This window comes from Achroia grisella, unplaced genomic scaffold, assembly GCF_030625045.1.
Source record: "Achroia grisella isolate CSIRO2021 unplaced genomic scaffold, CSIRO_AGI_Agris_v1 utg780, whole genome shotgun sequence".
Classification (NCBI taxonomy): Eukaryota; Metazoa; Arthropoda; class Insecta; order Lepidoptera; family Pyralidae; genus Achroia; species Achroia grisella.
The window spans coordinates 257,932-318,879 of NW_026713020.1; the positions used below are offsets into that span (position 1 = coordinate 257,932).

The 60,948-nt window shown below is 29.9% G+C and overlaps 7 protein-coding genes and 1 non-coding gene across 8 annotated transcripts; 6 read left to right on the forward strand and 2 right to left on the reverse strand.

Moving 5' to 3' along the window:
* The first annotated feature begins 14,922 nt into the window (after positions 1-14,922).
* Positions 14,923-22,618, forward strand: LOC131851022 (juvenile hormone-binding protein-like). Its single transcript, XM_059201445.1, has 5 exons — positions 14,923-15,102; positions 18,988-19,228; positions 20,263-20,387; positions 21,125-21,277; positions 22,429-22,618. The coding sequence occupies exons 1-5, from the start codon at positions 15,048-15,050 to the stop codon at positions 22,590-22,592; spliced, it is 738 nt and encodes a 245-aa protein (XP_059057428.1). The 5' UTR covers positions 14,923-15,047; the 3' UTR covers positions 22,593-22,618.
* A 4,284-nt stretch (positions 22,619-26,902) lies between these two features.
* Positions 26,903-38,764, forward strand: LOC131850944 (uncharacterized). Its single transcript, XM_059201361.1, has 5 exons — positions 26,903-27,052; positions 33,808-34,036; positions 36,732-36,856; positions 37,626-37,757; positions 38,569-38,764. Exons 1-5 carry the CDS (start codon positions 26,950-26,952, stop codon positions 38,727-38,729), a joined length of 750 nt encoding a protein of 249 aa, XP_059057344.1. The 5' UTR covers positions 26,903-26,949; the 3' UTR covers positions 38,730-38,764.
* On the forward strand, positions 34,660-34,731 carry Trnaa-cgc (transfer RNA alanine (anticodon CGC)). The gene has a single exon. It is a non-coding gene; the product is annotated as a tRNA-Ala (tRNA).
* Positions 38,765-39,271: 507 nt separating the features above from the next.
* On the reverse strand, positions 39,272-41,460 carry LOC131850945 (replication factor C subunit 3). Its single transcript, XM_059201363.1, has one exon. It carries the CDS (start codon positions 41,005-41,007, stop codon positions 39,940-39,942), a length of 1,068 nt encoding a protein of 355 aa, XP_059057346.1. The 5' UTR covers positions 41,008-41,460; the 3' UTR covers positions 39,272-39,939.
* A 21-nt stretch (positions 41,461-41,481) lies between these two features.
* LOC131850946 (ubiquinone biosynthesis O-methyltransferase, mitochondrial) lies at positions 41,482-47,230 on the forward strand. The gene is made up of 7 exons (XM_059201364.1): positions 41,482-41,562; positions 42,382-42,451; positions 43,231-43,404; positions 44,495-44,609; positions 45,637-45,768; positions 46,189-46,459; positions 47,069-47,230. The coding sequence occupies exons 2-7, from the start codon at positions 42,387-42,389 to the stop codon at positions 47,182-47,184; spliced, it is 873 nt and encodes a 290-aa protein (XP_059057347.1). The 5' UTR covers positions 41,482-41,562; positions 42,382-42,386; the 3' UTR covers positions 47,185-47,230.
* Positions 47,231-47,731: 501 nt separating this feature from the next.
* LOC131850885 (uncharacterized) lies at positions 47,732-49,666 on the forward strand. The gene is made up of 4 exons (XM_059201267.1): positions 47,732-47,956; positions 48,351-48,575; positions 48,675-48,800; positions 49,348-49,666. Exons 1-4 carry the CDS (start codon positions 47,863-47,865, stop codon positions 49,596-49,598), a joined length of 696 nt encoding a protein of 231 aa, XP_059057250.1. The 5' UTR covers positions 47,732-47,862; the 3' UTR covers positions 49,599-49,666.
* Positions 49,667-49,761: 95 nt separating this feature from the next.
* Positions 49,762-56,755, reverse strand: LOC131850886 (aarF domain-containing kinase 1). Its single transcript, XM_059201268.1, has 6 exons — positions 56,105-56,755; positions 54,295-54,705; positions 53,571-53,744; positions 52,357-52,557; positions 50,897-51,103; positions 49,762-50,234 (listed from the first exon to the last, which is right to left on the reverse strand). The coding sequence occupies exons 1-6, from the start codon at positions 56,540-56,542 to the stop codon at positions 50,124-50,126; spliced, it is 1,542 nt and encodes a 513-aa protein (XP_059057251.1). The 5' UTR covers positions 56,543-56,755; the 3' UTR covers positions 49,762-50,123.
* Positions 56,756-57,455: 700 nt separating this feature from the next.
* On the forward strand, positions 57,456-60,506 carry LOC131851072 (large ribosomal subunit protein eL20). The gene is made up of 4 exons (XM_059201499.1): positions 57,456-57,564; positions 58,470-58,646; positions 58,979-59,158; positions 60,273-60,506. The coding sequence occupies exons 1-4, from the start codon at positions 57,547-57,549 to the stop codon at positions 60,429-60,431; spliced, it is 534 nt and encodes a 177-aa protein (XP_059057482.1). The 5' UTR covers positions 57,456-57,546; the 3' UTR covers positions 60,432-60,506.
* The last annotated feature ends 442 nt before the right edge of the window (positions 60,507-60,948 follow it).

Below are 60,948 nucleotides of genomic sequence, written 5' to 3' on the forward strand. Positions count from 1 at the left end.
TTAATGGTTCCGTTATGGTGAGATTAACTGTTGCTAGGAAATTGGGTCTTCACTCCTAATGGACGAATCTTGAAAATGCCGAGTCGGCATCTCTTGGACGGGAATTAAGCTGAGTATGTCGGCGAGTAATTGGTTGTAACCAGGCTGCGCTGTACTTGCTATTTAACTAAGAGCCTGTCACCTCAGTTATAAATGCTAGTCCTCTACTTGGTATAAAATCATATAATTTTTCTGAATCGAGTATTTCAATGAGACTGGAGGGCACTGGAGGCCCCTTTACTAACAATCAACCTTCACGCACGAATATCATGGTTCATTCCTACTGAATTTACCACGGTGAGGTAGCTGATATATTAATTTTTGTTTCTTGTGATCAAGGTTTTTTCGCGAATAAACCATTTACGATAATAATTTTATTTGTGGTGCACTGTCTTAATTATTTTTGTTTAATAAATGATTACTATGATAATTTAATCATATTTAATATTTTAAATCTGGAGTTTCGTAAACATATTACGGATGTATGGATATACTATATGTATTCCTAAATGTTTACTTAATCATGTTAAACGGGTGGATGGATTTTAATTAAATTACGCACATGGATAGCACAGAGATGGGCCATATCTCAGATTCACACATACGGGTTTTACTAAGGTTATCACCAAAATATTTAGTTCTCAAAATACCTATTATTGAGCTCCACTTAATTGCTACCATTTGCCTGGTCTTCGATCTAGAATTGGTTATCCATTTTCTAATAATATAATATTATTATAATTTTGTAAAAATAATAATAAAATAAATTTGTAAAAATCTTAGTATAAACTTTATTTGAACTTTTTTGTATTATATAAAAACGATTCGATGTTTATACAGTGAATTAAAAGCATTTAGAAAAATGAAAAAAAATTAATAGGTATTTCACTTCAATAAAATAATTACTCTATATTACAAACAATTATATCTCATTTTAGGTCAATAATAAAAAAATATTTAAAGTACCTAAGATTAAATAAATAAAAGGATGCCCATCCGACAAAAATTGACCATTTTTGTCGGATGAACATACTTTTATTTGATGGTACCACTAGAACTAAAACTAAACTAAAATTACAACGACCTGAGCCAAGGTTCGATAACATTGGCTCAGGTCGTTGTAATTTTAATCCCCTTGGAAATGGAACAGGGGATGGATTGTAGGAGACAAAATTATAAGAAATAAGACAACCAATAAATATCCTTGAACAAGAATAGAAACACCCAAACCAGAATTAATTTAGAAAAGTTTATCTCCTAGTGGATTTCTTAAAATGCTGCGTCGTGGAGATTGTAACATGTGAAATATTTTCGCAGTCTCATATACAAATCCATCTAAATATTAACGCTATTAATCGTCTAATTGAAGATAACCCATTCATTCAATCATAATTTAAGAGCTATGCTCTTGTCGGTGGAGCTCTTGCCACTTTCCGCGATCTTCCATCATGCTCTTTAATTCTTGATACGAATTTAACCCAAGATAGATTATTTCCTGCAAAGACCAATGTCATTGTTTGTTTTGTAGGTACTGATAAAGGAATGATTATTATTTCACATAAAAAAACACAACAGTCAGACAAAATAAATCACGGAAGTTATTGGTCAGAAACTGCCAATAACTTCAATCAATATTTGTTTTATATAATATTAACGTTTTGCCTACATATAACACTATACTGTCTTCGATAATTAAAACCAATACAACAACATGTAATTGAGAGAAGAAGATTGTGAACAATGGACAGCAGCTCTGTTACAAACAATATAGCTGCTATGGTCGACTTTCAAGCAACCTCTTCTCAATTACCACGGTTTGGCCAGCGACATCTAACATTTATCATCACTTCATCTTCCGTGGTGCTCTACCATTAAATCGATACTAAAGATGATGTCAAAGATCACCATTAAATTATTATACATTAAAAAAACATCGTAAATAAATATTTTTTGCGCAATCCCACCTTATTCATATGTAATTATCAAACAACTGCTAATATTACGTATCCAATTACTTTATTATTAACTTCACATATACCTACCTAACAAGTAATAAGGTAACAGGAACATCCAAAGGTTATCCCACTAATTTTCCAACCCTCCAACAAAATTACACGCGGATTACACCCCACAAGTGTTTCCTTCAGTAAATACTGGCTGTAGTAGCTGTTAAAAGGAAAGTATTATGGCATTTTTTTCTGATTTATAATATAATAATAATATTTACCTATTTATTATTAGACATTATATCACACAACTTTTTTAATATCTACTTCAATTCTACAAATTTATAAACGTGCGAAATAATAATTACTACCAAATTGAGGTAAATTCTGGCAAAATGGATTAGAAAATAAAATTGTAAAACGATAGGCAAAATCCTAAATAAATACATATAATATTTTTCTGTCGACTATTCCGAGGTTTTCTCTCTCTACGAATTTTTGGTTTGGTTAAAAACAATATTTTATTCAATTCAACCAAACGAGGTATGTTTACTTAAAACAATTAGGTTTTAAGTAAACGACTTGAGTTACAAAATAAAACAATGTAAAAATCTAATATTTAATTTCAGACTAGGTTTCCTGGTTATTAATTCGTGCAGTTAGATGTTCAGTAAAATAGAAAGAAATTAATAATAATATATGTTTTGTCTGTGTAGAAGCCTTATTAATTCCACTAAAAAAAATATAGTAAATATCAATAATACATTACCAAAACAAAAGTTTACGCAGTGATGCTATCTCGATTTCTATTGATTAACAACAATTTGTGTGAGTGACATGCTTAATGAATTTACAATATTCGGAGATATAACATAATAGTCCCCGAGAATGAAGCTTGAAGAGTATTCAGGATTCTGTTCATATGTATAAAATTTAACATTTTTCAGCTTGCTTTGGTTAGAACTCTGGAATTTAATAATTTGATGTTACGATATCTTTCTGCCATACTCTTGCATTGAAATGCTGAGTGAGTGACCGCTCAAATGAAATAATGAAGTATCTAATATCTGCACCATAAATCTTTGGATATCTCCTATCAAAAAGCTTCAGAGGGTACTAAAATCGTTTTGTTATTCAAATTTCGTCCCACACACGACATGAATAAAAGAAAATGTCAATGTTATCACAGTCATGTACGGAAATTTAAGACAAATGACGTCATTCTATTACATTACCCCATTTCTCGCATTGTAAATAATGTTAGAAAATAACTACTTAAAACAAATTGTAAATGTTGAACAAACAGAACAGATAAGAAAATAGATACAAACAATACAGTAACATATTTATATAGCGTATTATAATTAATAATTTATACATTAATGCGAGAGAATTTAATACCAAATTTACTTGTAGCCGAAATTTGGGACTGTTCTAGACTTAGGTATATTAACCAACAAGTGCCCAATTTTAAATAGATACTTGAATCATATAGAACTATACCTGAAGCATCATTAAAGGAGTTATACATAGTTATGAATGTGATGAAGGTTTAAATAAATAAATAGTATGTACACGAAAAGAATTACCCGATTACGAATAAAATTTTACTTTTGGAATGTTATAAAAAATGTAATAATAATTGTATATGTTTCTACTAGTGCTAGTTTCTACTACTTTTACTACTACAAGTTTCTACTATCACAGGTACCTCTTACTAAGGGCTCTCTTCATGTGCTTGCAATGTGCTTTTGTAACTTTGAACAAGATTTTCGATGCCTAGCAAGCGATTTGCATAATTATGTACGAATAGTTCATTTAGTTCATTTAGTTTAGAGTTAAGCTCTGACAGATGGACGAGCGAGTAACATTAACACAGAGTTCTGTTGAAACTCTTCGGCTGGAAAACCTAGATAATCATAATTAATAATAACAATAATATCCCTGCATAATTTGCACAACGCTATTTAGTTCCAATATAAGCAGAGCTTGTGTTATGCATACTAGACAACTAATGCAAATACTTAGATGTACATAATAGACACAGAAAACTTCCAGTCCTATACAAACAATCATATTCATGAATACAATTATTTGTATCGTGCAAGGAATCAACCCGCAACCATCTTAAATAAAGCAGTGTACGGAACCGTCAGACCATTGAGCATGATTAAATTAATGCACTTTATTCAGGTTGTTAGAACTATTATCGGATGATCATAAAACTGTAACTACGACATTTCTATTGTACTATTATAGATGTATAGTAGTCACCCTATTTATACTTTACCTACTACTTCGTGATAGGGACACCAATATAAATATATTGTTAGTAGCACTATTTTTATCATAACGTTTTACAAGAAGTAGACTATATTCGACTTGTGGGTACTTAATTCTCACCAATTTCAGCTGCCAAGCAGCTTACTTAACAAGCTTTCGATGTTATGGTCAGACTGTTGAAATTACAGAATAAGAGGCATGATATTGCGGCTGTTACATAATAAAATTATTTTTATATACAGGCTATGGTTGTCGCTTACAATAGCAGTTTTCCATTACATAAACACAAAAAAGAAAACAGATAGTGCATATATTTTTCATGGAGATATTTTGTGTGCATTTTAAGTTCTAGCACAGTATTTTTAGAGGCATGTAACAAAATCTACAAAAAGATTTAGATTGAGGATAGTATTACTTTTGCTACACACTGCTTTTAGTGAAGAGTCTCCTGAAGTAATTTAATTCTTTTACTTATTTTAATACGAACGCCAGGTACCCTACATACACTAAGAAAATAATATACTATGTTTAATTCATGTCTCTAACTCAGATTAATAATTATTGTTCTTAGACATCATAGTTTAGAATTACTTATACTAATGCCTACTAATTTAGAAAAACTTCAAATTCTATAGTAATAGTAGTAGAAAAAGCAAGTACATTTTATGAATAGTTAAAAGACGAGATGTCAAAAGAGCTGTTAACGGTGACTGCAAAAAAATATGAAAAAGGTGACGCAGCAATATCCCTTACATTGCAAATTTGAGCTCTTTTATAACGCTCTTGCTCAGGGGCGTCAGATGTTTTCTATCTAGGAAATATAGTTTAATAAAGAATATAACCATACTAAACAAGAACAACTATTTTGAGAACATCATGTACAAATGGCTTCTTTAGTAATTGTATCAAGAAACAATAATCAGTACCTATACATAAAGGAATCAATAAATACACAAAATTTAATGTAAAATACCTACTATTAATTAATTATCTAAGCGACTTTGATAAAAACTAAATGTTTCCTAGCATTTATTTTAGTAAAGCATGCTTCTCTAAAAGTACTAGAACATTTGAAAATATCTACATATATCAATCTAGATGTATACTTCTGTCGGTTCGAATAGGATCCCATCAAATGAACATTTAATAGGATAGATACCTTGTAAAATTTAACTAGGAAACCTTATTTAACGTGATGAAAATGAGTCGATGGATATCAAATTTCTTTTTTCTTTTAATTACATATAGATACACTTTTTTATTCTGTTATAAATGGGCTTGGTCTTATCTTATCTAGTGGATAACGACGGCGCGCTTATAAAGAAGTAATCTATTCACCATTGACTTATTAGAATCAACAAAAAGTATAGTTTTGGACTACAGTATTAAATTAAATAAAACTAAGTAAATAAAATCGTAAAATATTCTGCATTTTTTTAACATGACACAGATATTCCATTAGTGATAGACGTCATGATCACTGTTGAATCTAACCATTTTTTTCATTGTTGAAATGGAAATATCCTCCATGGATGCAAGCATAACGAATGGGGATTGGAAAACATTGTCCACTATACGTTTTTTTTTATGAATAACTGGACACACTTTACTCTTAGCAATTTTTGTTTCATAATGGATTCTAGTTGTAACTGGCGTTTTAAAACGGTATGTTACGCGTTTTACTTATGATCGCATTACATCTACTATCAGTAAATAACAGATGAATGTACCTATTTTCATAGTGAAAACCGTATAGGAAATCTCAGATTTCATGGAATAGCTATTTTACATAGAAGATATGCTATATAACCTCAGTGCTTATACGTGCAATTAGAAAATCAATATACTTAACAATTAACCTTATCCCCAATTTCATCCCTTCCTTTTTACTTATTCTTTTGTCTGAATAATATTAATTAACTTCTTTTTTACTATATCCCTCAAAGCCGCATAATTACTAGGGTCTAAAAGTCCTTAAGGAAAAATAAAGATATAATATTGACATCCTTATCCTCATCACGATTAAGGATAACACAAGAAAAAATAAAAAACAGACCTATCCCTCAAACTGTTTCAACAGAAAGAACAAACTGTTTTCTTTTGAAATGCTAAGATTCTCAATGGAATTGTATTTTTTGTGTATTTAAGTTACCTACTGCTATTATATGAATATGGGTTAGCAACAATTTTTCAATTGTAACAGATTCAAGTCTATGTGTTTAATATATAATGTGTTATAATTTTGGGTGATTTTATATTTATTTAAATATTAAAAAAATGTTCTGAGAAGAGTTTACTATTTACTGAAGTACTATTCACTTCAATAGTGAAGAAACAAAATTATATAGTACTACAAGTTACTAGAGACAACTCTTTAAAAAATCCGTATATGATAATGATAATATCTTAGGCCAATTTACACAGTGTCATCTGGTTGCAAGCTAGCAGAGCTTGTGTTATGGATACTGCAAAACTGATATAAATACATTTTTTTCAAATACATATATATTATAAATGGAAAACGCCCAGACCTATAGAAACAATCATATTTAAGTATATAAATATTTGTATATATAATCGCAAATACGTTACATAATTAAGCCCCCAATATCTTCGTGAATACGGAACCGATTTTTATTTTATATGATTCTAGTAATCAATATAGCCTATTGTTCTTTTGTTGTATGTTCCTATTTTCAATTATGCTGCTGTTGTACTAGCGTTTACATTATTGAAATAGCATCCAGTCATTTATATTATGTCTTACTTATTCTTTTGGTCTTTTGGTTAAAGTTCAAGCAAGATTTGATATTATATAAACTCGTCACGTTGACTATTGTTTATGTTCAATATCTATTGAAAATATTGACGTAAAAAATTGTAATCATGTGATAAAATTCTAAAGTTCATTTATTTCTGTATTCACAGATATTCAGGTAGAAAATAATAAACTAAATATAACTTTTGTTTATTTAAATTTTATTTATATGTATCTAATATCTATACGTTTTTCTATATATATATTGTATGTTCTGTAGCACTATATATACAAAAAATGTACCTACCTATCTGTAATACAATTTGTCAATGTTGGTAACTATGAAACAAAGAAAAAATGTGTGGGTTTTAAATAGGAAAGTGGCATTTTCATGAATGAAAATTGCACTTCCTTATTTGTTTTATCATTGTATTATATTTATTCATCCCTACCGTGTTGGTGTTAGGTAGATATGGTATACATGTATCAAATCTAAAAACAAGTAGGTAGTTGTTGAAGATATCAAATACTCAGTAACAAAGTGTCAAAAGTGTATGAGTATAAGTGATCTAATGATTGATATAGGCATTGTCATTGTATTTAATTGTGCTAAATCGCACTTTTTTTATCGGAAATGGCCTAGAGGTCGTTAGGATAACGAAAATCATTTTGATATACATATGTCATAAGGTGTATAGAGATGGACCTCCATAGAAGGTCAAATCCTCCATGTTATCAAATATGTACATTTGAAGGTAATATAAAAAAATTATTAAAAAAATATAAACTATGAAATGTATTAACTGACAAAAATGAATTAGCAAATTAATATCGAATATAATTAATAACATAATACTGCTACTTTGATGGAGCAGTAATGGATGATAAGATGAATATGAGGCTAGGTCCATTATTCATTCGTGGTGAATTCATCACGAAATTATCCATGATGGTTTCGGGATAGACCGCGTGGAGGTTGGCCGCTTAGAGAACATTGTTCTCCCCTTGCTCATTCCTTACATTACTCTTTTACATCTACGGTTACTAAGTATAACTATATAAGTTATTATTTTGTAATTTTATTTTATATTAATATAATATTATTTTGTAATTTTGCAATTTGCAAAACCACAGGATTTACAAATGTCAGATATATGCAGAGAACCTGCAGGAACTGAATAAACTCTTTATATTTTTTACAAGTTAACTATAATAACTAACGTAATTGATTCACTGCACATGGTTCCTACCAGTTCTTAAAAGTTCTGCTGTTATGAGTACGTAATACTCGTAATAACTTTTATAGAATCTTAAAACAGATACGAGATTTTTGATCTTCAGTACTAGAACCTCGTTAGTTTGCACTTTTGATTTTGACCTGTGAAAATGTATGAGTTTCAAAGAGCCGAATGGAGCCAAAATATTTTTTATTTATGTTGTACAAAGCTAACAGATTTAGGGTGTGTACTTTTATTGCTTGATGTTAGGATTGCTAGTAACTACCTAACATCAAGCAGTAAAAGTACATGTCTATCACTTTCGCAGTTACAAAAAATGGGAAAAAAGTACGTTTCCTTTATTTAATATACTTAAATAATGTTGAGTATTTTTTTCACTCAGTTTGTTGTTCTTTCAGCATTATATATTATATTTGTACTGGGTAATTGGTTTTCCAGGAAGCCATGGACTGTATTATCTTGGGAATAATATTGCAGGCCGCGTAATAAATAAATTAATGCCCTTACAAAAAATAAAAATCAAAAGTGAAGCCAAGTATTTATTCATAAAAAAATTATATAACATATATTACCCATTTATATAACACTTCGTCAGTTGTAATTTAGATCATTATTAGTAATAGGTAGATCTTAATAACAATGAGGAAGCTGCAATGAATGCTATAAAGTATAGTATTGAAGTAACTTTTCAGTTATAACACCCATTTCATGTAAGTACTTATTTATATTTCGCTAAGAACATTATATAATTAAATCTTAATATATTTAATGTCCGAGTACCTTTAAATTAGTCTCACTGGGCAAATTATTCTATTATAATATTTTTCCAACCTCATTCTAAATACATTAGTTATTTTAAACAAAGCTACATGTACAATGGCCAAAAAAACGAACGTATGTAGGTAATGTCTAAAAGTACAGGAGCAGAGTCTAAATAATTCACATTTTTGGCTAAAATAATAATAGTGCTTGTAAATATACAGTTTTTTAAACATTTATTGTTGTACTTAGGTACACATACAGGCGCCATACAGCTGATATTATGTCTATCTCATTATATTTATAAACTAAAGGTCAAAGATTACCAAATATTTTAGTTTCACTATGCACTTTGTTTTATCCAATAACATTTTTCTCTGTTTTTCTTATATTTGTACCAGCAGTATTCGTCAATGCTAAGGAAGGAACTCAAGAAGTTACAATTTCAGTTACAATATTTATTAACATATCTACTACGTCATGACTACATAATAAAATATATCAACAATTATAATTATAAAATTATTTTTATTTTTCCTTCAACAAAAAAATTCGAGTCTCTATAATCTTGACGACACGAATCGAATATAATTTATGAAACCTCGTAATTTGACCTAAAACTATGGATGATTTAGTATAACTTACGACAAATTATCCAAGTTTGGAGTATGGTGTAACTTGTGTTGAGTTATAATGACCAGTGAAACTGTTATGGGTTTCCTAACAATTACAGGTAACAGGTGTTTAATACTGTCAAGTGGCGTTATTGTTATTTATGGAAATAATAATTTATGCCCAAATAATTTTTCTTAAGATAGGGAGATGTTGATTGATAGAGACAAAACGTAGCCTATATCTTGTTTTTTCCCAAATAGGTACCGAAATACATGACGATCGCTTTTATAACTTATATGAATTATAAATATTTACAAAACATGTTATATAATCAAGGATTTTAGAAAGTTGGAAGTCGTACTTCCGACTTTCGAAGATACTTGATACACAATTTAAAACATAAACCACATTTCTATACTGAGCTACATTATATAAATTCCGAGGAAAACAAAAGTAAAGCGAGAAAAATACAGTAAAAGAACATATGCAAACAATAACAAATTTCATTATTCAGAGTATATCTCTGTTAAATAGCAGTACATATTTTATTCTTAACTAGTAACTCGTCCAGGCTTCGCCGGGTTCGACTCTTAACTATTTTAGTTTCACAAATTTAAAAAAAACATAATATATTATATATTTATGTCGTTCTGGAAACCTTTTAAATAATATAATAATAGTAAAACAATTAACCTATACAGTGGTTTCAGAGTTTTTCATGGCAAAATGTCTGTTCTGTCTTTATAATAGAATAGAATAGATTTTTTACCCTGGACAATTAACACAGCGCCATCTAGTCTCACAGTAAGCAGAACTTGTGTTATGTATACTAGTCAACTGATATCAATATTTCAATATTTTTTTTTTTTTGTAAATACAAATGTTTGCATCGTGCGAGGAATTGTACCACCGGAAGTAAAGTGGTGTGCTAAACTACTATACCACAGAGGTTGTCAAAAATATATATTTAAATTACATAATTCAACGTTGAAAACCGCGGATTTTCGAATTCTTTATAGATAATCCAGTGGGATATATAAAAACCTGAACCCAAATCAACACAAGTAGCTGCTACATTATATTTATGTTATTGCTAACAAAAGGCCGCTTAAACTTTCAGGTAGATGGGTACATAACAAAAGTTTAAATTTTACAATAGGTACCTCTCCGCTTTTAGTCTGAAATTACGTAACAAACAACCATTTCATTTCATAAGATAATCGCTAGGAACATTTTCACTGTTCCTTTAATTTCCTTGGTTACACGGCTTAAATGTATTACCGTAATGGAAACTTAATTGTCAAATAAAATCGTACAATTAAGTAAATTTATTTTATTTAAATTATTTTAGGCAGTTTTACTCACTGTATATTTAATTAATTTTTGTACATCTGACGTCTTTATTTATTGTAAAAATGTATAATCATTATGATAATTTTAGATATACAAATGGAGTTTGGGTGTATTTAAATAACAAAATAAAGCCACATTATAGCACAGATTTGAACGAATTTGTTTTTAATGTAATCGACCTATTTCACATAGACATGGAAAATACTGAATTCAGATTTAATTTCTAATTGGTAGGATTTCGCTTATTTTCAAATTATTACTATATTTTACAATTCTTATCGGCAAAATAGAATTAAATGTGGCAATTCTATGTATAATGTCATTCCGTACAAAAGTATAGTATTAAATATACTTGTTTACTACCTAACCTTAAAAATTCCGTAAACAACAACCCAATAATAAATGGAATTGTCATTTAATTATGTTAGTAAACAATTTATTTTTTTATCAGACATTAATTGAGATCAACATTCAGGAATGGAATAATTAATTAGCCCTGATATTCAGTTTTGTCACAATAATATGTTATTTACACGTACTATATAACACATATTATGTTATCTGTGCTCGTAGTAAAATTATATGTTCACCGCTAATGTACTAAAAATAACGATTTAAATTAAATATCCTTACTTTTTAACCTAATCTAAAGTAGATATCATTCGTGCCTGTACCATGATATCTAGATAGATAAAGTCATATTTGCGAAGTGCTTCTTTTTAAATGTATGCAGGTCACGTCCCTTGCAAAGCAGGTTAGGGTCTGATAACTAAATCAAATTTATTCGTAAGAACAGCCCTTTTTCTGTGCAGTATCCACAAGTTTTTCTATGTTATTTATATCAGATTTATTTTTAATAAATTGATATTGTTTTGTAGTAATAGTGTAATAATAAGGTATAACATAACAATGATTGTTATGTCTGAACTTTATATGTATTTCTGTGTATATTATAATTTATTTTCAACACTAAATTTGATAACTTATGTGCTCTCGTGTTATATATTTTTTATATACCACAATTCACTTTTCCTAGTAGTTATTCTGTCTCCAGTAAAGTAGGTAATAGAATGTTATCTTCAGATATGTCGTCTCAAATTTGGAATATAAAATAAATTAAAACTTCACACCAAATTTCATTATTTCAGGTAAATCGTGACTCGTTAGATCAACAGAGCCCGGCAGACGATTCACCCTAGTTAATTACTCCTTATTTGGGCGTACATTAAATATCTCATTAAGATCTTCATGAATCCAACAATGTTATTACATCCATTGACGTATACGATTACATCATTATTTTATTCTTGGTTTATTCAATCAAAATTATACTATATAAGGATACTAATTGACCATTTGATATTATTATTTGATACGATGTGTGTAAGGGACACATATCTATATCATAATAAATACTTCCACATGAAAAATATATCTAAATTTCCACCTTCTAAATGCATTGTCGATAACTAGGGTTTTCTATTTATTCGCATTATGAAGCTACTAGCAACACACCCTTGCCTCGCATGGGTGTATGGCGTAATAGAGATTGGAGAACTATATGCATGTATTATATATTATAAAGGTACTGGAATATCTTCAAAATTATAGTGGATAGCGTATCAAGATCCCTTGCGTGGTTTATAGAAATTAAACCCGAGAAACAGAGGGATGAAAATATTAACATTGTCCATTAGAGAAGAGATATGTATATTTACAAAAAGAAAAGCTGTTAGATGTTTTTTTTAATATATCTGATAGTAATAGTACAAACTTGGTGTAGTATATTTTGTATTAATATTGCTCTTTATTTTATAAAAAAAAACTGACTACTTAACAAACGTCAACACTACAAATTGCCCTAATTCTGCCAAAGAAACCACGACCACAATCTACGAGTAGGAGTCGCAAAGTTTTTGGTGCATCCAATCGAAATCAGATCATCCGATTACACACAAATTACAGCCTACATACAAAACAACAAAGATAAGAACCCAATAAGCAGTAACAATATTGCTGTCGCCTACAACTTTCCTTCTAAAGGGAACGATTATTAGTTTCATTTTGTTGTTTTTATTGCATCGTTTCAGATAGCTATCTGTACTTGTATTTAGTTAATAATATTTTTTATTATCTTAGTCAAATAATTTGTAAGTATCGAGCACTATCGTATTAATATAAATATATACTGAAATAAAGCTATAATGGAACAGTTATTAAAAATATGAATATTATTAGAACAAGACTTCCAAGTTTTAATATTTTTATTCATATGGGAGCACAAAATGTACAAGATAGATTTTATATCTTTAGAACAGTGTTTGGCAACCAACTCTCTATACATGAACAGCACCACAAATATCAGGATCTCTAATGTCATGACAGGACTAATATCATGACATGACAGGACTAATATGTCATACCTCTATCCCCTGTAACTTCACTGCCTCCCTGAGGAGTGAGCCCTGTAACCGACCACAACTTACAAAACAGCTTGGCGGGTGAAATAGCTGAGTCAAAACACACACAGGCGCTTTCTCTAAAGTCAACCTCAGAAAAAGCTCTTATTGCTGAATTATATTATTGATCTTGTCTATCCACTCACTATGTCCACAATAGGTATTTTCAATGTAATTTTCATCAAGTATTTTTCATATCGAAGTATCAAACCTTTAGATAAAAAATGTCTTACTTCACTATATGTTTAGGTCAAGTAGATATCTTGAAGATAAGCAAAGGTGGTCAAATGCTAATGGCCTCAACCTTAAAGTATCTACGTGTGACACTCTAGCGGGGGAAAGGGGATTGTTAGCAATGTGGATTGATAATCATATTGCAAGCAATGTACCATATCAGGTGTGATAAATTATTGGTGAATTTGTTACAATATGCTAACTGATCTAACCTCACGCTCGTCTTATCATCCTCCACTGGTGTCCCGCCAGCATAAACCGTCAGCGCAACCGGATGCACCATCCCATTATCATCCATAAAAAACAATACTCCAGATATCAACTCTACAAATTAACGTGGCAAATGCATGATTCGATAGTAATACTATATCAACATAAGTTCGAGCCATCATAAACTTGAGTGGAAGGTGGGCACAAAGTTAAACTTCGACTATCGCCTGTTGTCATGAATTACCTTCATGAAACATCTGTAATGATATGGTGACGTACCGCCATACTCAAGATAGTACAACTTTGTCATCACTCTAATATTTACAGTTTTTATACTATTATTGTACACATATGTACATCTTAAGTCTTAATTCAGAGTAAAATCACACTTACATAATACTGTAAATAATACTATAAAGCCGTTAATTTCATTACTTTATTTAACAAATTACAAATTGATAGGAATACTGACCCATTCCCAAGTCAATGACTTCAATTTTTTGTACAAAAAACTTTGCTTATATATTTTTGTTGGTCAGAGATCATTATGTAATCCTTAATACTAGGTACTTATTGTTGATAGCATAGTAACAGTCGTAACTGAATCCACGGCTCGCTCTTTCAAATCCGGTTCCATTGAATAGTTCAATGGAAATTTAGTGAAAAAACTTCTTTAAATTATAATCAGTGTAATATTTAGTATAACCATTTACTAATTACAATTTCAGTTATATCTATGTAAATATAACACATACGCGATATATCTCCATACTCTATATATAAATATTGATAAGTAATTATTCCTTTGCAGAAAGTTTTCAAAGTGCTAACTTCTCTCTGGAACCCCCACGTAAATTTAATTGTAAACAGCAATTTCGTCTATTAAATATTACGTTGAGTTGCCAACAACTTAAATAATAATAGTAATAAATATATAATAGCATTGATTTTCTTATTAATTCGTTCTACTTGTACGATATAGTTGGCGCTGATAAATTCTGACCTGTGACATTCGTTTCTTTCCTTTTATTACTTATCATAATGTTTGTATACAAGATTAACAATGTTCGTGTATAAATTTGAGACCCATTTATAATAAACATCAGAAGTATTCGTAGTAGAATTGGTGTCGATCTCACAGTTCGAATCCACAATGACGGCTCTATATATCTTCCTTGTTTTGATGGTATCCCAATGTGTATTCTCTGGTAAGTACTTAGTAAATTATTTGTTATTACTAGTATAATATATACTTTAACCTCGCATAATCATTATATACCATATAGTAAACATTATTAAATAGAAGTAATATTTACTGCATAAATCTACTTAATAATTTTACAGTATAATATTATAAATATTGAAAATGTATTTTTTCTATTTATGTAAACAATATATCAAAATTTAGTCTTATTTTTTTTTTATATACTATTTAAAGTTAATAATCGACTTAATTGCCTATTTAAGTTAAATATTATTAATATTTAAATTCCATTGAGAATTGTAACAAGTCACATTTTTTAAATATTTTTATCCACGATATAGTAAAAGAATTACATCAATTAGGTACTGTGTTCTTGTATCTTTAGTCATTTTATATTTTTTTTATTCTACTTCGACAGTGACTACTCTGAAATCGCTTCTGAAAAAAGAATCTTAATAAACTACTGAGCATTTACGTGTATTATATTTCCTAAATACAAGGGTAGAATATTTTTTTCTCAATAAGCTATTGTATGTTTTGATATCATTAAAATTTAGGGAAGCCTTGTTTACTATATTATATAATAGTATATTTTAACACCCTAAGATTTTAAAAGATATTGTAAACATTTTTCCTAAAATTTAAAGTATATCAAGTACTTGGTTATTTAATTGTCTAAATAATGCATAGTAATCAAAGGTATGTACTAAAACAGAATCATTATTTTAATACACATTTCCACACACACACACCTGTAATAAATAAAGTAGCAGATCCACAGATGGACAGACCGTCATATATTTTCGCAATAAGTACTTAATTCAGTCTACGGAAATATTTAACAGATTCGTGTAACTCCATCCTAGTCACAGTAACAGAAACGATGCCTTGCATAAATGTGGACCTGAGTTAATTTCTAGAACTTTGTGACCATATCGCTGATTACAAATAATTAATAAATTAATTTATCAAGTATTATCTTTAAGTAACTGAAATGGGGTCAGGTTTCTTCAAGCCGTACTTCAATAAATTACGAAATTATGTCTTTCATGGTACATATAGTCTTCAGTTTTATTTATGTACCTCGAATAGCATACAAGTTCACAACCACCTGCCTGATGGCAAATGGCAACTATTGTCTATATATACACAGAATACGTAAAACCATCATCAGTAGGTACTACTTGTTTGTTATTACAATCTTCGTAATTATAAGTAAGTAGGTACGGAACTGATATAACCAACAGTTGTCTTAATTGCTGAGGTTAATTAGTTAAATAATAATTTTATACGAAACTAAGCTATGCCCACGGTTTTGTCTAACATACGACAACCCAATAACGACCCAGTCTTATACCGTATATCGTGATATATAATTTTATAAAGATCATTCAGAAGTTTTGTTATATAAATATTACAAATAGACAGACAGACAGACCCTTTCACATTTATAATATTAGCATAGATAGACAAAAACAAGTAAACCTTTGTGTTACATATCAGTGCTTAACGGCTACCTATCGTTAAATGGAATCTTTCACAGGAAATCTTATTATATATATAATATATCCCTTTATCCAATATGAGGTAGTCAGAGAGGATATCAATTGTTGACGTCGTGGTGAACGCCACGCTTCACTAAACTTTACAAAGACAATGTATGACATAACATTAATATCATGTAGATACTTCATTATAAAAGTTCATTGTGTAACTAGGCATGCATTAGATAAATATTGAGGTTAATAAACATAACTATTATCTCTGTTAAAACAAATATAATTATATAAAATAACTAAATAATGACATTGATAAATGTATCAACAAGTATTGTATAATATTTATGAACTGCTGGTGAACAAGCCTTGATAAATATAAGAATTAGGTAATATATAATATATCTATAACCGGAAGTGAATATTTGGAAATTGGATTCAAATTAAAAATGGATCAAAATATAATCGTAAATTAACACTAATTATACGTTACATGTTACACAGGATTTTCTAAGTAATAGTTCTATGGAATGTACGTATTTAATTATTGGAAAATTATTAAATTTCGATTCAATCCTAAATCCCTGGTACGTAAAGTTAGGGTATTTGTCTAATAATTAAACTTTTATTACTCTATAAAAACAAATTAATTTCATTATTATTTTTATTTAGGTTTCGATCCTAAACTCGTAGTCAATTTTAACTAAAACGGAAAAAAATAAATGCCTTCGGTTCTGGTCTCTGGTCATTTGGCAAAAACTTAAAGTTTTTGCCAAATGAACCTTTTATTAATGTAAGCAACTTGAGAATACTAAAAGTTGTGGTTGAACAGTTTAACACACGACCTTACTCCCGATGGTCGCGGGTTCGATTCCTCGCACGGCACAAACATTTTTATTCTTGAGTATGATTATTTGTATCGGTCTGGGTGTTTTCTGTGTATAATATGTATGTATTCACTAAATAAATACATATCTGTATATTTATATCAAACATCTAGTAACCATCACATAACCTTTACTAAACTTGGATCTAGAAGTCGCTGTGTGAATTGTCCTGAGGTTATTGTTATTGTTAATTTATGATTTTTATACATCAAAATTTGAGATAATTTTTTTAAACAAATATAGTAATTTAACATAATCTATTGTTATGTAGAACTTAATTATACAAATACTGAATTGTAATTACACTGATACCTTTTAACACGTAAATTCTTTGGTATTATTACTTTAGATTTTATTCTTTCAGAATTACCCTAATACCTTACCACATTGAAACTTGGGTGTTTCAAATAATAACTTTCAAAAGTGTCATTCGATATAAATAGTAATTAGATGAAATTAATAAAAGCAAAATGCGAACAAAAATTTAATTAGGTACTAAAATTTACAGTCGACAACGCACTGTACTGTTTAATTGTATCAGTTACGAAATACACATTTAACAGCACTTCCTGAACTTAACTGTAATAAAAAATCTAAGATAATCAATTAAACATGTTTAAACAAGTCATACAATGAATCAGGTATAATAATAGACTCAATATCTCTGTATATAAAAATATAGTTTTTTGTTTACTGTGACTGAGTAATTACGTTATATTAATACCTTTTAAATATATTTATTTCGGTATTAATATAACGTAATTATATATTTACTACTATACTATTCTGTTATAATATATACATATAATTATATTATACTATTATACCTATGCACCCAAGAACTAAACAACATAACCCCAATAAAGATGGAAAAATGGCAACTATACAAGGCACAATGATAATAATAATCTATAACTATCCGTATAACTAGTAACTAATATTGTGAATCCACATAATTTGTTACCACTCTACTAAAGTTTGTGGCAGTAGCAGGAAATAAGTTCAGTTGCAAACTTAAAACTATCTCATTAAGCAGACAGGGTGCTCTTGCAAATGGTGTACGACTGTACGACAGCGTGTAAAGTTCTGCACGGTGCAGTGCATTAAAAATGGCTTTCTATCAATGATCGATCTCATAATATTTATTACAAATTAACGTAAAGAACAATAATATCTAAATTATTTGAATGATCGGTACCAGACATTCATATAATTGATGTCAATTATTCTAAAAAACAATCGAATTATTATACTAATTGTTTACTAATACACCAAAAAAAAACACCTGTAAGAAATAAATGTATTTATTTTTTGTGACTTTGTTTTTATCTTAGTCTGTAAAGTCAGTCATACTTCTCTCTTAGTTTAATTATTTTTAATACTTCTATATGCCGTACGGTATCGGTCAATACAATTATAAGTACCTAGCGAAGGTTACAAATTCTTTAAATGATCAGTATAAATTTAACATTCCTTTTGTTTACAAGATCTTTTTTTTATTTACAGAAACTGGGAAACTTCATTTACCTTCCGAGCCATGTGAAGTATCCGATATTGACTGCGTAAGCAAGGCAACTCAGGCTTTTTTTTATAACACCAGCGATGGAATTCCAGAATATGATATAAAAAAACTTGATCCTATTGTTATTCCTTCCTTAGAAAAAACTATTGAAAAACTAAACTTAAACGTTCATTACAAGAATGTGAAAGTAACCGGATTTAAAAATCAGCAAATTACACATTTCGAGTAAGTTTCAAATATAATATAATTATTAAAAGTATCAAAGCAAAACTATATATGTATATAATGAATCAGTATATAATATCTACTTATAAATATAAATTTTGGAAAAGAACCATCATTCCTGGCGCATATCGTACAGAGTGCCACTATGGAAATTTCCAGTATTTTTTATCAAGACTTTATTTAGAGCTTACCTTTATAACGGACTATATAATTGGGTTATATACATATATTAAATAGTGAACGACGTAAAGTCGTTTACTATAATATAAATATAACTGTAGATATATGTATTTGTATATATAAAACAATGAATCAATAGTATTTTTTTTAAGACGGCATGTCCCTTAGATAAAATTGTTATGATGCAGATAATCCGCTAATCTACTTTTAAATTAAAATGTCCAAATTATTTTATAAATAATCGTTACAGAACTCAATTTTACTCATGCAATAATCTATTTAAATCTTTATAAAATTAATATAGGATTCACCATATCACCATGTACATAATAAACAAACAAAAAAACATCAAACGACACGCAAAACCAATTGAAAATTCTTCCAAGAGTAGATTATAGGATAAAATTATCTTCGCCATATTTTTTATAAGAGAGTTTATTAGCTTGCGTGTATCTCATTCAGAAAATCATTATGGTAGGATACAACGCGTGTTGTAAATTTTGATAATTTATTTCGCCAGTATTCTTTCACGATATAAATTCCATTAGGGTTTGGTAAGCATGATACTTACTATATTATTTATCATATTTTATATTAACTTATTTTATTAATCTAAAATGTAAATGTTAATTATTTAGATGCAGATACTTATATGTACCTAGAAATATTCAGGAAAAGAAAATCAAGGACAATAAATACAATTAAGTATTTAATTGTCAGTTTAGTAGTTAGTTGGTAGTATAGAATCTACATCTCCCTACATGACAAATACAAGATGGATTCTACGATATTTTCTAGCGAGTTTTACTACAGTTAAATTTATTTTACAATAACTATTCATATTTTAATTCCAGATTAGAAAGAGAAACAAAAGCAGTGCAATTCAAAACTAAGGTTAACTTCACAGCTGAAGGAGAATTGACTATTGAATTGCCTAAGATATCGAAATCCTTCGCAGGAACTATCACAATCGACGCTAGTAAGTAAACCTTTATTTATGTTTCCTAAATAATAAAAAATATTATTATTACTATTAGAATTTTAAAGCAAATCAATATATAATTTTATATATAATAATTATCTATGAAATAATAATATTTCGCAATATTAATATTTCATAGTATCACACACCACAGGACACATATTCTTTTATATAAAATACCTATTAAAAATGCAAGTAGAAGATATAATTAAGTATTCATTGCCAGTTTAATAATTATTTCCTAATGGATCTGTATTAAAATGTACTGTTTTTATATTATTTATCGTTGTTTCCTTATTTTTTTGTATTTTATTTATGTACAACACATTCGGAGGATTTATTTTTTGTTTTATTGGAATTACAAATTCAAATTCAAATGTAAGCGATAAACCTCAACCAGCACAACCTATATACATGTACAGTACTACGGACATCACATTGTCATATGACACTCGTGATACCACGCGTTGCCATTCCAGAAAACTAGGATATCATGTCTCTTATCATATAATTTCACCTAATCTGCAACTTACAACCGAGACACAGCTTACAAAACAAGCTGCTTGGCGGCTGGAATAGGTGAGACTGAGATACCGACGCTGTTAACTTTTTACTCTTTACTCTATTGCCTTAATTACCATAATTAACGTTTTTCAAAATTACAATAATACGGACGATTCTGGTCATAAAAACTCTTGAGTAAAAAGATTAAATTCCCATACTTGTTTTTACAGGTGCCGAAGGTGGAGCAGCTTACTCTTACACTGTGAAGACAGATGATAAAGGAGTGGAGCATTATGAAGCAGGTCCTGAAACTCTCTCTTGCACAGTACTTGGTGAACCTACAATCGAACTGAGTTCTGACCTTAAGGCAGCCTTGGAAAAAGGTTTGAATTCATTTATATTTTGTTGGTGTCAGGAATGTCTAAACCACCTTCGCTGTACACATAGGGATATCTCATAATTTGAAATCAAATCCTTATATATAATACGCATTTCTCCGTTCGAGCCTTTTTGAAACTTCTATACCTAATATTGAACAAAGTCACCAGGCGCGTATGTTTAAATGTTTGCAACAATCAAAAGCTGATTTTTTGGCCGTTTTCTTCCATCATCAGAGTGATTGCTCAAGATAGTTTAAGTGTATAATTCGTTAAGCTTTTGTGTAAATTTAAACAACCGTGCGAGACCAGAGCGGGTCGTAATTATTATAAAAATGTTATATATATTTTTTCATTTTATTGAAGTATACTTAAAACTGATCTACAATACTTTTATTTGTTAATAACAGTATATTGTCAGTTTTTAGGAATTACCAATTTGACATCGTATCATGACAGCTTATTTACCTATTTGGAACGAATTATTCAATTCGTATTTTGATAAATATATCTGCTTACGCCACGTGATGCTTAACGTGAAGACCATTACAACGTAACGTGAGCAGTCATAAATCATAAAGTAAACAAAGCTGTTTATGGTAGTAGCACAGATAATATGGTAGTAGCATTATCAATAACATTTTTCTGAAATAGGCTCAATGTGTAGTTACAACATAGTTCTACATAATCCAGTATGCAATTAGAAGTTCAAGTTCCTTTTTAGATATTATACATTTTTTATGAGCTATAGATAAGATAAAATGTGTTACACGAACTTAATAATTTTTTGACTCTCTTATCCGTTACAGCGATCACGATTTGTGATGACTTTTTCCTCTTGTCTCCTCACATATTTATTAGACAATTAAACATCTAGAAATTATTCAATTAACAAGTAAGCAGTACCTAAATCCATTTTATTTTATATAGTTAAAATGTTAATTAATTATAGATTTTGAATGTGCCGTTACATTAAAACTCATCTTGGTAGACGAAGAAGGAAAAAGTGACGAAGTGAGACACTGTGTGTTGATGACAAGATAGTTCTTGTCACACGGTGTATCACTTCATCGACCCACTTCGCATCCCTTTAACGTGTGGCATAATTGATGTATGACCATTTATTAGAATAATGTAACCTTGTACTACGTTCACAGATGCAGACGTTCAGAAGTTATTGGCAGACTACACTAAGCATGCTCCAGAGAGTAACAAAGTAACAGTTTGCAATATCGTTAAGACAGTGTATGCTGTATCTATACACAACATCAGAGCCGCTGCAAAGGTACTACCTAAGAGTGCCTACTTCAAGAATGTTTAAACGTATATAATATGAAAAAAATAAGAATAAACATTTCAATACAAAATTGCCTTTTCATTATATTTACACTTTACTTTCTGTTACACTCTTTTCCCATAGTATCCTACATTCTTATAGGGCTAGGTTTAAAAATTTATATCTTTTTACTTGCAAATGCAAAATAAGCTAACGCCTAAAAACTGTGGACATAAAAAGATCGATAGTCATCACAATACATAAGGTGACGCTTGTGGTATCACAAGTAGAGGTTGACATTCTTAGGACAATGGTACTATCTTGTTATAATACGTTTCTTTGCCATATTTCACTCATACACACATTACATCCGATGATCGCGGTTTCAATTCCTCTCACGCACAAACATTTGTATTAATGAGTATAATTACTTTGAACTAGTCCTAATCTGTGCGTAAATTAATTTAATTTGACATTTAAAATAAAAAAAATTCAATCACTTTTTTGTATATTTTGGAGCTTTACAAAATAATACTAAACTAAACAAGAGCAAACTGCTTAATACATAGTTTCGTTTAATGTTCGTAAATCCTCATGAAGTAATTAGGAAATAATAATAAAATACTGAGCGACTTCCTACATAATTACATTAGTTGAATAATTATAACAATCTGTAATGCAGTTTTCATTGTATAATATGTTGAATAACACTAGTGTCTGTCATGACGGTTTTTTATGTATATGAACATTCACATACACATTACATGAACTTAAAATTAACATTAACTCGGTAAATAAGGGACGAGCCTACAGTTTCACTATACAATGTTAAAATTAAATAGCATATGTATCATAATGTTATTTATAGTTTATTTCACAATTTGTAGACATGGTCTTTGAACAACAAAGGTTGTTTAATAAAAACACTACATACATTCTTAGAAAAATCAAGTCAGGAAACACCCGACATCAAATTAAAGCAAACGGACTCTTACACAAATAGGAACTACAATTCACTGCGAATATACGTATGTCAAGTATAATTATAATAAGATAATTGTGACTCTAGAATTAAATTGTAAAACTGCTTCTAAAATCTATAAGACTATAATAAATAGAATAGAAAGTAACATAATTAAACTATGTGGAAAGTTTTCATGATTCTGAATAATATCTACAAAATTCATTGATTAAAATTGTAACTAAGTCCACGCATTGTAGTAATTCAAGTAGTCGTTTATTTTATAATAAGCTTTAGTGCAAAGTGTATATTTTATATGTATCTTAAATTTCCCTTCATTTAATTACTAGCGGGTAGTGTGCGCACAATAATAGAAAGAAGCAGTATAGCTGTTTCTATTTGGTAATGTATTTCTTATTTACCTCATGCTCACTGTCTATTTCGTACTACTGCGCTGTGGCCGTGCACCTCCAAGCTTTAAGCTGCGTTAAATGCTATATACGTCAGTATCAGTTCAGCACTACATATCATAATGAAATGTTCATTATGATATATGCTTGAATTTTAGTACCATCAGAGTATCCATCCGAAATAGAGAGTATTTCTTCTCTATCTATCTTCTAGTACTCAATTTAAATGACAATCATATATATCTTTTCCATCAAACTGAACACAGTTAATGTATAGCTTCTTGAGTATGAATAAGTAAGATAGAGAGACAAAATAATTACAGAAGCTCTCTTTTTCTCTCTATACACAACGTATTTTATACACAAGAAGAATCCACTGATCACCGATACCATCATGTAGAACTTGACCATACTTTAAAAAGTCTAGGACTAAAGAATTAGAATAGTATTATTTGTAATAGTTATAAATTAAGCAACAAATATGACGGGATCCTTTTCGTCATTTATGAATAAAAAATTATGTAGGTGCTTAATAACTTGAATAACGTTCAATTAAGTTTGTACAAAATAATGAATGTCGGTAAGTACCTAATTAGCAGTTCCCGATCGCAGGTCGAACGTTACAAAAAGAGAATTTGTATAAATAAATAAACTAATTGGCTATTGTTCTCGGTCTTCGTTTGTGAGTTTAATAAAAATTCATTGATTACCATTTTTTATATATTGACTTTTATCAAAATTGAGTAAGTACCTACTGTCCTTAAAAAGTTTTAATAATTATTAATATATCAATTTTTCTTTCTTAGAGTGGTCGCGTTTCAGAATCGATGCATTATTGCGTATTGGTGAAACGAGTTACGAAAGTGAACGAATCAAGAATGATATATAACAGCCCTCGTAACAATGACAACATAGATAGATATTAGTACCACTGCTACATATGTATCTCCTTATGAGAGAATTTACAATGAATTTTGGAATCGTATTTTCTGGCTGTTAAACTGCCCGTCATAATATAACGCTCACGTGCCAGTGAAATGGAGGAAACATTTGGTCGGAACATGGATCATGAGACGGATATATTAAACCGGATTGCATTTCTAATCTAATTGCGTAATGATTTAATTATAGTACAAAGCACTTTTTTAAGTTGACTAATAAGTCATATAAGAAACGAAAAATGAAGGTATCCTATAAATTTTAATATCAAACCAATTTCGTTTTCTAGATTAGTATTGTAATTATTTTAGAAGAATATATTTTTTTATTTTACTATAAAAGAATTTGGAGAAAAGAAGATGTGAGATTATTATATTATAGATATATTTTTTATCTTAAAAAGAAAACTACACAAATTCGTTTTACCTTTTTGTTTCGAATAACTAAAAATAATAAAAAGCGAAGACAAAAAGTTTTATTTTACATTTTAAAACGTTACTTTTGTGACATGAGGGTCTTGGCCATGACCATGAATCATCGAGTAATTTCACTGCACTGATATTTACCAAAGTAGAGAATTTTTTTCATTGAGGGGTTTGGGTTATTGTCAGGTACTTCAGGTCCTGTAGCGCTCCGACCTACATAGATCTATTGTGCTCTAAATAATTGAGATGACTATGTCAATAAAATTATATAGTCACTTTCTCATTCTGGCTTAAGCCTATTTAAAATGTTGTACAAAACCTTTTATTTGCAAAGTGTATCTAAGCAGTTACTTAAAATAATGTTGGGTTTATGTGCTGTAACCTAAGTCAACAGAATAGAGTTCAGACCTGTGTAAATTATAAGATAATGCTTTTGCGCCCAAACTTTATTGGCGCGGACGAAGAGAAATTTTTTTATTGCTAAATAGGTAATAACCTCATGGTTATTTATCTGATCTATGATTTATGATATGATGATAAAGTGTGTAAGGAATAGGCTCACCTCCTTTGGGAAGTATACACTGATGAATTAATTAATTAATTCAAAAGTTTATGATTTGTCAACATTAATATTAGTAGTATCAACATTCTCATGACCTTACAACCAACCAGTGTATATATCAATCAAACCATTATATTTCAAAAAAATAGACAATGAAACATAGTCATTCATGGGATGTTATCAAGGCGGTCGATAGTCCTCTTAGGTCGACATGAGTATGTAGTGATATAGCAACAGAATATTCTGAAAAAGGCATATCTCTTTTCATTCCGGCCCTGGATTGCAATTATATTACAATAAATCCGCGGTCTTTTATATTATCTCGCGACAAAGTTGAAGGATCATTTGTATGAATAATTTAATCTTACGTATACTTTTTGTTATGCATAGTGGAGTATTTAATAAATATGTTAGTAAAATAAATATTAAATTTTATTTATTGACAAGCACAAAACACATTATCCCTCATTACTACATTTTACTTTAAATTATAACTGTTTTTAAATATTCTAGTTCCTGTTATATAGGTATATCTCATTATTAAGTAATGGCCTCTTTATTTATTTTTTTATTGTAAATATTCTTAAATTGTAGGTGTTCCGCTTACTTTATAAAGGCAGTTAAAAGAATACTCTAATTATAATCTATTTAATTAAATTTTAACAAAAGTTTACAATATTCGACACAAGTAGGTGATTTTATAATTTGAATTCAAATAATGACAAATCTTATTGTAAAGTTTTCTAAGAACCTGACTGAAACTTAGTTGTTATTTACAGTAGTAAATAAATACTAAATATACTAAATTATATACTATAATATGAAATATTATCTAATAATGTCTTACATGATGGATATCGATCTAAGTATGCCAAATCAAACTCCATATTGAGTATTATCATCCTTGCAAATGATCCATTACACCAACATCCGAGGTCACGTTTTAAATTAAAAACTAGGCAATTTAAATGTCGAACAGTCTCTCTCAAAACGTGCTTATGGCTGCAGGCCATATTTTTTACCGGTTTTCCTTTTTTATTTAATAAACAATATATAAAGAGATCCTTCTGACCGGTCTTTTTCTTACGGGCACAGGTCTAACAAGATGTTACTGCAGTGCATTCGTTTCATTCTTTGTACTCTTCTCATGGTGATTGATACTTCTTGTGATGTACTTTATCGTCAAAATGTACAGTCTAGGTATCCAGGTCAGTATATATCTACTGTTATATTAACAATCACTCTAATTGCTGTTAAATAAGTCATAGTCCAAAGTGTTCATATATAGCAATTAATTAATATCCAATGCAGATTATAGTAACATTTCATTATAAATGTTAAATGTTATGGTTATGTTATGACACAATTATGCATCAAAGTCTCAAAAGATAATTAACTTTTTTAAACATAGTTATAATTTTTTCCCTTTTTTATCTCTTAATTAGTCGTCCTTACAATTATTTGGATATAAAATGTTGTAATGTTGAATTAAAAACAAAGCCACCAGTGTACCTCATCAATTACAGTGACTCAACGAAATTTGTCGGATTTATTCAAAGAGATATTATATGTGCATATATTACAAAAACCATTTTCTTTATTAATATATAAAGATGTGATAAAATTAATTATATTTTATTACACGTTTTATTGTTATAAGTTCAAAATTCTTGTGTACTCGTAGGCAGGCAACCTTAATAATTAAATTTTATATTTCTGCTTATTACAACCACTAAAATTTTGAATAATTAAACATCGAAATAATGATTTATTTATTTATTAATCTGTAAAAAATCTGGAAATATATTCCAAAATAATTAATCGTTAGAAAATTATGGGAAAACTACGAGTACATGAATTGTTATGAGCTGTAAAACGTATTTTTTTTATTCAAATTTAAAGTAATCATTGTAGTTATTTAAGAAGTACATTTATTACACCACAAGTGTAGTCAAGGGCAGTCATAATAATTTAAAAATTATGATAGGTACATCAAAACAGTTGATATCGTTCAATTGTTCATTTGTATTCAAACTTATATTATGAGTAAACAAATTTTGGAACTCGAAGAGTTTAATATTTTTGTTTTGCAGAGGAACTGAAATTTGGTCCGTAGTAACTTAAGTTCGTTATCATAAGTCAGTGAAAGGTAGTTGTATTAGGTATCACTAGGCTGCCCATTATCTCGGAATATTAGTGTTCTTCATATGTACCGCAAAAATGGACTATTTTTTGCAACATGCTAAGGGTTTGTTGTTTTTTAGACCGCATGCCTATACATGGTCTTATATTTTTTATTTTATAAACTAAATAGCGAGGTATCTGCGAACTAGTTTCCGTTGTTTGTCTTTCGGAGTGCTTTTCTCAACTGTGATAGTTCGCAAACTGTCCATATTAGTCGATCGTATCAGTTCGAAACAAACTGTAATACTATGCGGATTGCGCGATTTTGTAACACATAGTAAACGTTAAATGCTCTATAAACCTCCAAACGACGCGTCTCAATTACAATCACTTCAAGATTACCTTGATACTTCTCAGTCATTCAAAATATTGGTGTGACAATTTATGACGGTACTTGATAGCATTGAAGGAAAATCCTGTCCCAAAAAAAACAAGAATATATTATAGCTGTGCACTGGCGGGTCAATGGTCTGGCATTAGGCTAGGTTACGCTCTGTGCATTACTAGCCTTTCTATCTACTTTAGCACATAGGAATCATTTTTTATTGTAATATGGTGTAATAAAATATTTGTATATATAAATAAAAGTTACCTACACTTTTATTTTGTATTATTGTTCTACAAAAAATATTTTATAACAACGTCTGTATATCAATCGGATCAACATTTACATACAACGTTTGTTTAAAATAAATACCATTAATTTGTATTCGACTCACCTGATTTGCTAATTTTTCTAAAAGATAAGATATAAAAATAGGTTATTAAATTGAAAATTACTTTCTGTTTTTCTTATAAAGTAGTTTATTGGTTGATGTACGTACCTGCTTAGTTAAATATAAATATAATCTTTCAATCGTTACAGATTTGCTGCCCATACAGCACCATTTTTATAATTTAATACTACGAGTATATCACAATTTTACTTGCTATATTTTGTTGGATTGACGGAGTATGCCCGTACTTTCTTACACTCCTTCTCTTCTTTTGGATCCTATTACTGAACGATTTATATAGCGAAGTGTATTAATATATCATTACATAGTATAAAACAAAGTCTGTCGCTGTTTGTCCGTCCTATGTATGCAAAATCCATTGCGTAGTTTTAAAGATTCAATCTTTAAAATTTGAATTTCGAAGCGGTTCTTTTAATAAATGAGAAAGGTTAATATAGATGTACATCCGGGCAAAGCCGGTGCGAGTAGATTGTATTAATATATAGCCTAAAAGAATTCCGCAATCATTATTCCATTGAACGCAATTTTTTTTTAAATCCAACTGCCAGTTCCAAGGAGAATGCAAAATGAATGCGTTAAAAGAAACTGTAATTTTATAATATTAACATACCTATGTGTTTTTCATTGATTTGTTCATTAAGTAAATAAAAAAATATATGTTTTAGTTTAGCCACTTTTATATGTATATTTATATATAATATAATATATGCTTATTACTATATAGTCTTGTATGTGGGTTCAGGCTATTTATTATTAATATTATTTCCTTCGTCTTATTTCTTTACTAGTATAAAATTTCTTTAAAGTATTGATGAATATTACAAAAAATATTTAGAGATTTTAATTACCTATAGTTAAAATTAATATCGCATATTAAATAAAATACGGTTTATATAAATATTAAAATTTATACAACAACTAATATACATAAACAACTGACCACCCCGCGCAATTTCGCCTACGTCACACTAGAGAAAAATAATTAAATTTTCTCCTTTTTGCAACACTTTTTGTCATATATACCTTCGTCTATAAATGGATTAAATAACACCAAAAGGATGTTTCAATTGAATCACTATTTACTGAGGTTTTGCAAGTTCAACCAAACAAGAAAACCAACTCAAGCTTTATATATACTTTATAAAATACAAAACATAATATTCATAAAAATACCGAAATGTCAATGTCAATTAACGCTTAATACTACCGTGAAGAGACGCAGAATAATTTGGTGAACGGTAAATGATAATTAGCCTGACATTTGCAATACTATGTATTTAGTTAGTAGCACCTACCAACGTACTTATTAGCGTAATTAGTCTTAATATAGGTACTCTAAATAAATATATAAAAGTGGCTTCTACCCGATACTTTGTTTGTTCTAGTTTGTACCCGCTTCTTAATGAATGAAAAAATATTTAAAAAAACAATTAGTGCTGTATGTATATATTAGAATACGATTGAGCTATAATACTGGTCTGAAATAGTTTACTTTTAAACATTTCAAAGGCTTTTTGTAAAATCTAGGTCGGTAAAAAGTCTTAGTCTTTTTGCCATAGGTAAGTCACAAAAAACTATGTGCAATACATAAATAATACTAGATAACTCGGCCTCGTGTCATAAAGAGGCATTCTTTAATACTTTCAGTTCATCTATATACAATTCCCAAAAATATAATGCTCTACCAAATGCAGATTGTTTTGAATCATTTTCTTATGAAGAATTAAAAGAAAGAGAATAGATAGTCCAATGAAAGTTTTCGCTAGTACATGGAGATAATCTTCCACAAGATGTATTCAGTTGTGGTTATAAGTATAACACCTCAAAAATGCCAATACATGGTACCTAGCACGCTTAACAAATTCACTGGAACAAAATAATAAAAATCAATATTTTCTCAAGTGTACATATACCTACCTACCTAGAACTTTATAGAATAATAAAATTTAAAATACAAAATATCTATTTCCATTTTTATTGAAAAACTTTTTGGGATAAGTTTATATTATGTGTATTTTATTTGTATTACTTTATAAAATCTTTATTTGTTACTAAATTCTAAATAGTTCTTAAAGTTTGGTAAATAGTTGCGATAACTTAAGATTAGACAATTCTAAGAAAAGTACTTCAATCATTCATAATTTTCCACCAGAGTGGAGGAGCAGGGTGGAGGGATCAGCCTAAAATACAGCTCATTTTTAATATCTCTTAAGGTATATCTTCTTCGATTCTGTACAATTATTGAATGAACATATTGGTAAAAATATACCTACAATTTTTAACAAATTGCCAAAGTGTTCATTCAATAATTTTCGCTAACATTAGACCTATATCCATCATTGATTTTGCAACAAATAAAATATCTACTATTCTATAGGGTTCTATTGTCACGAGTGACATAATAATCACTCTTCTTCTTACCGATTTATAATTTTAGTATAGATATACATAAAGTCATTGCATGCATGTCTAGGATACCGTGAGCCAAATGTAGACATGCCCAAAACGTATAAATAACAATATTTCTATTTGTAAAATATAGCCTACGTATTTTTAATATATATACCGTCTAACATATATTGATTGAATCGTTTTGAAAAAAGAAACTGTTATACACTTGTAAGTAGATACTCTACTTATAGATCAGTTATTGTGATCATTGATTAGTACTTATCTACCTAACAGCGTCAAAAAAATTAACCTTGGATTTTATGGGTTCCTTGACCTTCCAAAATGAATAATCTATACCAAAATATTGAACGCGGAACACCAATGATCGGCTATCTACGGTCAGTCAATAAATATTTTTCACAAATACCTAATATCGAATAAGAATCCTGAATGAGATTGGGTTGTTGTACTTTTAGAAGACAGATAAAACCCACATATCTCTGTTCCAATATTTATTAATATTGGAACAAAGATTTGTCTCTGTTCCAATATTTATTAATATTGGAACAAAGATTTGTGGGACCTTAAAGTAACTGGAAATGAAATGTGGGTCTGATCTAATCATCAGGTCCATGTTGGTGAAATACCAAAGACATTTGCAATTAATTAGAAATATACAGATAGAGTTGGAATAAGTAGTACCTACCTAAATGATTCAATAAAACTCTCTCTGCTCTAATAAAACTGTAACCGATAGCAATCTGTGCATGAAAGATATAAGCTTAATTACAATTAGTATAGTAGTACAATTAGATATAAGCTTAAATACAGTTAACCTGTATTGTATACTATTGCATTGGTTTAGCTATATAATATAAACCAATACAATAGAATATACCCATATTCTATTGTATTGGTTTATATTATCACCTGCATATGTGTGCTACAGCAATACAAAGTGGCTCAGTGTAGATATACATTTGAGAAAATGTATTATTACGTTACGGTTTTTTGATAACTAATGTATTCTGATAATAAGCGTCACTAAAAAAATTGTGTTTATTTTATTCTAATCGGTTTCCAAACAAAATTGTTATAATGGTACGAAGTCGCAGGCTCAGCTCGTATATAAATTTGTATTTGCAGTTGATTTGTTTTTACTATACATGTTATTTGTGACTATAGAAATGATACCAAACAGCAAACTTTATGTAGTAAAAAATCATAATGTATCGAACAGGTAAACCCACCAGAAACACGAATTGAAGGAAAAATCTAATATTCTGTGTGCGTTAAAAAGGGTCACAGTCAAATATTCACATTGTTTGTAAAGAGAAATTCGCAAAAAGGTCCGTTATGGTTTTATCTGCTTGTATATTGTGCATATACAGAGAAACATATGTAAGGATATGGCAAAATCATTGTTTGCAGACCTGGATGTTTAGATCCTAATTTGTATTCACGAACCCTGACGTTGCAAAGTAAAGGTGAGAATGTTTGTATATTTGCGACATAAAAGAATCCTAGTATCGAGACACTATCTAACGATTGCAAAACATGTAGATAATATATTGGCTAAAGATATTATTATATTGAATGGACTTAAAATCGGAGACTTTTAGATTTACCATTCCTTTTCATTTTTACTATGGATACATATCTTAGCCAGATATTTAAAACAGATTTTTGGGAATATGATTGGGATTGGTATTTTTCAATCGGTTACTGCGTTGGTCTAAAAATACTGTAGGTATATAAGTATCATATCAATATGTTGTTTCAAAGTCGTAAGTTAAATTCATGTACACCTACCATATTTCAAAAAGGAGAATAAAACATTGTTGTTTTATCACAACTGAAATATTTTTTGTGGTATGTCCACATTTATTGCATCTAATATCAGTGACTAAATTTATTAAAAACATTTTGTTACGTTGTACCAGTTAGTAGAAGCAACAAGATAGTTTTAGGATGTAATTTCATGTCAGTAGCCAGGTTCCTAATCTAAAGGCCCCTTTTAAGCTGAAACGTTCAATAACAATACCGTCCTTATGAGCTCAGAGAAACTGGACACAGACGTGGAGTGCAAACAACGAAACGACAGATGTCCCGATAGTGATAGAAGTGCGGTGTTACGTATGCACACGCGATTGCCAAATAATTCACAGTATTTGTACTGGATTTGGAAGACAGTAATGAGTCTTCCAAATCCAGTACAAATACTGTGAACTAAATTCTCCAATTATGGGGATATAAATACAAACAAATTGTAATTAGCATTTTAGGATTAAAGTTAGGGTTTATCAATGAAATATTAAAATGTAACTGCGCGATCGTCAATTCGTACCTACTTGACCGTACGCAATGTTCCCTTTCAGTGGGTAAACAAACACTGGGATTCTTTTGACCGCTTGCATTACGTTTGCACAGTTGCGCTCAATTACGATGCAATAACTTAATTTGACATTCACATCACAATAAAATACAACAAGCAAAACATCGGTTTTTTAAATGTTGGTAACAACGCGTTCACTTACCATTGTTTCTCACTGTCCCACCTAGCATTACAGTCAGAAGTCCTAGCATTCACTGCAATGGAGAAATGGCGGGAAATACCTAGTAAATACTAAGCTTAAATATCCAATTTGCAGGCACACCCGCATTGCCGTTCCCCACTTGCAACTCCAATGATATCGCGTGTTTACGACGAGGATTAAGAACATTTTTCATTCTAATGAACAGTGGTTATGTGGGTATGAAACCCATTGATCCAATCATCCTCGATAGCGTCGCAATCTCTCTTCCTGAGCAACAAATGTCCTTTTTACTGAGAAGAGCAAACGTCGCGGGAACTAAATGGACACGGCTAGCCGATAGAAAGTAAGTAAACGTTCCTTAGTTTTTACCCGACTGACTAAAAGAGGATCTTAATACAACTGCATTTTTATGTGCACTTAATTATCTTATAAACTGACATGTATCTTGTATAGATATCAGTGGCGTAGTTAGGTAACCAAGGACCCTGGGGCAAATCAATCAATCAATACATTATAGTTTTATTAAAACGCACATATCGCTATCCGTCAAATTGATAATACTGCCAACCCACAGAAAGAATTTAAGGGATTCCAAAGGTATAATTTATGAATTTCTCTCAATTGAGTTGCCATGATTAAAGTCGGGTTGCAACCTGTCATATTTATTTTGAAAATGGGAGAAATTTTCAAAAGTTTAGTTCGATCGAGATTTTCTGGTAAGGATTCGAGGGGCCCCTGAACTTGAGGGCCACGGAGCACTGCCCTAGGTAGCTACGCCACTGATAGCTATATCCGTTACCTACCAGGACTGTCACAATTCGTGAGTCGGTTTATATTTTATGCGATAAAGTCATAAAGTTTAAAATTGCAAAGCACTATTAGATCGGTTTGTCGTTGATCATTTGCATTGGATAGTTGAAGTTTGACTTCCTAAGGCACATTGTTAATTTCAGTTTTACCCTCACTGGGGGTGTAACTCAGTGGTAGAGTGTCTGCTTCGCATGCTGAAAGTCCTGGGTTCAAATCCCAGCACCTCCAACTTTAACATTTTGTTTTGTTGGACTATATTTTTAATAAACTCATCGGGTTATGAAATTTGTATACTTTTATACAAAACACATATTTTATAGCTATTTCAAAAGTGCTAACTACATACTATACTATATTTGCCAGTTTCGTCAGAGTTGAATCTTTTTAAGGTTTATACATATTCTCTTGCTGACTAATTAAGATATCTAGCATAACTTCCGTAAGAGCAGATGTACTCTCTACATATATCTATATATTCCACATAAATTTTATCTACTAGTGTAAAGTAAAATAATTATCCTTTAAATCTAAAATAAAATCCTAGCATTTTTTACTTTTCAAGCAAATTGTATGATATGATATTGATTTTGAAAAATATCTTCAACCCGCGTTTTTTCGTTTTTTAGCTCTTGACTTCGCCTCCTTTTTTGTAACAAAAGTATAGCAGTCCTCATGATACAATCTATCTTCTCGTTATCATAGTTGTGAAAAACTAACCAACAAAAAAACAAACCAACTAACATTCACAGTCTTAGAATTGTTTCCAGTATATTTTTTTACTTCTACGTATTATACCTACTGTATCTGATTAATTCCAAATGCGTGCAGTGATGAAATATAAATATTTCCAACTATCAGAAGAAAAGTGGAAATAGGGTGGAGCTGCAAGCAAATCACGTTGTGACCTCTTTCCGTGTATTCCGTAGCTCTCCAAAGCTACGGAATTGAAACCCTCTTGAAAAAACTAACACTTCGCAACAGAGAGAGTTAAACGAGAAAATACCACATTTTAAAATACATTTAACTGATTTAAGTATCAGGAATTTTACTGTATGTAGTTAAATATTATGTATGTAGTAAAAACTATTTCGCCGCCGGGTCTGTGCGCTTAGATCTTTTAAATGACACAATGTAATTTAACGCAGTTTTAAATAGAGTGACTCTAAATGATGGTATAGGTAAGTGAATGCATATTACAGCATAGAAAAGCCGAGACATTTAAAGATTATGCACCGGTGCAAAAGCCTATAATGTCACTAGTTAACATATTTTTTTCTTTATATTAGGAATCTAACTGTTTACGAAGTAATGAATTTTTATTCTGTAATTGTCAATATTCAGTTGGCAAAGCATACATTGTTTACAATCCTGAACCCTAGAAGTAAGTATGTAGATATACTGATATTGGTCCCAATTACTATAATTTATTGTTAGATATAGATACATGAATAGGTTTTACTAATTTTTTTTTATACTACTTTGGTGACAAACACGAATGCTTGTTTCTCAGCCCCGAAGCACATATTCGTACAAATACAAGCGTAAAATTAATGAGTTATTATTAGGTTTATAGAACTGATTGCTTATGAACAGTTATAAGAGCTTTAAAGAGCGTTTATGAATAGAGATTTTTATAAAGCCTTTATAGCACTGCTATAGTGGACTTTAAGGCTTTGTAAGTTTTATAAGGCCGTATATATGTAAGGTACATATAATACCTATCTATCTTATAAGACCTTGCATGTTTTATTTACATACGCTACTAAATATTTTGGAATGATACCACTTCAAAATTCATTGCTATTATATTTTAATCATCCATGTTTATTGATTAATCATATTATATTTAGATGATTTTTACACTTACCTACTGTAAAAACAATTTTTAAAATATTCGCAAATAAAATATAAGGTACGTGTTTTCATTAAAAGAATGTTATTTTTTGTAAAGGTCTGTATATATTAATAATTATCCCAAAACTTTTAAGGAAAACGCTCTTAACTGTGTCTGTTTGGACGTACAATAATAAAAAAATACAAAAACTCTTTGGAAACATAATTCAAGGATAATGTAGGAGCCACCATAGTGTTACTTACTCAAGGGCACCGCGTTATCCTTAAATTTATGAACCTCTGAATTTTATTTTTTAAATACCTATTCAAATTCTCAATTCGAGATGCTAAACAGTATACCATTATAAAAGGTTGTATTACCATTTCATTGGCAGATTTTATTTAGATGGCGGCAAAAGTGGAGTCACGTTCAACACAGACCTTCACGTAACCGGAGAATTCAGTATCTCGATGGCAACGCGACTAGAACCTTACATCGCCTATATTACTATGGATATTGGCAAGTTATATCAATCATTTACTATTTATATTTATAATAAATCGTACTAATTGTTTGTACTCCCTCACGAAACAATTACTACTTACTAATTTGGTACGCAGATAAATTATATTCTACACTAAAACATAGTATCTACTTTTTATTTTAAATTACAAGATAAGAGGAACGACAGTCTTGATTGGATTGGATTGGAATGGCAACGAATCAGTTGGTTCACGGTTGTCACATGATAACGTGATATCCGTATTGTTGTCCATATACATAAGCGACGCTTATCACTTAACATTAGGTGGATCATCAGTTTGTTTGCCGTTCCAATTACATATAACAAATTCCTATTTCTTATATGTAGGTACCTACCTACTTAGGTATTTGGAGATACTAAATGCAAAGTTGTATTTATGCCTGGTTGTGAATTTGGGATAAATAAAAATTAGTTTTTTACGTTGTTATTACGTGTAGATTATTTCTTATTGATTGTGGAATATATAATGCCAACTACGCTAATGGTACCTATACACTGGCCGAGTACCAGTGAAGAATGAAAGTATCATTATGAAACTAAGTCAGTTAGCCATTGTTGCAAATTCAACGCGAATTTGTGCCCATGGTAGAAGTTTACGGCAAGGTACATTGGTGGCACAGAACCAGTGTTACTAACTATACCTTTGGCCCATTACCAAAGAAGCCCGCGAAAATTGGAAGATGAGGCTGTTTGTTAAAATAGTATATCACCAAATAATATTATCGGTATCTCATTTTGTTTCAGAGAATGTAGAAACTAATATCACGTATGGCTGGTCGACTCAACGGGGAATTGACAAGGAAGATTACATCTTCATCGGACCAGAAAGAATAGCTGTAAGAAACGTGCGACTTCCAACATTCTTTTTAGAACCAAGTATGTACATTATTTAGCACACTGCGGTCCATGCCTAAACCAAATTAACACATAAATAATCTAATAAATATTTTGATTTTATTATAGTTTTACACATTAATTTAGAAAATAGCGTAACGTAACAGATTAAACCTCTCTGTTATTATTCAACCTTCCACTTTAACATGGTGCGAATGAGATGTAGATGTAAAAATACAATAATCGTTTTACACCTCCCGATGACGTGAATACCAAGAACGCACGATGAATGTCTAAACGAGGCACAGTTCAGCAAGCCAAAAAAGATATCCTTCGGGTGCAATAAAAGACGATCAATCCAAAAATAAAGGTAGTCACATATTGTTAGATATCTCTCTGCTGTTCTTGAAACCGAAGAGATATCTAACAATATGTGACCGCCTTTATTTCTGGTTTGATGATAACACTGTCAATATTTAATACTGCAAATATAAAACCAATATTTTACTAAAATAATTAATAAATTTATGTAATGCATGCTTCGAAAAAAATGTGTATGAAAATATAAATAATAATAATCCGTCGCACTGATGTACCCCTGAGACTTTCATACAACTCAGAGTAAGCTGAAGTTCACGAGCGTAAGGACACTCTTTTATCAGCCTAATAAAGCATGAAATTAATCAAGATATTTAATGCTTCATTTTATTTACTACATATGAGTTAATTACTTTATTTATTGTATATTGTTTTACATTTGTATATGAATTTATTTGTATAGAGTATTTTGATTTATCAAAGAATAACATAACCGCAGTCAAAGTAATGTATTAATCATATTCGTTTATTACAGACTCCGAAGATTCCAGAATCATTGAAAAGATGTTACACGCTAAGCAATCAGTTTTGGACCATATAGCTGATGAAATAACAGCGGCTGTGATGCACAATGTTGTTGATAACTTTAGACTGTTTGCTAGCAAAGTTCCAATAAAGTATTATTATAATTACTAAATACAAAATACATAAGAAATTAATGTTATTTATTTCAAATTTCAAATTGACACTTTTCTATATACGAATGAATATAATTTTTGTACTTCTCATAATTGACTATACACGGAAGTTTAAAGTTTTAACAATGTATAAATCTGAATTTCCTACCAATAACACAACTCTATTTGCCAGGTCCAATTTATGGAACCCATTGAAATATGCATACAAAGTCAGTTCAAGCGTTTAGAAGTGTTTCTTTGTCAAACACAAAAGATATATAAAAAAATATTTGATTCATTTTCTTTTTCCATGTTTACGTAACCAATCATTAAACAATTTATTTGCCTAACAATAAATTATATTTACGACAGAATAACCACAATTAATATGCAATCATCAAGTAAATCTACTGAATGCCCACTCCAGAGGAGCAAGGTGTAAAGGCTTCTTGTTGCTGTGTTTCCTCTCCCCTTTTCCTTGTACTTATGTGTTTGTGTTGTGGTGTATTTAATTTATATACACTACTTTTTCACAAAGTGAAGTAAGTAAAGTTGATGAGACAAATAAATGGTAGCTGTTATGGACTAAAGCGGGTACTTTGTGAAAAAGTAGTCTATAGATGTAATCCTAGCCAGTGTGATTTGTGCTTAAAGAAATATGTGTTATAGTGAGTATATAATAGCAACATTTGTATATATTTATTTTACTATTATGCAAGTGACTATTGGCCACTTACTAATGCCAGACAACATATCAATGCAAAAAAATGGTTACATCACATCCTTTTCTACTTCATTTTAAGTACATATACATATTTAATTGTCACTGAATTTGATCAAGACAAATTTTGTCCCATGGATATTCTTACACATAATTTGACATTCAAATTATCAGTTCTAATAACATTATAATTATGATAGTTTATATGTTAATCAGTCACATTTCCATGGCCACTGAAAGATACACCAATAGATTAAAATACTATTTACCTGTATTCAAATGTCATTGGCATGGGATATTTCTCCCATCCTCAAATGAAATTTTTTTAAAATATATTAAAAAGTAAGGTAACAACTAAATACCAAAGTAAAAACACTTTTATTAAACATTTCAAATGTATTAAAAGGTTTTATAGCAATAGGTACATTCAAGTATTAATTTAAACTTATCTGAACAGTTCATAATAACAACAGTTGAAACAGTAACTTCATACAGTCATTTTCTTTTCTCAAAATGCATCACCCAATGATTCTTCCATGAATTTTTTATAAATGGCCATAAATTTTGCAACAAATGCTTCTAAATGAAATATGGGCTTATTTCCTAATCTCATTCTGTGTTCAAATCTTGCTGCATGACTTGCGACTTGGCATTTCATTGCCATATCACAATTCTGTACCAATTCTTTAAGCAAACCTGCAAATATTGTGTCGGGTGGAACTCCATGTATTATCAGCTCATAAAGTTTCTGTCTAACTTCACCAAGCTTTTTAGGAGATTGTTCAGATAATATCATGGAAGCTGTCTCTCGAATGAACACTTGCCAGTCAGGCTCTGGGACTTTCTGATCAGCTGTTAAGGGGTACTGTTGTACTTTGCATGCCTCACACATAAGTATAGCACGACGCAAATTACGATCAGCACATTTAGCAATACGCATTGCTAACTCAGAAGGAATATTTATACTTTCTTTTTTGCAAACTGAGTTTAATACTGAACAAATTTCCATTTCTGTAGGAGCAGGTACTCGTATTGTCAAACAACGAGACCTTATTGCTGGAATGACTCTTGATATAGAATTAGCAATAAGTATTAACCGACAAGTAGCTACATATTTCTCCATAGTTCGACGTAATGCGTGTTGTGCATCTTTAGTTAAATCATCCACCTCATTTAGTATAACTACTTTGAATTCTCGTTGTCCAGATGAATCAATTTGATGTGTTTGGGCAACATTTTTTACTAAATCCATTATAACAACACGATCATGAATACCTACGTCCGTTGGATTAACCTCTATGTGGTAATTGCTACTTACAGTCATTATTTCTATTTTTTTGTTCGACGGAGTTGTGAAATTCATTGTTTCTTGTCGTAATCGCTCTACGCCAGAACCATACAGCTCTCTCAGCAAACACATTATACGAGTCTTTTTACCGGCACCTGAAGGACCGTAAACAAGAAGATGAGGAAAGTCACTTTGTTGAACCAAATTTTTTAAGCGTATTGCCTGATCTTTGTGGAAGTCTAACTTCAACAAATCTCTCGGCCGATGTTTATCTACCCAAAGACTCATTTTATACTACGATAAGATTTTAATATCAAAATTAATATCAAGAAATTGGAGAAGAAATATACAACCAAGACACAAATTCAAAATCTGACAGTTGAAAATGTCAATGTTTAAATTGACATTTGATACGATACGTTTTGTCAGTTCATATACATTTTCAAAGCGTTTCTCTTTGATTAAAATTATAAACAGCAGAACCTAAAAAAAAGAATTTTATTCTTTTATTCACCTCGATCTTATTGCATATTTTGGAGGAAAAGCAAATTGGGCGTCTCGCACTACTCACTAGGCTGTGCTTGTGTAGAAATCTTAACTTTTGGACAAGCAGAAGCAGTGAAATTACTCTGTACAGTGTGTATGATTTGAATTGATATGTAATGTCATTTATACAATTATTCTTATAATATGTACAAAACAAAATTTAAGTCGCTCTATTTTTATTATTCACAAACTGAACAAATTATAGTAATGTTAAGACATTGATTAATTTAATAATAAATTGACCTCGAAATATACTATTTTTTATTTATTATTCATGAAAAACGAAACACGTGACCGGTAAGTTTTAATTCTGTTTTGTCTAGTTTGGTCAGTCTGATTAAGAATATTTTAAATTTTTTACTATTTCGAACATTTCAATCGATTTGCTTATTATTATTTGATATTTACAATATTTTAACACTATGTAAATTTATATAATTCTATTTATTTCTTGTTTAATGTCCTTATTACAGTATTTATTTTACATATTTAAAAAGGCAAAATGCACTAATACTTTAAAGGCAAACTTTACACAGATGGGTATTCTCTACGAGTCAACTGACCAAACCAAACTGAACAACAGTAACTATAGTTTACAATCATAATGTAGAAACTGTGTCATCAAACTAGATAAATATAGCATTTAGTTATACTATAGTTATAACATATATTATATAATAATTAGTAACATATATTAAAAGACAAATTAATAACAAAATATTTGAAGTAAATACATTATGTTACAATATTTTAAAAGTTTTAATTGTGACACTAATATATATAACCATGCCAGTTCTATCATGATGTATTGAGACAGGACCATGTTCCACAAGCATTTTATACACTGACTGATTAGTCTGTATTCATATCAAATCATATATAGGTATATGAAGTTTTGGGACATATTCAAGAAATTAACAGGAAAGTTTCTTATCCTATATACTTGATCTGAATTGGGTTCTAGAATAAAAAAATCTAATTTTATAATCATGTATGTCATTTTACATTCCTCTATTGAACAGTACAAAAAGTAATGCTTTATGTATACTCTTCTTTAATACTTATAAAATATAGTAATGATCTATGCAATAATAAAAATACAATTTTATTTTGCAGATAGAATGAATACAGCATTACTAAATGAAATGAGGATAGTTGAAAATACTTTGTACAGGAAAGTTAACTTGTGAGTATTGTTTTATGGACTATTTATTTAATTATTTATTTATATAACTTTAATGCACACAGTACAATTGGTGGACTTAACATCATGAGGTATGATAAATAATTATAATGTGTACCTACTATACTTACATTACATTTTATGTAAAAAGCATATTTAAATATCTTACTTATTTAACACTTTGTCAAAGGTGCTGCATAAAAAATGAAGTTCCTTAATACAAACTTAATTTTTATATTCTTTGGTCTTGAGACTAATTTTCAAAACCTTGTAAATTTCAATATTCAGCATACTTCATATTTGTCAGGTACTCATACTTGATGGTACAATATATATATACTTATATATATGTTTTCCAAGCAGTTAATCAGTGGATTAATATACATATATAATTTACGTTCACAATGATCATCATTATTTATATGGGCAAGTAGAAATAGAAACAATCTTTATTTAAATAAACACTTTTGAATAATCACATTTTTTTCTTCTACCACTCATTTAGAATGCAGTCTCATCACAAGAAGAATGAGCAAGAAAGTTGTGTGTTGCTCTTTTAAATAAATATTGTTTTAATTAGATTTACATTAACAAGGATTAGGCATGCGACAATCAACATAGAAACTGTTAGGCATTTAATCTCTATTCAATCAGATAAAAGTTTCTAGTATAATAAGTTTCTAGACTATTCAAAAGTTAATATTAAGTTTATGTCAATAAAGTCTAGTAATACAAATTTATTAATAAATTAATACTAATGGCTATTATTTGTACTATTACAGATGGATTAACTTAAAAAAATATCAAACATCATGCTGGAATGCAACACAGAAAAGTGGATCAACAAACCGCACAACTATTGACACACCAAATGTTGAAAAATTTACAGAGATGTCTAAGGAATGGTGGAATCCTAAAGGACCAACTTATGCCTTACATTCTATGAATTTAGTTCGGTAAGTAATATTTATAGATATGTGTCCTTGACACCTAGCAGTTGGCACATTACTTTACTATCAGATGGCTGCAAGTAGTCTGGTAATACAAGCATTAAAATTCATAAATATATCTTCTTAAGTCTTTTATATATATTCTGTTTATATTATTTACAGAATAAATATTTATGATGACTGTTCCCACTTTGAGAAAACAATTAATTCATATTATAAAGTACTATAACTACCATTTCAACTGATACAAAGCAATTTAAATTCTTTCTGAAAATTCAAGTAAAACTTATACATGTTGTCCTGTCTTGTATATACATGACAGGACAACATGTCTTATACATTTTACTATTTATATATGTTATATATTGTTAGCATGAGTAGGGATTTTTTTTTTAATCCATGATAGCTAATTGTCACAGCTTCAGGTAGAGCTATGGGGTAAAAAGGATTGTGTAAAGTGCTCTCTAAACTCGCTGAAGTATATTATATAAGCAGCCCTAATGTACCAACTTCAGACTGGGGTTTTTTTTAATACATAGTTAATGATCTCTTTTACATTTGCATTTGCACTTACATACTACAAGGGGTTCGAGCAACGTATATGACTGTCATGATATAGATGATATTGGGCAAGGGATAAATCAGAAGATTCCGGCACTTCACAGAATATTTTTTAACAAAAGCTATTCTAAGAACTTTTGCATTCTACAAAATAAATTATATTATGAATTGAAGCTCCTTCATGTATATATTGTGTTAAATTTTAGATCACATGGTAAACAGTCATTGAATAGATGGCACTAAGTGAGTAGTCCTGGGCTATTTTTTTTGTCTATTATTGTTAGTTGCCATGTCAGATATCCTCTATCACTGCTCCTCCTTGTAGTGCTCCAGTATGTAGCTTCTATATTTTTCCTATCGTTTAATGACCTGTGAACTACTTAATACACAGAGATAGAAAATATTATATAATTAAAATAAATAAAATCTGATATGCATTAATCCCTTGAGCTATGACTAAAGATATAATGAGAAAATGTGAATGTAAGCTATTTTTGAACTATAGTTTCCTATAATACTTTTTTATTCTTTTCAGAGTGCCATTCATTAGAGATGGTCTGGTACAATGTGCACCAAATGAAAGAACTACAATGCCACTGAAAGACAAAAAACTTTTGGATGTGGGTTGTGGTGGTGGGATCTTATCTGAGGTTACTTACTAATACTGCATGACTTTTTTACGGTACTCAGAAATATAGGCCTTAGTAGATCACAACTTCGCGTTAGGGCTGTGTTTCCCATCCTTTTCTGTGCCATGCCCTTCCTCAGCATTTCTAAAATTCTCATGCCCCATGTAGGCCGGCTATAGCTTAAAGATATATGGGAAATTATATTCTGTGTTTTGTTTGTCTAAAAATATAAGAAACAAAATAAACTAAGAACTGTAAATACCTCTGCTAAATATTTCTTAAATCTTTTTTTAATCTTTTTTTCTATTTATTATGCCACATTTTTTCTCCACAATTAACAATGTCATCTGGTATAATAATTTATAAAATTAAAATAATAATGTTAGTTTTTATTTTTGGAACTACTTACTTAATACTTTGATGACTTGATGCCTGTAGCCACATTTATGCTCACCTTCTGGGAACTAACTAGTCACGTTAATTGCGGTTTAGAGGAAATTCATACCACAAACACTCAGGTTGTAACATGAACAACGAGTTCAGATTTATAAAAGGCAGTTTTATGAAATTGAAATGCCAAACAAGTTGAGGAGTCCACCTGATGGTAAGCTTTAACCGTCTATGTACAAAAACACCACTGTGAGCATCTTGTTCTCATTCGAGTTAGATGTCATGCCTCTATGAAATTTCACTGCCTAAACATGAAACAGCTTACAATTCGAGCTACTTTGATGCTGAAATTGGTATTTTTTAATTGATGACAAGGGAATGATGCACCCGTCTGAGTTAACGATTTACGTTGGCGATACACTAGTAGAGGATGACAAAATGAGGTCAGGTCAGTTAACCAATAATGACAAATTCACCAGGAACCAATCACAATGGTTTCCAAGGTGAACCGCGTAGAAATAACCTGACATGGTACATTGCTATTCCCAATAGGTAGGCATATTCTTGTGTATGTGTATACTCACCGATCCTTAAGTGTATTCCATCTAGAAATTATCTCAGTAACTAAATACTTAAAGCTAATCTATTTTATTTTCAGGCTCTAAGCAGACTTGGTGCAAAGGTTACTGGTATAGACGCAAACAAAGAATTAGTCCAAATAGCACAATACCACAGTGACATAAATAAAGAATTGAATGTTAAACCAAAATACCACCATACTACTATTGAGGTTGGAATATTATATTAAATATGCATATAATAACCTAATGTAAAAAAATGTATAACTTCGAACAACTCACACAGCGCCATCTAATGTTTCCCTAAGTAAACAAAGGGAAACTACAAGTACTATGAGTACTCTTGATATACTGAAATAAATACATTTTCAATACATGATATCCATAGAAAAAGACCCAGGCTGAAAGATACCAGGAAGAAATTTGTCACCAAGATCTGTTTCTGTATATTCAAATCGCATTAACCCCTTTATTCTGCAGTCAAAATAAAAAAATGTTAATCTTCTGTGAGCAATGTAATTGATTATTAACTATACAGAAAAGAATTTGTAAAGAATGAAAACTTCTTAAATAAAATTATTTTGGTAATATTTTAGGAATATAAATGATGTGAATTAATAAAATTATTTCAGGAACACTCAAAAGAATTTAGTAATTACTACGACGGTGTAATCGCATCGGAAGTAATAGAGCATATAGTAGACAAAGAGCTATTTATCAAATCATGTATACAGGCGCTCAAACCAGAGGGACGAATATTTTTCACCACTCCAACAAGAACTCGAATTACCCAATTTCTCGGAATATGGCTTGCGGAATATGTCGTAAATATAATACCGAAAGGAACGCACCAATATGAGTTGATGATGACACCAACAGAACTAACCTTTTTGTTAGAAAGAAGTGAGTACCGAAGTTGACTTTGTACAAAGACGCTTTATTTCAGCTGACGGCAGCTTACTTTGATACATATATTTCTGTTGAAGAGTCAGATAAGCAAAGTTACAAGGTATGGAGGTATTACATTTTAGTACTCCAAAATTGCAACACATGATACCAACTACAGACACATATCATTAAAATATCGGCGCCCAAGCCCTAGTATAGAATATAATAAATAGGTGTAAAGGTATGTGTACGTGGAACTCGTTAGATTCTGAAGTTACCGGGTGCTATGAAGTAAAGATCAGTTCTAGCGACATTTTGCTTATTGCAATTAACTGAGATGGGGTAATATAATGTAAGTTGAACTCTTACTCTTTTACGTCTGGCGATCGTAACACTCGACTTGCAAACACTTCACTGAATATATTAAAATCCAACAAAGCATTCTTAGAAGCTAACACCCTCCCAATATTGTTTATTACAAAGTTTGTGAATCCACAAATATCTTTGAGGGTTTAGGTCTTTAATTCTATGTTAGGCTAGCAAACCCTTACCCAATAAAGATAAATAAGCTGAAATACAGATAAAGATTTTAATAATAATAAAACTACACTATTTTTGTTTCAGATAATTGTCATGTAGAGTTAATATACGGTCTTATATATAATCCTCTCACAAACAAATGGGGTTTTGTTAATTCACAACAGTTATTATTTGCTCTACAAGCTGTTAAACTAAAGTAATGTTTATTTATTTATCAAATGTTATAATAAAGGTGTTATTGTTTTATTTACATATTTTATTTATAAACAAACCGAAACTATCACATTACTACTACTACTTGCAAGTTGATAATTTTCAAATAATGTTGAACGGGTAGAAAATGTTGTGGGGCTAAGGCTAGTGCCTAGTTCGCTGGGCTGTACGCCCATTAACGCAAAAAGAATCATCATAATTCATAATTTATGGTAATTAAAGTATGCTCTGCTTACTCTTGTACTAATATGCTATTATCGATACGTGACACAAAGTTTATAAACTGTAGTTGAACTTTGGAGTGTCTCAGAGTTAAACATAAATAGCAAATATTAGCATTAAACGTGTTTATTTGCTCAACCGCTATTTAGAATTAGCATATTTAGTACTTTACTGTAAATGTACAACTAGCAATAAATATTTTGTCGAAAACGTTACAGAAAGTTAACTAAAATGCGAGGAATTGTTGAACTCTGCTGTTACGTATAAAACCTATACATTAAAAAGTATGTGTCAAGAACGTCATTGACAGTGATTTTATATGTTTTAATCTAAGTTATACGTCTTAACATCTTAAATCTACAAGGAATGATTTCGACGTCGTAATACAAAATTGAAATGTTTTAGGCAGACAAAATCTGTACGGCATATAATGAAACTTATTTATGATGTCTCTAACAAAGATTTTTTGGACTCCCATTAAATTTTTTAAGAAGGATGTCATAAGTTTTCTTGTTATTAGACGACACGATTTGGGTGGTAATTATACATTAGAATTTCTAGTTATTACTTTTACGACATATTCCAGTATTTATGGCATTTTTATTTACCAAAATAGTAACAAATAAGTATACAACCAATCTGATCACAAACTGTTAGCGTAGCTTGTGGAATCCAGATCAGGCGTGGCCTGTTCGTGTTGCCAACCGTTTTTAAACCTTAAATACCTTTTTTTGAAAAACCTTATGCTTTAGCCTCTAGAGAATGCCTCGGCAGTTCATTCCAGTCTAAGAGTTTGCGGTAAAAATCTTTGTAACCGCGGCATTGCTAATTAAATTAATGTTACAATTATTTTGGGAATGGTGGCACTTCCTATAGATATAGGCTTTAAGGTATGCTTCATTTATTATTTAACACTCTCAAAACATTGTAGTCACCGAGGAAAAGCTCCGTTACATAGCTCTGAAACCTACTGCATCCATGTCAATGCTTCGACAAAAAGTATGGCATCTGCTCGATTTGCCTGATTACTGTGAAGAAATAATCATATTGAAATGCAACAATGACGTTGAAATACCCTTGACGGAATTACGTAAAGGCAACGATCCACAGCATCCGTATTTGTTGGAGGTTTGGTTACCTAGATCACGACTGCAATGTGAGTTCTTCCGTCTTAATGTTTAATAAATTAATTTTATAATATATAGAAATAATTTATTTTCATTTTGGCACAACTAATGAAATGTCCTATCTACAGCGTTAACTATGGTACATAACAATATGCTCACGATGGGTGAAACAAATCATGTTGAAGAACACATTATTACCAAAGAAAATTCTACTGATAATCAAGAACTTACAAATTGTGTCAACAATATAAATGGTAAGTAGTCTAAAAACCAGCTGCCTTGATCAGGTTGGCACCTTCAGTCAATTCCTATAACAGAATACATCTTAATATCAAAATGATAGATCATTAAATAGGACATATTAGACCGATAGGAAATTACGTATTTAAGGCTACTAGAGTCAGGTAAAATTTGTCGACTATTTACATTTTTATGAAGATCAACTTTCATAGTATTATTCAAATTCCTTACTGCTCGCTGAGGAAATGACATGGTGTGCAACATCACCAGAGTCAATAGTCTTTATAAGTAGCACCTAATAACAAATATAGTAACCTGTATTGTAAGTCAACTACTAGCTTACTACTTACTATTTTATTCTGAGTTTATTTTATATTAATTTCACCATTGGTGTATATTTTACATTCAGCATTATAATCCATAACCAGCGTACCATTTAAACATTTACATTAGCGCAATATTTAATGATTATATCAAGATTATGCATTATTATTATTGTTCTGTACCTTAACAGTATTCGTGTTTTACGTATACAGTTGATATAAAAGATTTCTGTTTCAGGAAATTCCTCTATATTCGTCGAGACAATAGCGTTAAACAACCAGTGTATGATGGATAACAAAAGAGCAGCTTTCTTTCGTAATGACTACAAAAAGTCCGACCTATCTTGTCGAATCTCCAGTAATTCCTTATTCCGACTCCACAAAAATAAGAGCCGAGACAGCTTTACCAACATTTTGCTGAAAATTCAAAGCGATCTATCCACACTGAGCAGCAAATTGTCTAATTTAGAAACTAGAATACAAGCGTGAAATTCCATATTTATGGATTCAACAACAAAACATAATTTTATTAGCGTGGGATATGTACTTAAATTAAATAATGAAATAAAAAATATTTCTATAAAAATAAACAATTTTATTGTATACCAAAATAAAGCTTAATATCAAATATAAATGATACAACAATAACTGTTAATAAATAATATAGTTATATAGCACAATTACGAACGCTTCGAGTCTGATTCTTATTTACAAGAAAATTACAATGTACTAATAATACGATACCTACTTATTTCTTATAATTCCGAGGTATTTCATGTTCTGGTATTACTGACTAGGATCTATATTATTATTATTATCATCATTCATCAACATTTATAAACAATAGATAATAGAATATGTAATATAATTTTAATATACTGATCATTTTCATCAACTATAATACCATTATGTTTTTTTTTCGCATTTTCCGTAAACCCAATATCTCAATTTCAATAAATTAGCATAAATAAGGCGTCTTTGGTGACAATTTTCCCTATATTACTTTATCTAGAATTATACAGATTTATCAATTAAATTTAAATAGAATCCATACAGTAACAGCAATAGTAAAGACCATCCATATTTAAGATTAAGGAATTGTCGTCGGATCATAGAATTTGAATTCTGAAAGGAAAAAAGATATATTATAATACACACTACAAGTAAAATAGTAATTTCCTTATCAACAACAACATATTTTTAATCCACATATGGATTGTATATGGTAAATTAAAACATTTGTGCTACGACGAACTAATACTAGTTTTATAGTAGTATTTCTCCTTGGCTGTATTTAAACTACTAATTAGCGGTAGGATAAAAAGAATGTCTACGCTTATGTTAAATATATTTGAATATAGACTATATTGAATAAAAATTTAAAAGTAAGTATATTTTTCTGAGTACGTCACACAGAATGATCACTGTCGACCTGTTGATCCGCTTTGTGCTTTACGTTCTGCCATTCATCAAGCACTTCGTCAGATATTTACAATTCCCGGTAATATAAATTACTTTAATAACACTATATTTTTTAGACTAATTCATAATTTCTTAGTGGTCGGCATATATGTTTTGTCCTATAGTTTATTACTTCGAACTTCTCACTGATTTTGTAAACATACAACTAAACTCAGTAAACACGCATACGTACACGTATATACTGCATATAGAAAAAATTTTTTTTTGTTGCATGTTGTTAGCATCTGCTACGACTTCTCAAAAAGGACGAAAACGGGTCTCTCGAGTGATGGCGAAAAAAGTGATAAAACAAGTGTTCCACTCACCTTATATTCAAGTTGGTATATACTCTGCATACAGCACTTGGTCATCACTCTGAAACCACACATCCTATCCTGTGTACCCAAGGCGTACTCTATACTACGTATCAGGTCATTTGTTTTAAGTACTAACAATGCTTGCCTATCCACGTGTTCTAAACACTGGGTGACATAATGTAGAAAATTCGGTAATTCATTTTGGAATGTAGATTTCTGAAAAAATAAATATGTTATAAATATAAGCTTACTGGCATTATGATATTATGATATAAGTCCCTAAATAATAGTAAGAATAAAAAATATATATATAAGCATACTGTATGTGTTATATGTATGTACTAATGACTAATAAGTTATAATATTATACATAAAATCTAGCTTGTTTAGAAACACAAGTAGGCGTTGTAGTCTTAAAAAATAAAATCTATACATATAAGTTTACATTCTAATCACATATAGATCAATATATATTTAATAACTGCATTGTGTATAAACTTTTGACTCCAAAATATGCTTAATTCCTAGCACGACTCCTTAATACGGACGGACATGAACACCAGTACGGGTATCGCAACATGCTCTTTGACTACTGGTATCTGGATCTCTTATTTAATATATTTGTTTGAATTACTAAAGACTAAATCACATAGACTATTTCTTTCACTCAGGTAGGCCTTCAGCTTGTTTGCCATTCCAGTAGTATAAAAATCGATTTGTGATAAGTGAACTGTAATTCACTGTGTATTTATCTACGAAATACAAACGCAACAGCGCATCAAAGTTAGCTCATACATATCGTGCCGGGAACTGTTGCTATGGTTGGAATTATGTAACATGCATAGTATACATTAATTGGACCTATAAAATATATTAAATTACACGTTTAAGTCATATTTAACTACCCATGTATATATACTGTATTGTGAAGGTAATAGTCGAGGCGGCGAATTGATATGAGGCGATTTCATGTAATTCTCTAATGCATGAGTACATAAACTCTTCTATTTTAGAGGTGGTGGGCTTTTACATTTTATTGCGTGGTATATACTTTCTGTACTGTTCTATTTACCTGTGGTGCTGTTCGTGTCAATAGGTGCCTATTGACACGATTATCATGTTGTCACATGATGCGATTGATATCTCTCATGCATTGCCATTTCCTAGGAGTAAATTGTCATGTCACAGCACCATATAGTTTGTGCTTTATATCAACTTTCAATACGAAACAACACTTACAAAGCATGTTACTTGGTGGCTAAATAGGCGAGACCCACGCTGATGACTATACAAAGTAACTTTCGGCGAAAAGTAAGAGAATGTGACAATATTTCATGTTTGTTGATTTTGTTACCAGTCCCTACCATGTGAAGTCAAACATTACTTAACATTGTCAATAAAATTCTAATAAGAAATGCTATCTTCGTTATAAAAGCATAGTTACATATGTTAGTAATTTCAGCACTAACCTCTTCTAATGTTGGCTTAGTGTTCTGTATACCTTTCATAATGGAATCCCAAGGACGCCCTGTCACCATGCAGGCAAATAGTCCGTATAACTCTTTACGAATACCCAATACTTCTGAGTGTATTCTCATCTCTTCACGATCTCTAGATAGAATTGATAACCACAGTTTTGAGTAGTGATATCTGAACTTATCTGTTAATTGCTAAAAATCATAAATAGTTTTATTAATATTAAGATGGACATAAAAGAATACTAATACTAACTCGAAAAAAGACTAAGAAAATCATCTTTTTAAGAGTGGTGCGACCACCTAGTCTCTATCCTTAGGTTATCTAGATATTTATGTACCTATAAGTCCCGAAGGTAGAACACTAGTTCCTAATAGTTAACCACTCCGACTTAGGTCCTTAGATTGTATATGACATCATAAAATTATTGTATCAAACCAGATTAATCCGATAGACGACGGCTCGCCATCTACTGAACTTTGTATGTGAACTTCAGTGTAAAATTTATATCTGGGCCTTGTAAATACAAGATATTGCTATTATAATGTTATATTTAGAAAGATATTGTGATTTATCTTCTATTGTTCGTTGGATTCTGCTACTGACATATCGTGTGACAGCATAGTAATGTCCGTCATCTCATTATCATGTAACGACCGTGGTATGCTCAGTCATTGGCATTACGAAGGACTAAGGTACAGTCCAATTGAGAGAATATCTTTCAGTCTGTCTTTTGAATTTGATTGATTACCCATGGATTTTAAAGTACTTATGCTAAGTATTAATTGTAATTATGAAATTACGACTTTACATACAGGTATTTAAATGTACATAGTAACTTTTATATTATTATATTTTTGTATTATCAAGTACCACACGTATGGATACAACACATCTGTCGTAGTAACTGGTTCTGTCAGTATAGTCTTGCAATGTTTTATTAATTAGATAATGGATACATTGTTATCACAAAGTGTAACAACCCCATCATTGGTCATTGGTCATTTTTGTCTGTCTGTCGGTCTATTTGTTCAGGCTAATCTCTGAAATCGCTGGACTGATTTTGACGAGACTTATTGGCAGGTAGCTGATGTAATAGGGAGTAACTTAGGCTACTTTTATTTTAGAAAAATTAAGTTAAATTCCACGCAGACATAGTCCCGAGAACAGCTCATCAATAAAAATTAAATTTTTATCAACAACTTACAGCATACAAACCATGGTCCAACAGAAAGACTGTTACTTCTTTCTCCCCTGGGTCCTGTTTGACCAGGATATTACCAGGGTGAGGATCGCTGTGTACAAAACCGCTAATAAAGATCATGTGAGAATACAAGTCCCCGAGTTTTGCACATAGATCAAATCTATTAATTTTATGTTCCTGAAATATAAAAAATAAGATACAATTAATTAGCATATCATATCAGGAACAGTTTACAAAAAAAATACATATTTAGATATTTAATTCAATTTAAGCATTTATTTACTAAACAGAAAAATACATTTCCAGTTGTTTTTTTTTTGCATAATTAATATAACACCCCTCTAGTCAGTGTATCTTTGGACACAAAGTCATTTAGATATAATATAAATTTGTTCAATTATAAAATAATAATATAAAAACTGATATGATATGACATGTAACTTAGTTTTGTGTTAAAGCTTACTATACTGAAATGCTTAGTTTCAGTAGAACCAGTGAGAGTAGCAATTGAATTTATATGATAGATGTCAAATCAAAACATACTTCATTCTACATGGGCTCATGTTTATTACATTAAATACACATTTTTCATTAAATGAAATATTAGTTTTTTATCTATATTAATAATAAATATACATAATACTTTATTTTAAGTGTAGTAATTGTTCTCTAAGTGATATGAAAATATTAGAAATACTGATATAAAAATGTATTTTCCTATACTTACATCAATATATTTAGCATCATTCACTAATCCACCAACTACATACTCCATAACTAAAACTCTTTCAGAACTGTAGTCCCAAAATATTTTTGGAACTTTCAACCACTTATAGTGACTAAACAGAGATGCAACTCTTTCAGCATTCTTTCCTTCTTGCAGGAAATCCAGTTCTTTTGCTATATTCTTCTTTGTTTCCTCAACAAGCCACTGCATTTGGAAATCTGGGAATACTTTGGACATTGTTGTAATTATAAACTCCATCCATCTTAAGTCCATATTAATATTTTTACGTACAAAATGATGTTGAACTTTTACAGCTACTGTATTGCCGTCTTTCAGTTTCGCTCTGTGAACTTGTGCTAAAGAAGCTGTACCAAGTGGTTCTGGATCAAATTCATCGAACAATTCACTGGGCTGAAAATATATGAAAATTAAATATTCATTACATAAGTAGATAATTTTATCTTATGTAGTGTTGTCTTTACAATCCCCTACAAAGAAGCCCCATGCATGTTTCTGGGACTATGAATCCCAGATTTAATTGATAATAATAAATATTACTAGTGTCCAACTAAACTTTAGGTTTAATTGGGACCTGGTTTTTAAGCAAAATTTGTCTACAATTAAGCCAAAACTACATCAGTAAATATAAAACATTTTTGTGAATAGTAAATAGTTAAATTTGATTATATTGACTAACAATAATATTTAATTATAGTACTTCATATATCATTTATATATTTTCATTTTCATAAGAAAATATTCAAAAAAAGTTTATTTAGATTGAAAATGAAACATGATGTTAAAAAAAAAATAGGTTATGATAAAACCTACTTTCAGTTAGATTATATGTGGTGTACATGTAATGCAGTATTAATTCCAAATAGATTGGTGTTGGATTGATATAAATACTTATGTAATTATTTTGAGCCATTCATAGAGTAATATTATAATTCTTATAATTTGTATTAACAATGCTGGAATAAATCTGTAACAATATCACAGAAATGAAAATAGATTTCAAATGTGTTACATAATCATATACAATAATAATTCCCAGTCTAATAATATTTTTATTACATTAATATCTAATTTCCAAAAATAAACAAATACTAATGCTTGGTATATTTGAAAGAAAGAAAGAAAGATTTACATATTATTAGACTATCAAATGTAAAATTGATAACATTTGCTAAAAAATGTAGGTCAAGAAGAATCAGAAAATATAATTCTATACCCATAGGATAATATATAATATCTTATTAAAATTGACAGGTAAAATTAACTTATAATTTAATCATAAATGATTATACAGCAATCAGCTAGGATGTCTTGGAATATTTATATTTATGTATATCCTAGGTTATTGCTGTATAATATTTAACAATTATATTTATTGCACAATATTTAGAGCACATTATAATAAATGAATAATAAACTATTATTAAAAAAAATGCCATTAATTTATGTTAATTACAGGTACAATTATAATAATAACTAATTAAGGCAATAAAGTGCAATTTGAAAGTGGCATTCCATAATTCCAATAAAATAATACTTAAATTTATATTTAGAGATATCTTTAAATATAAAATTATTTGATAAAAGTATTTTAATATCCACCATTAATTACATTAAAATATCTTTCAATATGTACAGTTATAAACTATCATAATCTAAAATTGCTTATGCAACCTAAACCATAAAATTGAAATGTGTAATTATAAAGTATGTTTCTCATATTTTATCATTGAAAAAAATATTAAAGAAAAAGTATTTCAGAATGTACACCAATGATAAAAATTAAGAATACCTTTTGTTTCAAATCCTCCTCTATAACTTTATACAGTTCCTCAACTGTGTTCTGTGGAGCATTCTTATGCAAAATACGCATTGTCGTAACATATTCATTTGGTAGTAAATAATCTAAGGCACCAACATGTTGGCCTACTTTTATATAGACTCCTTTATTAGCTTTACACAGTTCCAAGAGTTTTTCTGCTCCTATTCGATGCGCTTGACTTTTGACCTCTATATATTCTTGGGAAGTTCTATCCCATTCTTTGCTATATAGCATAGATTGGTAGGTCCTTCCAATCTCCACTGCTGTGAGCGCAGTTCTTGTAATCCTTACTATAGCCAGGGAATTGTAATCCTCATCTTGGAATTTCAAAGCGCTAACAGTACCACCAATTGCTACGCTACCATAAATCCCGTATTTAACCACACGTGTAATATTCCTCGAAAACATTTTATTAATATTTTACATTCGCCTATATATTTTTCATTTTCTTAATGGAAGTAGGACTTAGTATAATATAACATAAATAAAACTTTCTATTGTAATTATTATGAATTTAACTCATACAGCTATTGTTAAAAGTAGGTGACTGACACTACAAATCAAATCAGAACTCCTGACAGCACTAACTAAACTGAGAATAGAGAACTGCGTCAATGTCAATACGATATAACCGGTAAGAACAACTTATGTGAGTTTGACTTTATAACATTAATTTAGATAGATAGATAGATAAAATATACTTTATTTGCAACATACAGTAAAGTAGAGGCACAAACAATATAACAAAGGACACACGTATCGTTACAATAAGGCGGCGTTAATTTACGTATTTTCATTGATCTGTAGGGACGCTATCTAATGAAACAAAAGACTTTATACATCATAACCAAACTTATAAAATATTGGTCAATAAAAAACATTGTTTAGTAAGTTTTTCACGTAATAATTATTTTTGGAAAAACCTAGTATAGGTTGCTTGCCTTCTTGTTAGACAAGATTCCTTTCATAACTTAATGAAAATCTTAAGAAATTTAATTTATTGCAGAAGTCTGCTTTTATAGTAATGGTTTAACATAATAATATAAGTATTAAACATTACCCATTTCTGACATGAAATAGGTAAGATGTGTTTTTATCAGTTGTATTTTATTTCTAAAACAATTCGAAGTTTACAAATTTTAATCAATGTATTTATTTCAAATAAATTTATATATATATAAATAATAAATTCAATATATTTAAGTCAAATTTATTTGCGTGGAATAATTGAATTAAATTACAAATATGCAGATTAGATTATCTTATCTACTTATATGGACAAGCATATAGACTGTATTCCATAGCCGTTATAACATTGTTATTTAAAAAAAAATAACATTTGTCTTTTCTTTTGTGTCCGCGTTCCGTTTCCGTTGACGTTTCTTAATTCTTTCAGGCAAAATTCTCCAAAAATGAAGGCTAAAGGAGAGGTTAGTTATATATTTTTATAGAAAATAATACATTATATTATCCAAAACTCATTTATTCACTGGGTATTTGATTTGCTCTTTATCTTAAACTATAACAGAAATACTAACTAAACATGTGAATGATGATTACTTACATACACGTTGTCGCTAGTTTTATCAGACTTTTATTTCTTTATTTTGTTTGTTTTATTTTAATTCTTCAGAGTTTCTAAATTAACTTAGTATATACACACTCCAGTAATTACTTAAAATTTAGTTGTGTGTAATTAGTATGGTTTAATCAATTTATATTTTCTCATATATTAGGTTATGTCATGTTGTGATATGTCGATATTATACCATTATAAACTAGGATTTCATTACAAAACGAATAATGTGTGTCGTGTCTTTAAGAGAAGTCTAAAGATGTCCATCTATATAAAATTTACCACAACTAAAAATAGAATTGTCAGAAAAGCTAGAATAATTAATGCAAATTTCATTTTGTCTCGGTCCATCCACATATCATGGTTATAGAAAAAAGTTGGCACTAATAATGTTCTTTATATCATATGAACATCACCTGAAATATCTTAACACTTTACATGTATTCCATTATCACGCTATGTAAGGCTCATGCTATGGGTACAATACTTATTGATACAAATATATTATATATATATTACTTTCTTTTTACCTAGACCAAGACAAACATTCTATGTACCATACTAAAATCACAAATATTGTATGTATGAAACATATGAATATCAGACGGCAAAGAAACATACTAAACCGCAACAGCATGGTGCTTGTTAAATAGTTATAATTCAATTTTTCTGTCAAATCATGAAGTTTATACCATATTACTTTGTCCTAAATCACTCTTTTCAAGTTTATTTTATAAATACATTTACAAAATATTGCAGTTGAAGGAATATGAGGTCATCGGCCGCAAGCTCCCATCGGACAGTGAGCCAAAACCTCCACTCTACAAAATGAGAATCTTTTCACCTGACCCCATTGTAGCCAAGTCCCGTTTCTGGTATTTCTTGAGACAATTGAAGAAGTTCAAGAAAACCACAGGAGAAATTGTTTCTATTAAGGTAAGCATTTAAACAATAAAGTATTATCTATTTTTATATTAATATTAGCTAGTTATTTTATTTATTTAAAAATAGCCATTTAAAAATTACACTATTTTTATTTTAATGATTATTAATAAATTTTAATTAATATAAAAATGGTGCTGTATTGTTGTATTTTATTTCTATATATAATAATAATAATATAAAAAATATAAATTTTGCTTTTAATCTACCCAATATTGTATTATTTCATATATATTTTCCATTCATAAATGATCTATGTCATATTAAGAATAATATGCAATTATTCTATTAACATTTAGATAAATTATTTATTTGGTGTTTTTCAGGAAATCCCAGAAAAGAGTCCAGTGAAAATTAAGAACTTTGGTATTTGGCTGCGATATGAGTCCCGGTCGGGCGTACACAATATGTACCGTGAATATCGCGACTTGAGCGTTGGTGGCGCCGTCACGCAGTGCTACCGCGATATGGGTGCTCGGCATCGCGCGCGGGCACACTCTATACAGGTATGTATTCATTAGCTCATTAAGCATGATAGATTTAGGTTACAGTACCACAGATGTAAATACTTGGAAATAGCCCAAACCTCCACCAATATATATCCACCAAGAATACACTTAATGCTTTATGTTTTCTAATACTTGTTGTAGAATACATCAATCAATAGGTTTGTTTGCCACATATCTACTATTACATATTCTATAAAGAGTGTACTATGAACCTGCATTCAACTTCTTATCCAATCCGATTATACCAAAAGTGTGTTGAAATATTGTCTGGAATTGCAATATACATTTGCAGTGCAGAGTCTATGTATGTATAGAGTCAATGTATATATACATTACATTAAAGGTTTGTTAGATACAAACCTTAAATGATTATCAAATTGAAAGAAGAAAAGTTTTTAACATTTAGATTTAACTTTTTTTCATACTTTAAAGGGATTGTATCTACTAAAATATATAAAGCTAAAGAATTAGTCTGTTGTGGCATGATACACATTTTATAAAAAAAACATTTCTTTCAAATTAGAATGTGGAACAGCTTGTTTCATTTATAGTGCTAGTCATAAAGAGTATCAAATAAATGTGCCTCATAGTACAATACAATATGCATGACCTCCACTATGCAACTGTAAAGCACAAATTATAATAAGTATGTTTTAATTTGGTCTTGGTAGGCCACTGGTGTCTGAAATTTGGGCTTGGCCTAGTATAGACATTACTGCACTGGACTAATGTTAAAGGTTTTTTGAATAACAAGTTACTGGCTTTATCTAGGTAACTACTATTTGTTTAATAATACTAAGACTTGTAACTTTTACACAGATAATCCTGTATAGGATTAATTTCTTTATGAGTCGTAAATGGAGTTGTACCGAAAACTTACCTTAGGAGTATTAGGAAGTTACAGGGAAGAGTGAAACAATTTGTATTAACATTCTAATGATAGTGTATCAATAGCTTTGTTAATAAATATTGTAATAACTACTTATTTATTAGGTTATTGAATAAATTAATGAAGGTACATGCACTTTAAATCTAGACTGGCACATTTTTTACACACACACACACATATATATATATATATATTTACTAATATAATATTTCTCTTGTTTAGATAATTAAAGTGGAAGTAATAAAGGCTGCGGCGTGCCGGCGACCACAAGTCAAACAGTTCCACAACAGCGCCATCAGATTCCCGCTGCCGAAACGTGTACACCACCACAAACGTCTCAACACATTCGCCTACAAGAGGCCCAGTACATACTTCTTGTAATTTTAATAATAATGAGACTATCAACAATAAAATCCATGTAATGTGGAATCTATTAAAAAGTTTGAATTATTTTTATTATCTCTTTACTATATTGAAGTAATATGGTAATTTTTACAATCAATGTCATGACTGAACCATCAGAAATTCCTTATAAATTCCACCTGCTAGTCACTTGCCCAATGTGTGGATTAGCTAAGTCTTTTCTTATTTTCTATGTCAACTATAAACATGAAGTACACAATCCATCATAAAGTATATCGTGAGTACCGCCCAGGGTACCATCAAATTATTGCCATTCTTGACTGGTATTTATAACTACGTACACTCCAATTTTACAACTATAACGTCGTCCATTAAATACGAAAATAGCTTGAAAGTAAACTGAAAATAACCTTTGTAATCTACTTCATAGTAGATGAACTGGAAAATAAAATAAAAATTATAAATATAACACTTTATTTAAACAATACATTACGGAGATCACAAATCGAATACACTGCCAAAATACAAACAAATA

What these genes read in the sequence shown, in the direction of transcription:
- LOC131850945 (XM_059201363.1), bottom strand. Translation starts at nt 41,007, where the DNA reads ATGAGTCTTTGGGTAGATAAACATCGGCCGAGAGATTTGTTGAAGTTA.
- LOC131850886 (XM_059201268.1), bottom strand. Translation starts at nt 56,542, where the DNA reads ATGTTTTCGAGGAATATTACACGTGTGGTTAAATACGGGATTTATGGT. An exon ending in TGGACCATGGTTTGTATGCT is followed by an intron (nt 52,558 to 53,570) that starts GTAAGTTGTTGA and finishes TATGATTTTTAG; the next exon opens with CAATTAACAGATAAGTTCAG. An exon ending in TATACCAACTTGAATATAAG is followed by an intron (nt 50,235 to 50,896) that starts GTGAGTGGAACA and finishes TTTTCCTTTCAG; the next exon opens with AATTCAAATTCTATGATCCG.
- LOC131850885 (XM_059201267.1), top strand. Translation starts at nt 47,863, where the DNA reads ATGATGTCTCTAACAAAGATTTTTTGGACTCCCATTAAATTTTTTAAG. An exon ending in ACCTAGATCACGACTGCAAT is followed by an intron (nt 48,576 to 48,674) that starts GTGAGTTCTTCC and finishes TCCTATCTACAG; the next exon opens with CGTTAACTATGGTACATAAC. An exon ending in TTGTGTCAACAATATAAATG is followed by an intron (nt 48,801 to 49,347) that starts GTAAGTAGTCTA and finishes TTTCTGTTTCAG; the next exon opens with GAAATTCCTCTATATTCGTC.
- LOC131850946 (XM_059201364.1), top strand. Translation starts at nt 42,387, where the DNA reads ATGAATACAGCATTACTAAATGAAATGAGGATAGTTGAAAATACTTTG. An exon ending in GTGGTGGGATCTTATCTGAG is followed by an intron (nt 44,610 to 45,636) that starts GTTACTTACTAA and finishes TTTTATTTTCAG; the next exon opens with GCTCTAAGCAGACTTGGTGC. An exon ending in AACCTTTTTGTTAGAAAGAA is followed by an intron (nt 46,460 to 47,068) that starts GTGAGTACCGAA and finishes TTTTTGTTTCAG; the next exon opens with ATAATTGTCATGTAGAGTTA.
- LOC131851022 (XM_059201445.1), top strand. Translation starts at nt 15,048, where the DNA reads ATGACGGCTCTATATATCTTCCTTGTTTTGATGGTATCCCAATGTGTA. An exon ending in CAGCAAATTACACATTTCGA is followed by an intron (nt 19,229 to 20,262) that starts GTAAGTTTCAAA and finishes TTTTAATTCCAG; the next exon opens with ATTAGAAAGAGAAACAAAAG. An exon ending in TAAGGCAGCCTTGGAAAAAG is followed by an intron (nt 21,278 to 22,428) that starts GTTTGAATTCAT and finishes CTACGTTCACAG; the next exon opens with ATGCAGACGTTCAGAAGTTA.
- LOC131851072 (XM_059201499.1), top strand. An exon ending in GAGAAATTGTTTCTATTAAG is followed by an intron (nt 58,647 to 58,978) that starts GTAAGCATTTAA and finishes GGTGTTTTTCAG; the next exon opens with GAAATCCCAGAAAAGAGTCC. An exon ending in CGCGGGCACACTCTATACAG is followed by an intron (nt 59,159 to 60,272) that starts GTATGTATTCAT and finishes TCTCTTGTTTAG; the next exon opens with ATAATTAAAGTGGAAGTAAT.
- LOC131850944 (XM_059201361.1), top strand. Translation starts at nt 26,950, where the DNA reads ATGTTACTGCAGTGCATTCGTTTCATTCTTTGTACTCTTCTCATGGTG. An exon ending in TGTACAGTCTAGGTATCCAG is followed by an intron (nt 27,053 to 33,807) that starts GTCAGTATATAT and finishes TCCAATTTGCAG; the next exon opens with GCACACCCGCATTGCCGTTC. An exon ending in ACACGGCTAGCCGATAGAAA is followed by an intron (nt 34,037 to 36,731) that starts GTAAGTAAACGT and finishes TTTCATTGGCAG; the next exon opens with ATTTTATTTAGATGGCGGCA.